General features: G+C 43.5%; 2 protein-coding genes across 2 annotated transcripts; both read right to left on the bottom strand.

Annotated features, from left to right (window-relative positions):
- Positions 1 to 1381: 1381 nt before the first annotated feature.
- Positions 1382 to 14192, bottom strand: LOC118787477 (protein LYRIC-like). Its single transcript, XM_036543054.1, has 10 exons — positions 13456 to 14192; positions 12782 to 12880; positions 11299 to 11401; positions 10943 to 11011; positions 9837 to 10109; positions 9622 to 9696; positions 9009 to 9098; positions 5991 to 6094; positions 4511 to 4613; positions 1382 to 1608 (listed from the first exon to the last, which is right to left on the bottom strand). The coding sequence occupies exons 1-10, from the start codon at positions 13768 to 13770 to the stop codon at positions 1553 to 1555; spliced, it is 1287 nt and encodes a 428-aa protein (XP_036398947.1). The 5' UTR covers positions 13771 to 14192; the 3' UTR covers positions 1382 to 1552.
- A 25254-nt stretch (positions 14193 to 39446) lies between these two features.
- Positions 39447 to 55607, bottom strand: LOC118787281 (syndecan-1-like). Its single transcript, XM_036542795.1, has 5 exons — positions 55400 to 55607; positions 43034 to 43130; positions 41243 to 41916; positions 40767 to 40887; positions 39447 to 40366 (listed from the first exon to the last, which is right to left on the bottom strand). Exons 1-5 carry the CDS (start codon positions 55463 to 55465, stop codon positions 40200 to 40202), a joined length of 1125 nt encoding a protein of 374 aa, XP_036398688.1. The 5' UTR covers positions 55466 to 55607; the 3' UTR covers positions 39447 to 40199.
- Between the last annotated feature and the right edge of the window lie 5328 nt (positions 55608 to 60935).

Here is a 60935-nt window from a genome sequence, read left to right as displayed (position 1 = left end):
TGGCAGACCATACCGCACACTCATGCACTGTGCCTCCATCTGGTGTCCTAGCAACATGAAACAGTGACAGTGTTCTGCTGCTGCACTAAAACAGGGCTACAGACCCTCAGTTCTCACAAGGCCAAAATCCTTTATATTTTCTCAATCAGTCAACATCAACTGTCATGGCATGTCTTGAGCACACACAGCATTAGTGTTGATGAAATTATGTAATTACGCAGTCAGACACAACAGAATACCAGAGGCATCAGTGGACAATAGATTACATCTTAACGGCATTTTCAGTGTTCTTTGAAAGCAAAGCATTGGAAAACCCAGCCCTCAGCATTGATATGAACCGGTTATTCGCCTCATGACAACTCTTGACACGGTAGGTAAACACCTCGTATCAATATATCAAGGAACATGACTGATAAGGAGGTACTCGACAAGTCAAGTTAACGCTGTCTTCTTAATCAGTAGAGCTGTTTATTTTTGATCAAGTGTTTTTGTCTACATGATAAAAGTACCCTACCATGTTCACGGTTCCGTGTACACATGAAGTAAACCTAACCTCAGACAAAACTGCCAGTTTGACACAAAACGATTTAATATTTATTTCCAGAAGGTGTGTGTATGCTATTATGACTACATGAGTTGACCAAAATATGTTAAGTACTTGCAAAGATTTTATTTTATTTTATCCATCTATCTGTTTAGCCATTAATAAAAGAAATCACCTTTTTATTAGTCATTTGAAAGCATTCCAAAATACACAGCAAGAAAATAAAGACATTTTGTTGAAATAAATACTGACCGAGAAAGGCCAGATAGTTGATCCCCCTGAATGAATTTCTTTGTCTAACAGAAAAACACTGAAAATGCACGACTCCAGCCAAAATTAAATAAGTCTGCTGCAATGCTGTGATGCAGAGTGTTAACCACATTGTCAGAACTGAGCGTTTGATCCCTGTCCGCTGTTCTGCCCACATCGTCAGTGGAACTGGGGGCTGGGTCACCGCGGTTTCCCTTTCCTTTCTCAGTGTGGTCCAGTTACGCTCTCCTTAACAAACGGTTCAGTCTGCGGTCTAACTGGATGTGATCTATGACACGCTGCCGAGCATGAGCACATAGCAGGGCGGCATGGTCTTATTCGTGTTCATGCAGGCCATGATCCAAAGCCCTTTTCAGCCAACAAATGAATCACCTCAGGGTGTGCCTTGGAATATTACCTTCATCATGTCTCTTTTTTAGTCTCTCTCTCCCCCCTCTTTCTCTCTCTCACATTATCTCTCACTACATCTATCCTCTTTCTAGTCCTCTCTGTCATTCTCTCGTCTCCATCTCACACATTCTTCCTCTCACTCTCTCATACTTTCACATTCTCTGGCATGCTTATCTTTCTCTCTCTCTCTCTCTCTCTCTCTCTCTCTCTCTCTCTCTCTCACACTCTTGCACTCTGTTGATCTGCAATAGCGCTTCAGGTGGCCTCTCTAAAAGCGAAGCTTTTCCCAGGTAATTTAGCGACAACGCACTCTGACTGTGATCCTCTCAGTAACACAGGGTGGTGATGTCAGGTTTCCTTCCTCATCCTCCTCCGCTTCTTCCTGTCTTTCTTGGTTTCAGTGTCTGAAGAAGTGAAAAAAGGAAAAAAGCATGAGGTCATTTAGCCTGAGGCCAAAGCTCCAGACCACTCCATCAATAACCCTGTCATCAGCGGCAGAGAATGTCCTCTGCACGGCAACCACAAGATCTCCTTCTCTTTCTCCTTCTCTCTCTCCCTTTCTCACACACACACACACACACACACACACACACACACATACACACACACATATATATATATTAAAAAAAACCCACAAACAGATACACTCACAAATAGTTACACAAATAGTTACATACACACAGCCCCCACAAACAGCTACACACACACAGCACACACATCCACGCACACACATAAATACAGGGATGCAGCTAATGAAACATTGATCAAACAGTTGAACAATGGTAATTGTTCTAAGCTGTTTTAAATGAGGACTTGCCAGGAGACACAGTGGTATACAGCTGAACACAGCTGACTCCAAGAACCTGAAGATCAGAACAGATTCTTCTCAATTTAGCATATTTCGGAAACTAGAGAATTTTTTTGTGATTTGAGAACAATGGTTTTATTAATTGTGCAACTTTTAAAAGAAGACATTGCTTGATCTGTTCCTGAAGATGTTGTTTATGTGCTTGGACAAAACTGAAGGTACAGAGGTTATCAACAACATTTTTCAAGAGCGTCTATGAAAGCCAGAAATAATTTGACCACTTATGTAGAACACTGAATACTGTTTTCCATACCAGTTTACCATTATACACATTAGAATCACAACACACACATAGCACAACATATATAGATCATGTTTACTTTCTTATGTATTCAGTGCTGCAAAAACAGATTTAAATTTTTGCAGCTGCCCTGTAAGTGGTTTGGTCTGGGGATAAGCCCATGTGATTTCATTTTGAACTGACCATTTCATTCAAAGAGCTTCTCTAATACTAATCAAAAAATTAAGAGTGCTGAACTGCACAACCATGTTTACGTAAAATCCCTTCTGTGGAGGCAAAAACCTGTCCTCAGGTGCCACTGAGGTTCTAATAAAGGCCTGGATTTTATTCACATATTCCCTTCCCTTAGCTTGCTGTTAAATGCACGAGTATTGTCTTCATAAACAGTCTGGAGAGTTCAGCAATCAACAGAATGAATAACCGTTTGTGCTGAAAAACAGCAACACGTGCATTTAATTGCGAGTCAAACATAAGAACAAATGTTGACTGAATCCAGGCCAAAATCTCCTACGTACAAGCAGCAGTGTGGGAGTAAACGCTTGCCACCCCCTGGAAGAGTCTTCTGTGTGTGGACGGTCAGGAATGAGGACAGCACTGCTATCTGTCTAATAGTAGCCCTTTCCTCTAGCTTCTCTGTGCCTCCCCTGTAGTGTGCTCTGAAGTATTAGCGATGACAGGAGTCATTTCAGTGACCAGTCAGAAGAAGGGTAATCTCATGAAGTCAGGCACATGAACTCATAAATACTGAAAATTTAGCCAAAAAAAGGGATGAAAGGAGGATTATGTTTTCCTAAGTACTTTTCAGAGGGAGCATCTGTGGTGACAGACTCCAGCAAGAATCCGTGAGGCAAAATTCATCTTTTGGAACAGAAGACCATTAGCTCAAAGCCAGGGTAAATTAGTTTTTCTACAGAGGAGCTTGAGGCTAATACATACACTACAATTTAGCCTCAGTTATCCCTTTGATCCTTTAAGACATTCTAGGTGTGCATGCTAGCTTCACACCTAAGACAGCGTGAAATACAGGGAAGGAATAGAAAAATTAGCATTAGCTATGAATTCCTTCCAGCCCAGATTTTATGTCGCACGCATTTTCTGGGTCACAGGTTTTCTGTGTCATTTTAGTATCACTTCAAAGTTGTCTGACCCTCTCTGTTCTTTCATTGATATGCCATTGTAAGAATGTGGAGTCCTGGAGTCCTGCTTTCTGAGACTTGTAGATTGTGTGCAGCCTGTCATACAAAGATAGATTAAATTTTGGTCTGTTGTGTCACTTTTGAATAGTCTCAGTGTCTTGATTTGGCATAAACAGCCATCTATGGAGACAATAAGAAAGAATGCTGACACAAAAGATATTCGATTTTTCATCTTTGCGTTTTGTATTTTACAGACAAAACACTTCCTGTGCGTGCTTTCCACTGTTACTCAGCTTATGCATTGCAAAAGCAAAGATTTCAATCTGCCCAACAGTCTGTCCAACATCTGTAGTATTTTGATGAAGTAAGCAGTATGCTTTCTGTAACTCTGACATATTGTGAAAGCATTCTGACCACATGCAGCATGATGATGCCAAGAAACTACATTAAGAAATCATATGAATAGTTGTGGCAATAGCATCTGGAATAGTTAAATATACTGTGCTGTCCAAAATGTAGGTGGCAGTGTAGCATAGTGGTAAGGAGCAGGACTCATAACTGAAAGGCTGCTGGTTTGGTTCCCTGCTGGGACACTGCTGCTGTACCCTCGGGCAAGGTACTTAACCCCCAATTGCCTCAGTAAATATTCAGCTGTATAAATGGGTAACATGTAAAAAATTGTAATCTATGTAAGTCGCTCTGGATAAGAGCATCTGCTAAATGCCAATAATGTAATGCAAAAGGCCCTGCACACAGAACCAAGGTACACAGGCTCATGTGATGTAACCTTTGATTCAGCATATAGTATTAAAATGTATACCAATGTATAGCGTGGTCTCTAAATACTTTTAGCTGGGGTGGAATTATATATAAATATTGTCTAATTCTGGTAGTATGGGGTTTTATCCTTATTTTGTTCAACATAAGAGGGATAAGATTAAAAACATGAGGGGGGACAGATAGAGATAACTGAGCACAAGGTAAACAAGGGCATGTTTAAAAGTCAGCCACACCCCCCTACTCTGATGTTAGAGTCCAGGGAATGGGCGCAAGGTGCTCACCGTCCAATGACTCCACTCGAGCAGAACTCTGTGCTATGTAGTCCGTGCCTTGCAGCGTCACCCTGTCCTCCACTCCCTCCTTCAGCTTCTTCAGACCGTCTCCCTGCAATGGCACCAAAACTGTCACAAAAACAGCTACACATCACCAGCTTATTTCTCTCATGAATAGGGAGCAGGGTCTCAGTGGATCTACAAATGGATCAGAATTCTATATCTGGCAAAGGAGTAAATGAAAGGCCACACACTTTACTCAATGTAAATGGCGGCTGAACCAAGTCACCCAGCTCCACTGTAGAGTACAGGTCAGATGCATGAAAGGCACTCTATTAATGCAAGCAGTTACTAACTATAGTTCTGTACAGAAGTCAGAGAGGAGGTATATGACATCACGCTAAGAAATGATGTTTTTCTCAGCTAAATCCGTTCACTGTGAGTGCAATGAACAGATAGAATGCTCTCATATTCTCTATAATGCTCTTTAATAATGTAAGCCAAAAAACACAAGAGGGCTCAGTTCATTCAGCTACAACATCCTCAGAGAATGGCACCTTAATTAATAATTGAAGATACTGGCTCTGGTCCAGAGTGTTGAATGTACTACTCCCAAAAGACATTCATAATATCCCTTCACATTATTTCTGATTGTGTTCATATTTTATTCAAGTGCCTTCATTTACTCGTTGTATACAGGAGCTTTAAAAGTCATTTAGAGGTGCTGACAGCAGTACGATGTGCCATAAAGCTTGCAAAGTATTCCGTCATCTGACTACCGCTCAGGAATCTTGGGCATCAAAGCTTTCCGCCTCATCAGTTCAGTTGAAACCTCTGGAGAGACTGTGGAAGAAGCTTTCCACTACTACGAAAGTAAGACATATACCAATTATCACAAAGACCCACAAACACACACACACACACACACACACACACACACACACACACACACAGTCTAAATGGTTTATGTCTGTGTGTGAAACAGACCTTTAAAATCCTTCCAATAAACAGGACCAGAACAGAGCTCTCACAGTAGATGATGAATTGAACTGTGAACTGTCATCATTAGTGGTCATTAGTTGTTCTCCAACAGTCAAATGTATATGAGAAATTTCTTACACACTTATGGCTACAATGTATAAATCATGTGTAATGCACTGTAAATCACTATTATTATTACTCTAAATTATTTCATAGAGTTCTATGATATATTAAACAGGAACACAGTGGATCATGTACACATTATGTTAAATCCACTCAAGGGAATAAAGCTTTTAAGCTGCAGTCTGGAAGATTTCCCTTGGGGAAAAGGTATGTCTGGCCTTTGGCAAGGAGTGGACTAAGTTCTGATGCAAATAGCAGTATTATTCATAAATGAAGAACAAAACAGAACATCATAGGAGTGTCCATGGTGCATGGACGGGTCATTTTTGGAGGGAACACTTATCAGCACGCAGCAGTTACACAGTCAGCATGCTCTGGTGCCTACCTGCCCCCTGTCATGTGCCAAGGCACCCTCTTCCCCACCCCAGTTTCCCCACTCCTCCTTAGGGGGCTTCCAGTCTGAGGCCTGGTCAACATCTGAGGAGTCCTCTGTCAACACAAAGGCAGAATCATTACATTCCTGAAAGATTTCATATTGTCTCACCCAAAGGTTTGCCTTGTTAAGGTCTGGATTCTCAGGTTTTACTCAATTAGACTGGAGGCAGCTGAAAAGCAAAGGAATTTGCGAATATTACAAACACAGTGCTGTCACCCCCTGCTGACACAACCGAGAGATGACATGAAACTGTAAATCCAGCACCGGCAAAAGTGATTGTTTCTTTTGTCAGCATCAGATTGAAGACTGTTATTGACCTATGAAAATTACATAATAACTAAACAATAAACAAAAGCACAATTAAACACAGTTCAAGTGATATCACAACGCCACCAAATCTACTAAAATGCAGAGTCAAACAGGCTATGATGGGGTAAGCAGTAATGGGTCTCTGCCCTGACCTCACCATGACCACCAGTGCAGTGTGCTGTTCCTCATCCCCATTCTGTGGAATGTAATATCTCCAGCCATAAAACACTAACGACTTCCATTTCCTACTGGTAGCAATTCAATAGTGATTAAGGGTCAAGCCATAGGACTGATACTGAACCAAACTGGGGCAATAACAGAAAGCCTTTATGACAGGGGTCAGCCCTAAGTAACAAGCATGACACGCCCATTTTCTGAAGGAAGTGAGACCTGGTGGCACTCTGCTTTGGAAGGGGCTACAGTTTAGTGGCCAAATTTTCTCAGTGTTGTGTGGCTGAAACAGTTGCTAAACAGGCCCATAACAGCACATACACATTAAACCAGGTCTAGAGGGCTCATCTGCCCCTCACAAATCCCCAGAACCCTTGGGTACCTGGGAGTGCCATCATTCCCAGAGTTACTCCGACTGTTCAACCTGAGATTACCAAGACATCACATAATCAGGAAAGCAGATAAGGGTTAAGGATCAAGGATTAGGTCAACTTAAGCTGGAAAATTGCTTCTATACCGAATACTGCCCTTCAGCCTAAATCCACTGCTGTAGCATTTTTTGAAGCAACAGTGGCAAGGCTGTGGAGTGATGGTTAGCCTTAGAAGTGTGTAGTTTTAGATCTCCAAAAGGGAAGCTGGCATCAAGCTAAGGCCACTAAGAAGACATGAATGGGCAACGTATTACATTCTCTTTCATCAGCAAGTCTTACTCATACTCTGCTAAGGACAGGCCCTGAAAGGGATAAGGTGTACTTTATCTGATACGCATCATAGTCTTTTTTGTTTTGAGGCTTGCACTCAAACAGAGGGCTCATGTGGAGACAGCTCTGAGAGAACAAGCACCCCCTCACAGATGTGCCCCCTCTCTGCTCTGCAATTCCAGCGGAGGGGGGGTGAAGGATGATGGGGCGCAGCTGCAAGCATTGCGTGCTCAGATCACACTGCCCTGTGCCAGGGGGCTGGCACAGTACAGCCCCGCACACTGGGGGGTCTGACCAAGGGATGCATTATTAATCGTTAGCTGCAGATCTGCCACTTTAGAGCCACACACAAATACAGCCGGGGGCTAAGTCAAATACAAAGACACACAGTGCTGTTTGCAACTATTATACAACATGCTACTGCAATAGATAAGACAACAGATAAGATACTCCTTTCATAGTGATGAGGGTAACATTTCTGTGGATTTCTGTTTAGCTAAACAATTTATTACTTAACTGTTGCTGTTACTTGTTGCTGTGTTTGTTGTGTAGTCTGAGGTATGTCTGCTCTGACCCTGAGACTTCAAGACTTTAAAAATGAAATACCTGCCTCTCTGCACAAGAATCAGCCTTATGTCTGAAGGAAAAGGGATAGATTGGGGTAACTGCCCTGTCATAAACTGACCTGTCTTTAGGATACACTTCAATATCAAGATCCTAAACGACACAGAATCTGTTGAAGCTCTAACACTATGGCTGCATTTCTGTCTGTTACCATAAGAGACACATATTTTGTATATCAAAAGTAATAAAACACAGGTCAACCACACTTCCGACTTGATGTTCTACGGCGTGATTTTTGAAGATCCATAAAAACTGATGGCCTTTGATGACCTCTTCTGGGTTTTAATGGTATTACACACTGGATATTAATTAAGAATCGGCACAGGCTAGTCTAAAGGCACTTGCACACTGACTCAACATCCAAAATCAACCCAATGTTAGGCAATCTTACAGCTTTGGAAATGGAATCTGCCCACCAACAAACCAGCCAGTTTGTCATCTGACAGGATTCTAAATACTACAGAAGTGCAAATCATCTAGTGCACAGCTGTAAAGTACTCTGTTGCCAGGATACAGCAGGTAAAGCAAGCAGTTCTGGGGTACAGTCTGTGAGAGCAGTGGCTGAGGTCCTGATGTGCCCTTCTGAGTTTACTGTTCTTGTATTCACAGTTGTTGAGATGTACCTGATGGCAGCTACTGAGAAGCAGGAGATTGGAGCTTTCTGTGGCTATGGTGGCACCTGATTAAGGGATTTTCTCCCTACCTTTGTTGAGTAGAGCAAAATATATAAAGTTCAAGACAGTGATGAAACTGGGATGCGTACGGATGTGTTTCACACGTTGCTAAAATGTGTCATAACAAAAGGCAAAGTGCCCCAGCTGAATGACTTTGACTGAAAAGGCTAATTCAAAATAAACAAATGAAAGCCAACCAATGCTGACAAGCAAGGTACACTGACCCAGCTATGACATTTGCTGTGCTCTGACCTATAGGATGTACAAGCACCTTAAAGAGACCTAACAAAGACAATAAGAGGGCTACACATGGAGTCAGAATTTCAGTCTATCAAGACAAAGACTGATTCTTCTACTTTGCAGTCTTTAATAGGCTAATTAACAATTACTATTGTTTTGGTGTTATGTGCATCTGGATAAGCACTTTAATATCTGGAAGCCAGGAATGAGTAGGCACCTGAACCTGGGTCTAAAAACAGATCTCATACCTAGTCCCAGCCAAGCATCCTCAACGCCCAGTGATGTCATCCTAGAAGACCACTTCTCCTGAGATGGACTGGGCTGTGATGAACCGTTGCCTGAGTGACCAAAGAAGATACATACTTAGTCTTCATATTATTAAAAAGAAGTAAAAAGATAAATATCTCTTTTACCCGCTTATCTCTTTAACTCGCTTTTGTCATGCCTAGCCTCATGTATTACAAAAAACAGAAACGATTTTACAAGTAGATATTTTAGTTATGATCTGAATATATTTCCCATATGTTCCCATATACTCGAAAATATGACTTTTATTTGACTGGTTCCCACTCTCATAAATGTTCTGTGGTGAGACAAAGCACAGTGCACATTCCTAATAAGAAGCACATTTGTCAAAAAGAATTTGACTCTCATGAGCTGGTCATTCTACTCAGCTGTATGTAGCCTAATTCACTACTAAAAATAATTACACAAGGGTACATGAGGTATCCATTGGTAATGTATGACAACAGGGGCTGAAACAGACTGTTTAACTCTAATTTAACTCCAGTTTCCTCTCTATGCAGGAAATTAACAGAGATCAAATAGTTCCCCACCAGCCCATACCCAGTGACCCCTCACCAAAATCAGAGGACATGTCAGGGACAGTCCCAAAGGTCACAGGTTCTGTCTTCACATCTTTGGAATCCCACGTTCCTGTAGGAAGCATCAGACAAGCTCTTAGAACCATTATAGCAGTTCAGGTGATTAAAGTAGTGTGCATTATTTCTAAACTGTGTGTAAAAGACCAGTAGGGACCAGTGCCCTGTTTTTTTTTTCGCTGTGGAGTTACTTACCCACATGAGAAAAGATGTCCTCCTCCAGTCTGCTAGGGGGCACCAACTCCACTGCCCTGCGGCCCGCCTTCCCCGTCTCATGGGACCGCGTTTCCCTCCGGGATCCCGCAGACGCTAGTCCCTCTGGGATGCCACGGGACCCAGCATTCCCAGGACCCACAGTGTCACCCAAAGGGCATGGCTGCCACTCCCCTTCTCGATGGGGTCGGCCATTCCAGCGAGCCGCACCCTCCAGCAATACGGGACGCTGCTGGGAGCTTCCTCTGGGGCTTTCTACGATGAGGTCAATACATGAGCTTGTCATTCGGCTGCTGCCTATTCTACAGCTCTGCTAAATGACTGTCACACCATGACTGTAGGCTCAATACCAACCCAACTCCTTTAGGTAGCACCTCGTCATACTCACTCACTCCACAGCCCTCACTGACTCCTCAAGGCTGGAGACACACTGCTACTGTGAATGGACCACTTTAAGTGCTCTCTGTGTCACTGTTGTAGCAACAGGGTCTGAAATCAGCATCCCACGGTCAAAATAGGGCTGACTAAGTGCTGCGAGTATCTGGTACAGTGGTGCTGTGAGTAGCTGATTAGTTGTTATGCTTTTCTGCTGTTTCAGTGCTGTATTTGGAATAGTGGTGCTGTGCACACCACACCAGCAAGACTACTGCACTCAGCTTTTTCAGGATGCTTGGCTGTTTTCCCCTCACATAACCCTGCGGCCCGGTCATGCCCACTGTCTTCTTAGTGCAATAAGGTTCCTGTTTCGGTCAGAACAGCTGAAATGCTGGCCATCTTTCATTGCAGACTGAAGACCTGCTTTTTTAACCTATTCTTCAACCCCTTTACCCAAGATCTTTTGTTCCTCTTGTGTGCAATTACACCAGTAAGAGTGTATTTCAGGGTTTTGTGTAAGTGGGTGTGTCAAGGCTTACTTACAAGGTTGCGGTATTGGTTAGCATTACACTTGGAATGGTACAGTCCTTGAGTCATACATATTGCTCTTTTACATTTGTGGCCCTAGTCAATTACAATTTTGTGCCTACTTAATCTCCAAAGGGGAAGCTTAATCCTACTCACTTGTCTATTTTAACCATAAAGCCACCTACCTTTTCTCTTCATTCTCTCCTTCCTCAACTGCCTCTTCTCCCTGCTGGTCATCTTCCTCTCCCAAACACCTGGTAAATCAATTCAATAAAGAACGTTAGAAAAAGTACATAATAAACTACATAATAAACTATGGAACTGTATTTACTAAAATCCAAGTTGCGCTTGTTACAAGGCCAGAACAGATAATTAAACAAGGTGCATTCTGGGTCTGAAACAACAAATTCATTCTTATTCATCAAACAATGCTTTCTAATAATTCATCCAATGACAAACACTCTGACCAACTGACTGATTTTATGACTATTGAACTGACTGACTGACTGACTGACTGACAGATTGGTTGAGTGTGATGTACCGGTCTCTTCCTCTTCAGTCCTCTCTCTTGAAGAGAACAGGTCATTGGATAGCAGGATAACTCTATCCTCCACATTTTCAGGTTTCCTCTTCTTTTTCTTGGGCTGAAGACATAGGAAAGAAGATCAGAATATTGTGAGAAGCATCTTATAACACACAGATCCACAAACACACACATACATACACACACATCAATTGTCATGCAATTTGTATGTACAGAAGCAGAATAAAAACTCCCTATAATTTTACATGAATCGTAGCCTATGCAGCCTTTTGCAATTACTTCACTTTACTACAGTCCACAAAGATTCCCCTGGTAAACCCATCGGGTAGGGTGTTATATTATATACACTGGGGCCAAGTACTTTAGCCAGATGTTAACCTTAACCCCGTAGCTCAAGAGTGAAGAAGTAACACACTTTATCAGATATTCCCACCTTGTACATCACTGACTACAGCTCACTTTCTGACTGACGCTGCAATGCCCCCAACCTCAGTATTCTCAATGCTGGAAATTCAGCTCGTCACTTCTCTAACAGCACAGCCATATTAAAACAACAGGGTGTTTAATCACAGTCATACAACAGGGAGGTTAAGAGCATAGCCATTAGGCCTGGCATGTTAATACTGTTTGCACAGACTTCGATGTAACTCACAAGAACAGAGTTCTGTTCAACTAATAAGAGCTCAGACACAAAACAGCACAGAGTATAGCTTAACTGAGGAAAGCCCAGACAAAAGACAGCACAGAGCTCTGCTTCGCTAAGGAAAGCCCAGACACAGGACAGCTCAGGGTTCTAAGTAGCAAGAGCACAGAGAGCAATGTGACAGAGCTGTCACAGCTGTTCTTACTCACACTAGCCTTGATTAACCCCTTCAATAAGGGCTATCGAAACACATGATTAAATGTTGTAAAAAGGGTGTTAAAGTGCTCTTCAATCTCCCCTAACTGAGACAAACACAGTGAGTCTTGGGCTCCACGTGCATCCAATCCTACTGCAAGCAGTGTTAATGGATGGTATTTTTAGTAAAAAAAAAAATCCACCAGAAACTTGATGACATTCATTCAAAATACATGAAAACTACTTTTGTTGGCCATTCCCTTTTATTTGTCTTATGCAGAGGTCCTGTCAGTACAGCTATAAGATATGCAAGAATATCTTAGATGTCATCTAGCTGTGCATTTCCACATAGCTTTGCAAAAGAACAGTGTTGTATATCGCCAGAACTTGCTTAAATATTTGGCAATAGGAAAAGTTTAGCTTGAACAAATTGAAACAGACCTTAAAGGCCCACCTGTACATCAGAAGCTATGGCCATTGGGTCTATAAGGCTGAAAATCCTGGTAAGACAAACCCCCACGGTAAACACACATACATGACCCTCAAACTGAAAATCAAGTCAACGTTTTTGTATCCTTCAGGGCCTGTGTTGTAAGAGCCCCATCCAATCCCTCCATGCAAAGGCGATCACTGAGAGATTACCTTCAGAGGTTTGCTCTCTGGGCTAGCTGAATCATGCACGACCTCACTCTGAGCAGCGCTGCTTTCAGGTGATGCAGCAGCCTGCCCATTCGGCTGGTCCTGTGAAGAAGGTAAAGTAACCCTTATGAAGTAAGCATCAAAAACAACAGCAAAAATTAACCATTTTCTTTCATAATAAGAAAGAAGGAAGAATAGAAATGTCCACTGAGCCCGAGTGTTCCGGAGCGCTTCGTTGACATTAAAGTGACATCTAGGCTGTACACTGCCTCGCATAGCAGCTCGCAGCCAGTTACGGACAAAGAAGCTAACAATGTCAGTTTCAGTCTTCTTTTTATGCCGTAAAACGGTAAACTCGCAAGAGAGTATAGCAAAGAAAATGACATGAGCACAATGTATTCAGCCTGACTTTAGAAACTGCATGAGTAGCTTGCATTAATAAGCGCCAAAAAAAGAAAAGCACACTTTTACAGCTGTTTAATTAACTAGCCTAAGTGTATACAAATGCATGTCCTTCTGGCTTGATAGAGATGACAATTCTTCAACGGGAGTTGGTAGCTTCTCAGGCTGAATTATACGGAGTTGTTCTGTATATTTAATTTTAGACAGCATGCGTTTAAAATAAGGACATCATAGCTATAATAATAATAATAATAACAGGCGCTCTAGACACCTACTCTCTCTTTTTCTCTTCTTTTTTTCTTTGTTGGCTCTTGCCCGCTCCTTTTCACAGTCAGACGGAAAGGTGTTTGCAGGACTTGTTCGAGAGAGACATCTGTATTGTTGAAATCGACAGAGAAGGTCGACGATACTCCACGTTGCCCTCGTCTTCTTAACGAAACAATAACAAAGAAAACCACACCCCCAAGCAGCACGGAGATCAGAGTTAAAAAACTGGAACCGATCCAGTGCTGGATGATATCGGACAGCACTGACCCGCGGAAAAGCCCCTGCCCAGCCTCGAAAATCGAGCGCACTAGCAAACCGAACATATTTCCAATTCAATTATCAGAGGTAAAGCAGCGAATGCTTTTTGTTCTCTCAAATAAAAGATATTCAAGATAATAATATCCAGGAAGGTGCAGATTTTCTGGTTTTCTAGTTTGTTTAGCCTAATATTATTTCAGAGCCACATTGCCAAAAATATAAGCAAATAATAGTCGTTGTTCTAAGGCGTCAAATAGTAAGTCGTTGCCACCATGACAATGTGATGGACTTGGTTCCACAATATAAATGTTTCAGCTACGCAACTGAACGCCAATATCTTCAGCTGGTTGAAAAGTCAACAAAAACGCAACTGCGTATATTTTTAGGAATTGGAGCGCTGAGAAATTGACGGTGGCCATCAAAGTCCACAAAAAACCGTTAGTGGCAACTCCACTGTCTGGTGTCGCCTTTCTTCCTCCGCGCCGCGATTGGCCGTCTGAATTACAGTTGCAACGTTTTGTACATTACGTTATCAGTTATCGTGAGCTGTTAAGGTAGAGCTATGATCAGTGCATTTCTAAATCGCATCATTTCCTTGCAGGGCAACCACGATGTATTTTCTGCTGTATTAGTTTTGACATATAGGCGATGCACAGACATACAATTTTATCCCGCTGAAACAAAGAAATCCAATGATGTCTTTGCCATTTTCTTTAAATAAGGCATTCCATCGTCTCTTTGTCTGGGTGATTATTGCTCACCTCATCCATAGCAGTAGCCAGAAAAAGATATTCCTTTATGTGTCCGGTAGGTGGCAGTAGAATATAGATAGTCAACGTAAGATCAGTTACGGGTTCTTCAAGTTCATTAGAGTGGTTAAATGTTGTCGGCAGTGATTTAAGAGGCTGTTTGAACTTTGTTAAGCATCTTAAATAGCTGTTTAATCAGTTTTGAGGGATGTCCATCAGAGCACTCGATAACTATCTTTGTTTTTGTTCACTCTATTTTGTCATCATTAGACATTCAGGATTAATATTCAGACTTGCAAAGTTACAAGTTGACCAGCCAGTTTGATTTAGGAATCGATTGGTTTTTCTGAGATTCGAAGAGCCGCTCGACCTAATCAATTCTGAATGTTACATTTCTTACCTTTTCAAGGACACCCGTCAGTTACTTTTTTTCAGTTCTCATACTGGTGCTGACAAAAATTTGAGGCAATGTTGAAGTGCCTCTATTAATTCTGTGGTAACCCATAACTTCTCTTTGCGCAATCAGTTTGTAAAAATGATATAAGAATCAATGGCATATAATGGTCTAAATACTGGGATGAACCATTCCTGTACTAAGACTGTTTAAATATGCATGTATGAGTCAAGTAGCCTAATTTGCTTTTACAGTGTTTAGCCACACTGATAAGGTCAAGGTGCAATGCAATACTCAGTCGAAAGTAATGCCACATAATGAACGAAAAATGTTTCAACAGGACACAGTGAATCGAAGTCGCCTTAATCATTAGCAACTGGCAAGTAAATTATTTTGAGGAAAAAGGAGCGAAGTACCCATATATCAGCAGACATGTCAGGATAAACTAACATGCTTTGTGCCCATGAATAATGCCTTTCCTGAGTCTCACCATAATCTTTGTAGGACCAACCATTGAGATGTAGGCCTAGCTAAGAAATTGGGAACAGTTTACAAAAGAAATACACGTGAATCAATTTATTACTTTATATGTTTGAACAAGTTTATTAGAAGAGGTTGAGTTCGCTGGCGTTGTAGCACCAGCAACCGTTGAGATGTAGGCCTAGCTAAGACATTGGGAACAGTTTACAAAAGAAATACACGTGAATCAATTTATTACTTTATATGTTTGAACGAGTTTATTAGAAGAGGTTGAGTTCGCTGGCGTTGTAACACCAGCAATTCGCAGTCACGCCCATATAATTATCATGAGTAGTTTCTTGTTTGAACATTTAGCTTAGGACATTTCTCAGTTAGAAAAAGAAGAAAATATCTCTGACGCGTTTATGACCATTCAATCCATTCAGAATCCTTTCCCATATAAAATCGTCCTGAATGGATGTGGCTCTGTGAGCTCTATGTCATTTCACGTTTCTCTTGTGCGGGGTTATAAGTGGGGTGCGCTGTACACTAATACATATAAACTGTATATAGAATTACAGATCTGATTGACAGCAGTTTAGTTTCCACTGGGAGTTTGGCTTAGGCGCAAGTTTATATGCATCTGGTTTAACGGGAAAGTCCATTTTAGTCAGTCAAGCAGAAACTTACTGCTGCAAAGATCAAAGATTTCATCAGACGCAAGTTCATGCATGTAGCAGTCAGGAGATCCGGGCTGACTCATTTCGGTCCAAATTAAATGGAAATCAGTTTAACCGTTAGGCTGTTTCCAATGGACACCTCAGTCAGAAAGACCCGGGGCTAAGCAGGAAGCAGGGGTGAAGGCATACTGCAGCGGGAATGAATATTTACGATTTCCTGCTCCAAGACCGAACAGGCTGTTCTGCCCAGGATTACACAGAGACGGGAGACTTCCCTGCCCTGCGCCCCTGTGCATCATCATCTTGGGGTTGTGGCACAGGGAAGTGGCAGTTATCTATCCATCATCCTGTTGACCAGCTTTGAGATGTCTGATCATGGTGATGGCTCCACTCGTATTTTATCTGGGCCAGTCAACATAATCAGATATTTCTCAAAGTCTGTGCTGTGGATGACAGAGGCATGCACATGGAAAAGACTAGTGGAGAGGGATGGGTGTTTGGGGGGGGGGTGCTTTTATGTCAAACTGCATTGGGTCCTTATTTTTTTATCATTTGCAAATTTGGACATGAAAGCCCATTTGAAAGAATTTCGCCGCACAGATCACTGGATGTAGCAGTATTCGGTCACAATATGCTGCTATTGAGCAGGACAGGGTAGAGGGCTATCACACGACAATGCTACCGTTCATAGCCGTTCCCACAGCGTGGACCAGGGCAGACTGAGCATGGCTGTCTGCTGAAAGGGCGAACTATGTGACGGATAGACAGAAGGGGTTAGGCACATCAGAGGGAAGCCAAGACTGTGGATCTATGGAATGTGAGTGAGGGGAGGGGTTGCAGCCCCCTGCTTTGATCTCTTTGAACATATCTACTCTGAAAACCCCCGTCACCCCCCCCCCCCCACACACACACACACACACACACACACACACGCACACACACACACACACACACACAACCCCGCGTTATGATTACTTGATATCACTTGAACTGTTGATTGGTGGGATGTTAATCCAATCCACGTTTGGGGTGGGACCCAAAGCAGTGGATGTTTTGTGGATGTTTTTGCCAAGTGTACAATTCGACAGAGGTTCCCTGTGGGTTTGTTGCACACTGTTTCCAGTGGGAAAGACAACTCTGAAACTGGTGATTCACACCCATTCTTCAAAGTTCTGATAGAAATCAACTGTGAAGATATGATGGTTTGAGGGCATGTCAACAATCAAAGCAGGCTTTTCTTTATACCGAGTTTGTGAAATACACGTAACAGCCCCTGATCCCATCAGGTTTACTGAAGATGTGTGAAGGCGGTCCAAGAATAAGCATCTGCTCTTCACGTTGTGCTGCCTTTTTAACAGCGACTTTATTGGTGACCCATGCATGTCCTTACAACAAAAACACGAATGTGAAGTCTGTTGCTAAGTCACAAAGTGGTTCTCTGAATTCCCAGAAAACAACTTTCATCTACCTGGGTTTCCTGAGCCCACCTGAGATATGGCTCGGAACAGTATATTACTACAGCCTCACACAATATGTGATAAAGCTATCTTAAGTCACACTTCAGGATTTCACAGCTTTTATCTGATAGGCTGCAGCTCAAGATGTTGAAATCTGCAGTGGATGAGATGTTATCTGTATCTATAAGGAAATGCTTCTCCTCATGGAGAGGAACGGAACTATTCAGCACAGGCAGTGGTATTTGTTTACTAACATTAAAAATGTGTAGATATCAAATGGAGAGCAAGAACAGTGATGGACCATTTTATCTTAATAATGTAATATGTTTGTAGATTAGCCTTGTATATGGGATACAGTTAAGGAGGCCACAATGGATCTTTGTATCACTGAGATCAAGTTCACACATCTGTAGCTCTATACCATCACATCAGTACTGGGTCATTTGAAATGTCTTATTATTCAAATACCATGTTTTTGTCACAAAGCATAAGGAAATTAGGTCTTAACGACATTAAGTTTATGCCATTAAGTTTATGCCACTAAGTGGATAAAGTGAAACTTTTTCTTCTGACCTAACATTGTGCTGTTGTAATTTAGAGAATATATATTGCCCAAAATTATAAATGGCTTATACAGTATGCAATTGCTCATAGTTAAGCCATACTGATTCAAAACATATGGGTTACTTCACTTTCATGGTAAAATTATTTTTCCAGACTTACAAACATCAGTTCACTTATGTAAAAAAACCCTACCTTTGTGCCCAAGCATTTAAATATATGGTGTAGAGTTTCCTCATCATTCCTCAGCGTCAGCATACTAAATGCATATGGTCCATAATTAAGATGTTTTATGTGCAATTAAATAATTGGGGTAGGGCTACACAAGCAAACATACGTAGGTAAAAGCTTGCCTGTGGTTTTTTACAACAGTGGAAATGAACTGAAGGGGTCAAACCAAACTAAAGTTAGTTTATACCCCTTGTCTCCGGCTTAGCTTCTTCTGAGGATGCTTTGCATTTGAAACGGTGACATGTTTGAAGAGTTGTCTTTGTGCTCACATGTTTGGTCTAGTCAGGGTCCACAGTGACCAGCTGCAATGTGATAAATGGCACATCTATGCACATGGGAGCTTTACTAATATTAATGCACTCATCTTCACAGAGACCAGCAGTTTGCACTGGGGGAGACAATCCTGGTACTCTACCCCAGTGCTCAAGCTCAGGGGATGAAAGGATTATAGTGAAATAATAAAAAAACAGTGATATTCCATTCTGGTTTGGTGGATCTGTTACCTTTTCGTCACCTCCATTCTTCAATACTCTCCTGTGACATTTACAAAGGACAAATCTCGTGAAATAAAAAATAAAAACTCCATCTAAGTTAGCAAGTAACTTTCTGACTAATGAAAACTGGATGACTCAGATACAGACATGTCCCAGCTCTTCAGTGTCGTTCAACGTCACACATCTCCAGTGCCAGAGCCCTGCTGTTTATGTAAAAAGATCGCTATGCAAACATCAGTCCACTTGCTTTACAACTATGAATAAATAAAGGAAGGTCGGCTGAGAGCGACGGTTCCACCTATTCTTCACTCTCCTCCTGTTTCCAGACCAAAGGGAATCAATGATTACTCAATGTTTAACAAGAGGCCGATGAGTTTCTCTCACCGCTGGTAGTGCTGCGATGCTTTCGTTTGAACTCAGCAGACAGCTCCAGTCTTTTGTGCTGTGGACATATAACAGCACAGTGCATGCCTCCCGAGGTCACTGACAGATGGAAATACCATGTGTAACTGTAACATTAAATGCGGAAAGAGCTCCTCTCTGCGAGTGGCCAGTTCAGACGCCATCATCGGCGATGCGTGAGTCACAATTAAAGCCATCCCACGCAGCCCAGAAACACACCACCACAGGGCCCCACCCCAAGCAGATATACTCATGATCTTGACTGATTTTAGTCAAGGTGAACACTACTGAATATGAAAAGGGAGTGACTGTAAGTCAGCAGAGTTCTACCCTGGATGTTGCACTCAATATGTTCAACATGGCAGTGCTGTGGGGAAGAATGTCACCGCAGTGCAAAGGGGGGCACAGCAAGCAATACGGAGACGATAATTGATATTTTAATAAGAATCCACACTTAAGCTTTTAAATAGTGTTTTTTTTTCCTTCCCCTCTATAATAAGGCCTTTTCTTACACAAAATTTAGTCTTAACAAAGGACCAAGTCATTATTTGAGTGATAGCCACAGACACCCCCAGACTAAAGAATAAAGAAAAGTCTTTCTTTTTGTAATGCAACACCTGAAGGCTTCTAATTGTGACTTGCTTCAGTTCACATTCCTCTCGCAAGGCCCAGCCACAGACTCTGGAGGGGTACAGAAGAATAGGGCTTTTGTGTTTGAGGAGTTCGGAGATCCATAAGAAACTACAGCGGCTTGGAACGGACAACGCACAAGGATTCTTGTGAGCCCCGCTTGAACTACTCTATCCGAACCCGTGCTGCAAACCCAAGCATGTTGCTCTCCCCTCTAAGGTATCCCCGATGAACAGAAGCGCAGGTGTGTGTGTGCGTTCGATCCTCCAATGTGTTAACACAGGTGCGCCACAGCCAGTGTGAGAAAGCCATGATGATAAAGACCAGGCCCTCCTTACCTGCCTAAATGTTCCCGCGTTCCTGTCAATAACAACTAATCCTCTTTCAAATTCTGAACATTCCTCACATGATCACATAACTAGATTTATTATTATGGTTCCCCAAATGTACAAAAAACATATTATGGAACTATCTACAAAGCATTTACACTGGCTTATGTAATCCTCCGCCCTCCTTAATAACCTCAGCTTATTTTTTTGATTACATTTTGAAGGTTGAGAGAATACATTAACTGTGTAATGTGTGTAAAGCAAAAATCGGCATACTCTTCCACTCTCCCTTCTCTTCTTCTGGAGATTATTCATTGATTCAGCTCATGGCCTCCTCTTTTTATGGCTGTGAATATGATTCCCAGGACCTGCCGCTGGAATGAGTCCAGTATGTATTCCTGTATCATCAGCTTATGAAATTCCACAGCCGACAGGGCCAAGAGCTGCTATCTGTGTTGTCAAAGCTGGATGCCGTGGTATTGGTCAAGCTTCCTGCCATTTCTCAAGTGTATCCTTGTGTGAAATAGATCCACAAGTTCAATGTCATGCTTTTGATTAGGATAAGGGTTGATTAAGGTGTAGGTCTGCCATATAATTTTCTTTATGTTATCATCATTTTATCATTTTTGCTATAATTTTATATTTTTGACATTGCTTACATTTCTGCTTTCATATCAGTGTGTTTCATTTTTTTGGTCATCTGCTCTGGTATAAAATTCAGTTCCATTGACTGATGAATTCTGGAATACAAACAATACAGATAACACGTAACAACCATGAAATGTTTTCATAGCAGCATGATAACGTTGCCGTTTTGCCACAGCAATGTTGTGAGAACGTTGTGTGCCACTCACAAATTAAGTTAAGAACGTGGCTGATACAGGCCCGGTCTCCAAAGTTCAAGATTTATTCATGGTAGGGTCTGCATATAAACGAATTAAACTCTGCAAGCATTCCCAGTCCGATACGGCATGGGAACTCCTGGCCTCGTTCAAAAGGCCCATTCATCTCGCTTTAGTATAAGGAAATTCTTCTGCTCTCTGAACCCCTTTGGCTGGCGGGGGAAGGATTTTTTTGCGTGTTTTAACAGTGTGCATACGATACCACAATATTAACACCTGAACACTACCTGAAGCCAACGGCACCACCCTGTGAATCATTCTGTGGCCCAAGGGCCAAGCAAGTGGTGAGTCAACATTAGCTTCACAATAGTGCAAAATCACTTTAATGAAGGCATTACGGCACATAAAGGTCACTGCTTATAAAAACATGTACTACTGCACACCTGCCTCATGATGTCAAGGGCTAAGGAAAGAGGATGTGCTATACCTCAATATGGGTGTGTACTGTATTATACTAAACTAGGGTGTAGGTGGAGGCAGCACTTTATGCTTTTCACCCTTTTTTACACAATTTGGAATATAAGGATTAACTCTTTGCACACCCACCATGCTTGCACATGAGTGATCTGCTGATACACTCACACCAACCAATGGCTAATTTTCACAAGTCCCACAGTGAACCACAGCAGATTGGGAGACGGGCACATTTCCATTGACGTCATCCAATGAATAAAGCTAATTATATTCCACTGCCTCAGTTATTGATGGCTGAACCCAAAGTTTGAGCCAAGGTCTAGACTGGAAGAGCTTCTGTAAGAAATGGACCATGTAGAATGGGTAACGTAAGAGTTTTAATCTGGATACAGACCAGATTCCATGTTCTTAAAAATAATGATCTAATATAATCATGGATGTATGAGAATTGGTAGCAAGGCTTCGCCACTTCCCTGAGTCCAGTCAATCAGGCTTAAATGATCTGTTCATGAATAGGTATGCTCTGTAGTTTCCCAGCCAAAGATCGTCTGACTTCCCTGTATCAAGGACATGTAAAATTAAATCTGTGACCATCAGCCAAAGCCCACATCATCTATAGAGAAATGTGAGCTTGATCATATTGTTTTTTTTTTCACAATAACAAACATTCAATTCTCAACCCAATCGGTGTGATATGATTTCAGCCAAATTCTGAGCAACAGTTTGATTGAGAGCGCTGTACGTTTTAGAACCAGTGTGGGCTCTTAAAGAATGGCTTATCCACCCTTGATTTAATCACAGGAGCTTCAGGGAAGAAATGAGGAAGAAAAAAATCCCTCAGCTTTGGGCAGTGCTTGACACCTGAATCTGTGCTTTGGAAAAATTCAAGCTAGTTGTGCCTTTATCAGGTTGGAATCTGGGAGGAAGATATTTTGAATTTCAGGGTGAAGAGATTGATAGTGTGTGTGGGAAAGTTATGCAGTGCATTTTTGTGTGCGTGTGTGTGTGTATGTGTGCACGCGCGCGCGAATCTGTGTGTGTGTGTGCGCGCATGTACATGTGAGTGCACGTGTGTGTGTGAGACAGAGGCAGTTATCTTCAAGCACATGTGTTAATCTCTCGGTGCCAGAAATGTCTCAGAAATGACTAAGAGCTCTCGCAGAATGAGCCCCTGCAAGCCTCTGCAAGGTGCTGTGTGGGAACATCAGAGGCGGGGCCCTACTGTGGCCATGAGCTCACGTTGTGCCCTCACCTTTGTTTCATTAGGGCTCGACACTGGCCATGCGGGAACACCTGAGGAAACAGAGGCAGGGCCTCTCTCACTGTACTTTCCCTCCACTTCGACACCTGGCATGCATTCGCTGCAAAGTGCCTTTGATGGCAGCGGACAAGGCGGGGGGAGGTGGAATCTGGGAGCACAATTCACATCGTTCCCTCTCCGAGTTGTCACGGCTGGAATGCGGGCACACTGGGAGTCTTAAAGTCGCTTCCTCACAGACAAAATGATTCGCTTTACTCGTTTCTTTACACAGAGGTACATTATGCCCTCCTAAAAGCAAAAATAAACTGCTGGAGACGTATCTATTCAAATGAGTTCATCCTGAGGACAAAAGTAAAGGACAGCGTAAATCAACTGTGAAATGCTCCTCCCAGAGCGTCCGCTGTTTCTAAGCCTCTTTGCATCTCAATCTTCTTAAGAGAAATGAAAGCGGAGAAAGAGAAAAGGGGGATTTCTGCCCCCCTAAGAATAGAAAGATACACTCCTGTCACAGAGGCTGTGCATCCATTGGCTTGACAGGGGCTTCAGACACTTGCTTTACATAAGCAGCAGGCGGCGCTGTGATAAGAGGCTAATCTACACTGTACCCGCAAGTGGAAATTTACAGAGGGCCTTCAGTCAGAGCCGCCGCTGCTATTATTAGAGAAACGTCTTGTTGAGGTAGTAAAAGGTCTAAATTGCCCCCCTCGCTCGCTCATTAACTCCGCAGTGTTTGGGATATGCTGTCATGTTCCTTCCTCTCTCTTGGCTATCTCACCCCACAAAACCTCACCGGGGGTTCCAGCGGGCCTTTTCCACTCACTCAGTGGTCTGGAAGGCTTTCTCTCGCTGCGCGGAATGCCACAGCGATAGCCGGCCGGGGACCCGGAGTAAACAGAGTATTCCGAAGAGGCCATCAGTTACCCCCTGGCCTTAACACGGCATTGCTCCGTTCACTCGGCTTGTTTAGCCTTGCCAAGCCCTTTGTGTGGAGATCTGACAGACATGAGCCTGACGCCCCGGCGCGGAAGATTTGGGAGGGGGCCCTTTGTTTAGGTTTGAGACAGCGAGACAGAGGGGCTAGCGTGTGCGTGTCTGTGAGGGAAGGGGGAGGGAGGTTGGGTGGGGCGGGGCTTCACACGTTTGGAAGGTGAGCTGTTGTTTTGAGACATGTGAGTGCTGTGTTCTTGTCTCTGTTTGAAGAGGGGGAGAGGATACTTCCCCTACTCTCCCTTTTGTGCTTTCTGCCGTGTCATGATGCACACTCATCTCACTCATAGGCCATCCCTTGCTTCTGGACATGAGAAAACATGCCTGCTTCAGGAGCCCCACCTGCGTGGGCAGCTTTGCGCAACAGTCTGTCAAATATTGCCTTCTGACACACAAGTACACTGTGTCAGACACACGCATACACATATACACACACACACACACACACAGACACACAAACACACACAAACATATACACACACATAAACATGCACAAATGGACACGTGTGTGTACCACACATGCAGACACGCACACGCAGCACATTTGATCAGGCCACTCGTTACAATGGCTGATACGCTGTGTCGAAAGACGATCCCATCCCTTAACACTTTACCCCAGCATAACCACCTGTCCACTTACAGCAAATACCCAGGACACAAGGCAGAAATAGTAGACAAAGTGGGGTAATCACTATTACTTACAAACGTGATTATAAGAATTTGTACATAGTTTTATGGCAGGCTTAAAAAAAGGACCACAACAAAGACGAACAATCCCATTGATCTGTGGATCTCCCGCACATGTGAAAGAACATGAAACAGCAAGCTGAGTGGAATATTGGCACAGCAGGGAAAGTGCAAGGTACCTGAGCACTGTGTGTTTATATCTTCCATACTCATGTGTTCATTTAAGGCCCAGTTGCATGTGCTATGTATATATGTGTATATACACATACACCCACAAATAATGGAAGTGGATGGCATGTATTCTGCTCTCTTTAAGAGGCCTGCTGGTGTGTAGTAGAAACAGTACACTATGGACTACATCCGGTGGTTCTAATAGCGGCTGTCCAGGCCAGGGTTCAGGTGGGGGGGTGGAGGTTGAGTGTGACCCAGTCTAAACATACCCCGGTTTGGCCCTGGCTGGTGCGCTCTCCCACACCTTCCTCCCAGCCCATGTTTATCTCACAGCCTGCGCCTCAGACCTCCCCTGCCTCTGACCGCTGAGGCGAAGGCCCAGCCCTGTGATGGAGTATTGTTTTAATCCTCATCCTGCCCTGCCTGGTGAACCGCAGTGAGAGAGGAGCGTGGAGGGGGTGAGCGAAAAGCGGCCTTCAGCACGTCATTAAAACATTCTTCCCCTCTCCGAGCACCGACAGCAGATAAGGTGGGTGGGCTGTTTTCACTCCACGCCATTGTGTTCACTGCAGAGCAACACAGCAAAACATCTCCTTCATCCATTTGTCAGTGCACAATCGATAAGACCCTGACAGTGAAAGCGTCTCTTAATTATGCCGCTGCTCTTCACACTCATTCTGTCCTATACTCCAGCTGCTAGCTGGCTGCATGTTTCTTTTTTTTTGGTTCTCATCTCTTCAGCCTTGTCGCTGCTCTCTCTTGTGTTTTGTCTGTCTCTCTTCTTTTGGCCAGGGCATTTATGTAAACATGCCCTCTCAACACCACTGCTTTCCACACGTTGCATCTCACCTAAATCTTCCAGGTCGAATGAACATCCACAAACACAAGCGACAGACATAAATCTTCTGGAGTAGCACATTCCTGGAGAATATGGATTACACAAACGCACACATGCACTCACACACACATACACACATGTGTGCCCACACACACACACACACACATGCAAGGCCACATTCACACAAAAAAGGTCATGCACACACGCATACACACGCATACCCACCCCTATGCATGCACACGTGCACATCTGAGTGTGCTCGAAAATCAACATGGGACAATTTGTTTGTCGACTCTTAACTCTTAACTCTTAACTCAAAGAAAATTAGCGAGGAGGACAGCGGGCAGCTCAAGTCTGTCTGAGAGCACATAACTCTTGCGAAGACAGAGATAAAAAGCCATGTGGAGTAAATAAAGGGATCAGTTAACCCTACAGAAATTCCACTCTGGGAGCAGTGAGAGATGGAAACAAAGCGTGTTGCGCGCCACACAATAAATTACCTCTGGGGGCCTTTGATGGTGCACTGCTCACTCCTACGGCCCCAGTCTGCCACAGCCGTGGACATCTGGAGACCAGTGACCTGCTTTTAAGTGTTTCGCATTTCACCATTAAAGCAGGCATATGGGAACATTAATTATATGTTTTAAAAAATGTATTTATTTATAATGCTGGAGGAGATGGTCGTAAATCATGGAGAAAACACACCAGACACCAGTGTGCGAGTGAGAAGAAGAATAAGAGGAAGGAAGAAAGGAAAGGAAGACAAGAAATCAGCAGTCGCGCACAGAACTCCTCAGATCCTCGTGTGAGGGTTGGTGTGATATTTAGAGTGGGGCGGCAGCCCATTCTTAAAAACAAATCCAACATGGTGTTCTCCTCTGTACTTCAAATATAAACAGCTTCTAAATCTGAAGCTAAAGATCCCGCTCAGCTTCTTGTAAAATCGGCTGAAAGTGATTATTGCTTCGCATTCTTTTTTTGCAATGCGATACCCCGTAAAAAAAGGTCCCGCTATAATTTAGCCTTTAAGGGCGGTTTTGGATGTGGCTGGAGGCTGCGCTGAGCGCTGTGTAACCCGACATCCAGACTATAAAGTGACCAATAAACCCTACCCCCAGGTGCCATAAGGGCTCTCGTTAATGCGGGCCGCAGCCAGCCTTGTTATCCCCGGATTTCTGCCTTGCAGGCTTCGCCCCTACTCCCTTTGATACCACTCCACAGGCTGCCTTTCTGGGCAGCGCGCAGACTTTGTTCCTCCACCTTGTGGATTTTGTTCACAAAAAAACAAAAGACAGGAATGAAAAGACAGGCTCTCATGACATCCTTTTCGTTGTGAACTTGGACGTGAGAGAATTCAATCAAACTGCAATATGTTCCACGGTCCATGATTTTAGGGAGGAATATATTGGAGAAAAGAAAAATTAACTGCATATCATATTATGTATGCTAACAATTTGGTGAAATTTTGGTAAAGTGTTGCTGCCACTGTCTATATATATACAGGGCTATGGATCACATCCTTTGCTTTGCTGCTTCTGAGAAAATGCAGGTGCTGAAATGAAAGTCATTTCCCTCCCTTGAATCCAAGCCGCAAACATTCGGACACCTGCAGTGAAAGCGGGCCAAGGATGGCAGAGTGCTGCCCTGAGGGACTCCAGTTTGGTTCCTCCTTCAGGGTGATCTCTCAGTGCCTCCCTCCACCTCCCACACAAGGCAGCCACATTGGTCGAGTCTGCCCTCTCACAGCCTCAATCACGATCCTCAGGGAAAATCCAGCCCCTGATACGTGTTGTGCGGTGAAGAAACACCTGGTATGTCTGCGGGAAAACCACAGGGTAAAAGAGGCAAGAAAACAACATAAAAACGGCTGTTTGCAGTATGCATGCTGCAGGCTTTGTGTCATACCCTTTGCCATCCAAAACTCCAAGGCATAAGACCTCAGAGCACAGGCATGAATACCCCTGGGGGGGGGGGGATTGTCTTGTCTGCAATGTGCTAACAGCACCTGTGCTAAGCTGTGTTTGAGGAACAGTAGCAGTTACAGCAGGCACCTATTCATGACCAAGGGGTTGTGGGTTCCAGTCTCAGTGGTGTCACTGTGTTCATAGGCAGACATTTGAGCAGAGAATTTGTTCTGCTGGAGCTGTTCATACTTGGTAACCGAGAAACCCAACAATAACATTAAAACAGGAGCATATGCGTCATGGACGCTGGGGATGCTGAGGACATGTCCCCATCACTTTTTGTCATGGCCCATTTTGTCCCCACCATTTTTTGAAAGCCTTTAGTTAGTTCAAAGTAATCTGTCCCCAGCACTTTTCAAAACAAACTAACGCCCATGAACAGGAGTGAAACCATGAGAAAAGACGTGTGACTTCACTGTGGCTGATAGTTACCCAGACACCTAGAGGGAACTAAAGGTCAGACAACAATGCCTTCTCCATCCAAACACACCCAAACAAATAAAAAGATTGTAGTTGCAGTACCGACAAGTAATATGAGAGAGATGTGATTAAAAATTCCCTTTCCTTCCATGATGTGATTTATTAAAGTCTGGAGATATAATGACAAGAGAGCAAGGAAAAAACGAGTGGTATGTCTTTCCCACAGATTTTGAGTCTGATTGTTTACAGGTGAAAGGAGGAAGAGTCATTGTTCCACCACATCTGACTAACATTGCAGACGACAGAAATTAAGGAAAACCTCAGATTGGGAGCACTGATAGCCATTATTGAGAAACTGGTTCAACAAAGAGGCCACGTCACAAAGAAAACAAAGACACTGCACTTAACTAAGCAAGCTGGGCTTTCCTGTGTATGGCAACAATACAGTGATTCAGATGAATTGCCTAAGAAGGAGGAAGCTGGAATCTCTCAGTGCAACGCCCCCGTGAGCTTAGGTCTGCCATTGGATCGCATGATATGGGATGATTCGTCCAGAGGACGCCTTCAGAGTACATATTAACGTCCTTAGGATGTCTTGGAATTCCCTCATAAAATTGTCTGTACATTTCTACTATTCTATCGTTTCAGGTTGTGTGGATTTGCTTGTGATTTACTGGGGTTACAAAGCAGTATTTTCCTCTTGCATAGTTTACTCCAGCCTTGGTTATCTCAATAGAAACATTCCAAATATCTAATGCTGTTATAGAGGATGCAGTAGATTAGTGTCTCCACAGCTACACACACACACACACACACACACACACATACACACATACAGTATATACACACCTGACTCCTCAAAGCCTCAATGTTTTACAAGGGGATCTATTGTGTAACAGGGTGGGTGGCAGACATGGTAGTGGGGTGGTCCATCACTGAATAAGCAAGCGTGAGAGAGACAGAGAGAGAGAGCTTTGTGCTTTATGCTTTTAGTCCACAATTACTCAACACCAGACACTTCCGCTCTCCCCAAACACAAGCTGTTTAAGAACTCCTCTGCTCTGAGACAGAGAGAAACAGGGGGATCTGCACTCACCTGTCACTTCTCCACGCTCCCCACCCAATTCCATCCCACTACAACATTAGTACGGCGGACTTGCTGGTGCAGCGCCTGTCTGACTCAGAAAGGTTCTGGCCTCAATTCCCAGCTGAGTCATAACAAGGAGTTCAAAAGGACGACCTGTTGCTTTTCTACTTACAGATGTGATTTGGAGCAGTGACACTATGTGACTTGTGACTGTGGTCATGTCACTTGATTTTATTTGAACTTTGAGCTGCTCCACAGCACACAGTTATAGACTTCTCTAGGTCTGTACAGTCTCAGGTGTTCCATGGAGCTGGTATGGGCATGGCATACATGGCACGCCCTCGGCTGGAAATCAAACTTGCATGTAAAGATTGAGTTCGATGCATGGCATTCAGCAGGGGAGGCTGACTCCCATAAGCGTGTGTCAGCTGTTCACAAGCCTTGAAAAAATGACAGCGTGCATAAAACATGGTGACAGATCGGCTGCCGAACGCAGGCACGCTGGAACCAGTCGGCCCACATGAAGCGCTTATCTTCACGCATGCGGTGCTGGGTAACATCTGCACCCAGACAAGAAAGAACCAATGAGATCAAAAGAGCAGAGAAAGAGGAACTGTGAGTGCAAATTAAACTGAAAAAAAAACACAACACACAAACACACACGCAGAGGAACAGGAAAAGACAGTATTTCAACAGACTGTAGGGCTTTCATTCATTAAGCTTTTAATTAAGTGGAAGCTCAGCTCTGGAGTCAGTTGACGCATGTAAGCACTTTTTTTCATATCTGATTGATGACAATGGACCCACAATGCAGTTCAGCGCTACATTTCATCATTTTCTGATTGGACATGGCAGTTTCAAAAGAGAGTCTTTGAAAGACTCAATTTACGGCGTACAATATATCCCCAGTTTCTAAACCATGGGATGACTTGAATGTTGGCCCACCATTGAGCATTCAAGCAAACAGTCAGGGTCGCATTTGTATCAGAATGAAGGGCACTTATAATTCCCATGGATAATGTGAGCAGTTGTTTAATATGTGCTGAAATATGTCTTTCTTTCATTTGTGTCTTTGTCAAGCAACAACAGCATTGACGGATCTATGTCAGCACTTTAGTTTGCCAGAGTGAATAAATGAATTACTCCTGCCAGAATCTTACTAGCTATGCAACAGTTAATTCTTCCTTATATTGATCTTTGTCTGATGTCTGATGTCCTGAATATTTTATCAAACGCATATCTGTATTTCATGGAAAGCTGGGGTGGAGGTGTTTAGGAAAAGAATTTTTCTGAAAGAACTTTTAAAAGGATTCTAATACAAAGATGTTTGCTAGTCTCATTTCCCATGAAATGATGCTGTGCTGAGTATCACAGACATCATACAGAGGAGTCATAAAAGCAGGTGTTGTATGGGCAATGCATGATGGCATACCTGGGAATGTAACAATGCAATTTCGCAGAATATTTAAGCCAAAACTGATATCATACTCTGAACATATAATTTTTAAAAACTGAAGTTAGTAATCAAGAAAGAAAAAGAAAGCAGACCAATGAAACAGTATGTCCAATCAGTCATGAGGCAACCAGTATCAACATTACAACACTGTATAGCAATTCTCTGGACTCATGAAGTCTCTCCCAAATGCAGACAATATTATGCACTTCCAGAACCAAAATGGGGATTTTTTGAGGGAGGGAAGATTGTTAATTGTTCCAGGCAGTCATGTGGATCAGCTTGTACTAGTGCACTGTTCTTTATACTGGTCAGATGTTTTCCCCAGCTGAATCTATTGTAGGTTGTGAGTCATTATGGCCAAGCTGTCCAGAGCAGATGGCTCCTGCCTTGGTCAGGGGTCCTGACTCTTTATCTGTGTGGGAATACTTCCCACACTGCAGAGTCTGTAAAAACGAAGACCGTGCATCAAACACCCGGGGCGGTGTCAGGAGACCACATAGAAATTCAGATGTTCAGCAGCAAATTTTCCAGGGACAGTCAGATGGCGCGGCGCTAGAATAAACACACATGGGTTGGTGGGGGGAATGAACAAGCAGAAGACCCAGACATTTACTGTCTGTTTATTCTGCGTGTGTGACTCACCTGCCTGTCTGTCTGTCCAAAATGCGCATACACATGCACACGCAGACACACACACACACATACATACACACACACACACACACACACACACACACACACACACACACACACACACACACACACGTGCACACCCATATGTCTTGGCTTCTCCATGCATTCCTCCTGGATATTCTTTGACATTGACAGAACTGAGTCATGGCTTCAGCAAAAAGAGCAGGGCATTGATCACAGGCCCTGTAGACTCATCTCCATGTGTGTGAATGGGAAGGATGACACATTGTTGGCACAGCCCTAATGAATCTGACGGAACGTTTCCTGTTTCGTTTACCCTCTCACAAAAACAGTTGCCAAGGTTGAGCTGTGCCCTGGTGATGGTTTGTGGTTGGGATGAGTAGTAAGGCCCTCGCTTGTTTGGGCATGTTGGCTTGTAACGTTGGCACGTTGCATTTTCCCGCGTTAAGGGGACAGAATATGAAATGTGTCCTTTTTGTTGCCAACGAAGAGACTTTTTCTGTTATTTTTTTTGGTGTGATTCATTCATATAAAAATGAGACTTAGGTTCAGCATAATTGGTGTGGGCTCTTGTTGATTTTAAGTCTAACAGAACCCTCAGCTTAGTATTTGTGCCATTTTCTTTTTTAGTACCTTCAAAAAGCGTATGACCTCATAAAGTCAGGCGGAGGCACAGCAATGTCATACTTCACACTGACAGCAACTGAAAAACTTCATGATACATGTTACCTGCTCATTTACAAATATTTACTCTGATATAACTTTGAATTTAAGATGACTAAGGCTCCCAGGGCAGTAATGAGAGGTAGACCACAAGCAAGTTTTCACAGAGCAGCTCAGAGTGCAGTTTGATTTCTTTTATTTAAAAAAACCTCATAATGTCTGATTAAAATCTATTTGTAAATGGCTGAGGTTCTTTTCAACCACAAAGTGAGACAGTGATACTGTCAAAGTGCTTTTAGAGCTCCTAGGGCAATCATAATAAACATCTACTCACAACAACAACACAAAGAATCCGTCATGATTCAGCTTGTGTCAGTGACACACAGTAACCTTGGTAAAGATTGAATGTTAAGCCAAAACAATGGTTCATAAGTAGCCTTGTCTCTGAGCTCCCTTGAGAGAGAAAGGGGCTTGCCATCAGCGGTAAATGACAGCGATACTTACAGCTCTGTGCTGAAATGTAGCCTGAGGCCAAGAGAGTAAATAAAAGGCAAAGAACTCTCAGACAGATGAGAAGTTAATGAGACACAGCACTGAGCATGCCCCACATCCCCTCACCCATCTAACACACACACTTACACATGTACATATGCACACATGAACATGCTCTCAAATGAAAGGTCACACACATAAATACACATATACACACGCACATGCACATAGGCACAAATGCCTGACCACACACACACACACAAAGATGGAGGTGGAAAGTTGTACGTGTGTGGTGTTACAGGATGGGACTGTACCGGGGTCTCACCATGTTAACGCGTGACGGCCAGCCAGAAGGAAGTAATAAGAGGTGCTAAAAGCATTCTTTACGATTTAATGTGACAAGCAGGATATAGTGAGCGCTTATTAGCAGGTGGCGCCCTGCTGTGCCGGCCGTACCCCGTCAGACCGCTGAGCTGAAAGCCGGACACATGTGCGGGGCTCGGCCGACAGGGCCAAGAGGTCAGTTCCCATGGCACCCAAAGGGATGTTCCACATGGTGAAGCGTTAAAGGCCTCCTCTGGGAAACAATCACAAGGAAGAGCGGATTGGTGCACACATGCACAGTTTATGGATGGGACTGACTGTTTTGTTCTGGTTGCTGCCGCTGCATGCCTGTCTCCAAAGAAGGGAATGCAATAGTGTGGTGTGTGGAGGAATCTGATTAGATCAGGGAAACTCACAGTGAGTTCATGACACAAGGACAGAGGGGGTCTCTGAGGAGTGCTGTAATTTGGACCAACCCCCACTGCCAACTTTCCTAATTGAGAGGGCTTCAGGCTAAGCTTCAGAGTACTACTAAAGTCATTGGCCAAAGATACTCAGACTGTTGAAAAAAATTATAGTTGCTGTACATAAATATGAGAACAGCTATTTCAGTTGTGAGAAAGCTTCATCATAAGTCAGGATTGTTATTTATTTTCTCCAAAGAAACTCTCTATATTTAGTTGATCTGAGTAAATTCCCCCTAATCCCAGAGTAAATCAGACATTAAGAAAACGCACTTAATTGTGTCCAGCAACAAAAGGGAATTCCATTACTTTCAACCCATTGAGAGAGTCTTTTTCAGCTGGCTTACCTCTGCCATATGGAGTCCATTACCATACAGAGCGTAGAGCGGCCCAACCCTGGGGAGGGGGGAAATACTCTGAGAGATAATGAGATGTTTGTTGTGTGTTTGCGCATGCTGTGAGCCAGCTGTCAGCTTATAGATGGTGCGGGTTGTTTGAGCAGAATATCATACTGTTCCATCAGAGCAGTGTGACAGCTTTGAGCAATATGGAGCGCCTTCTCTGAAGATGAGGCTCATTTGCCCCCTCTTTCCCCATACTGTCCATGGGGCCAATCCTTTAGCCAGGAGGTGTATTAGTCATTCTCCTACATACAATGCCAACTAATGTGGTGGTGGTGGTGGTGGTGGTGGTGGTGGTGTTGGGGGGGGTTCAGGAGGTGCAGGAGGACAGCCTCCATCTCTCAGCAGTGCCCTTTGAATCACACCCTTCGCAATCGCTTCCCAACATGTAGAGCAGACAAGTCATTTCTCGCCCAAACAGGGAAGCTATTCTATTCTTTTTTTTGTCCCACAGAATTTATTTATTTTAGTCAGAGAAGGATGCTGGGAAATGCTTGCTGTTCCTGTGTAATCAGGGTGAGGTAACTGCAGTCAGGCCACAATGCCATCATGCGTACAACAAGAAAGTGAGCATAACCCCGGCGAATGTGCAAAAGAGAACTCCATCTCACCCCTATTTGTGAAGGGGCCCCGCCCTACCCCACACTGCAGCGGTAATATAAGCTGTCACTGTGAGGCCAACTGTAAACAAACACGCAATTACAGGTCGGCCCGGGGAGTTCCCCCTGGTGCCAAACTGGGGCCAGACGACAGGGCCTGGCAGCAGGCAGGCTGAGCGTCCATGCAGAGGAGCATCCTGTGCTCCCTGAAACCACGACCGGTGTCGGAACTGGGTCGAGAGGTGGAGAGAGTTCAGCCGAGGGAGATGGTAGAAGGAAGGCCGTCAGATGGGGGCACGGCCACCGTGCTGTCACACCCTCCCCGCTGCCCCTGAAAGTGATCCCCAAGAGGCGGGGCAGGGTGGTGGTACATCCTGGTCCCTGGACGTCCCAATGGCGACTGAGCCAGAGACCGTGGCCTCCCTCCCACCTTCCTGTCACAAACCGTTCCAGCCCTTCCCAGCTCTCCCTTGCTCCCTATATCATAGTATGACTCTTTCTTCTCTTCCCTTTCAAAGAGGAAGAGCACAAGCAAAAGCATTGCGTTCTTTTGTGTGAAAATGTGTCAGCTGCATTCATTCATCCCTCTGATAGCAATCTGTCACACTCAGGTGTATGTGGTATTATGAATCTATGGACACTCTGTGTAATGGATTTTCTGACCAGCACAGGCGGCTGAGAATCGTTGATTGCTTTATTATGCTTAGTTTCAGATTATAGGACACACCTTCAGAAAAGCAGATGGTCGACTACTTACTTTCACTAATCGCAATGTGAGTTAGGAAGATAATTTGATAAAATGTTCTTTCCCACAGTGATAATATCATGTCTGTTGGGAGGAAGCACAGGTTTGTCTGTTAGACAAGTTTTGTAAAAAGACATTGGGATGAGAACTTCAGCAGCAGTACTTTGCCTTGTATACTAAATTCTAAGTTTCTAAATCTTTACTTGAAATAAAATGGAATGGCTGCATTTGTCTTTCCATGTTCAGGCCTTGCTGAATATGAAACCTGGCCTGTATACAGCTATCGCAAATATATGTAACTCAGTAGACAGTAGACAAAATCATTGACAGGGACAACGTATCGCTATAGACTACGATAGTTAAATAGACAACACAGAATGTGGAATATAAAATAAATGTAACAACCTGATTAAACTCTACTTTGTGCTAAATACCTTAGGTGCCAGTTCAGCTCATTTAAATCAGTGAATGAAATCTATATATAAATAATATGAAATAAATATATAGAAGTGAAATACATAAATCATAACCATTATAAAGGTGGGGAAAAGGGCAACCTGTAAACCCTTCTAAATCCCTTTTCATTCAGAAGGCACGCTCATTTACATACAGGGGACTAGTTGTAAATATGATTTAATGGTCTTATCTGCGTAAGGAATTTTATCTGTGGAATAATATGCTTTGAGTTTTGTGTGATATGATTACCTGGTACCTAATCGTGCAAGCAGATCAGTTGTTACCTGGTCTCATTTCAGATAATTTACATTTTCCATGCAATAACATGTTTTCTCTTGTTTTCTTTATTTAAATTATAAAACAAATGATTAACCTGCAATGGAAGCATTCAGACAAAAATGTTTTCTGAACAATCTTTACTTCTGTAGTCTGTGTGTGCAAAGCCCCTATGATGCTGTAACAAATCCATTATGCTCATATGGACCCAGATGCATTTTCAGGGGGAAATGAGACATTCAGTGTTCACAAGCAGCTTGCAAAAGACCATTATGGGACTGCACTAGGCATAGTACACATTTTGAACATGTGTGGCCAAAGCTCTCAGAGATTCGGGAAAGTCACCAGGTAGCTGTACCCTGCATACAGTCATGGCCTTATTTCTAATGCCAGTAACAGTATTTCTTATTTCTTATGGTCCTGGATGTGAAAGGGAAACAGCTATAAGATTAAATGGTACAACCTTAAAAAAGTTCTTCCATTGTTACGTTCTTGTAAACGTGATGAGAACTTGACATTTAGCAGGGAGGACGGAAACCCGCCAAACGCGTACGTTGAGAAATTCCAGTCACTGCTGTTCACACACCTCACTGTGGGCTGCTTCAAATTGCATTCATTAACACTCTCATCATCTGTAATCCTGACTGAATATTTCTCTCTGAAATCCATGGGTAACTGGAGGAACAGGTGCTGCTTTCCTCAATGTGACACATCACAGTGAAACTGTGAACGCTTCAGGCACCTCATTCACATTTCTCCTCTCCTCTCCACTCGACCATTCACTTAAACCCCCGAACATCGAGATATACACTGGCATCTCTAAAATCCTCTGCTGTGACAGAGGACAACCCCTGGACTGCTTGCAGTTGACCCCTAGATTTCTATTCTGTAGCCTGACATTATAGTTGACATGCGTGGGCAACACACTACAACTTAATTTTAACTGTTTGTCAAACAAGCTATGAGGCAAAAGGAGAAAGGAGCTCACAGACATTACTGTTAGCATTGCTTGGTTTTGGAATGCAATATATATCATACGGGAGGTATATATATAGCATTCACAAAGGGCCTAGACAGGGACTTGATTTAATCATTAGGAAAACACAAGATATAATAAAATATCTGTGTTGCATTGAAGTATGAGTATTGAATATTTTTTGTATCTACATTATGTTTATGTTTAGAATGTGTTTTGTCAGGTTAGCGGAAATTTCAGTAACTTTTTTCCGATCTTTTTCTTCCAAAAAGCATTCAGCAAACAACCAATTAAAGTGACAGAGTTCTTGTTTTTTAAAAATATTCACTGTAGTCTGGCAGGTTGAAAGACAAGATCATGAACAGAATTTGCATATGGGTACATATATAATTTCATTTTGGCAGGACTGTGATCTAATGATCAAACCTCTTGGTCTGAAATTTAGACAAGACTGCTGTTTATAACCCTGAGCAGTATGCATAACCTGAATACCTCTTTAATATTCTCCTGTAAAGTTAACAGAATGTGTAAGATGAAAAGCTGTTTGCTTTGCGCTTGTCCAAGGCCACGGAAAATGCTCACAAAGGGGGATAATGAATTGAGAACTCAGAACAAAAGGGGTGTTCCAAAAAGCCTAACAAACACACAGGCTCTGTCCAGGAGTCACTTCAAGTAAGTCTGCTGTAACTCTGAACAAATATTCTTACAAGATGCTGTCAGTTTTCCCATGAATTTCCCTTTCACTGCCACATATTTTCTGGGACAGCTGCCGCCTGACTGCTCATAGATAAAGTCATAGCACTAAGGGGGAAATGATTTCTGTTCACACAGGCCCTTATCATTTCATATGAATTATGGATTCTGATGTAACATAGCCGCAGCTGCCTGCCACAAACAGGTTGCAACGTGCCGCTTGTCAGTCCCATGAATCAGTCAGGCACATTGGCCAATCACTGTGAAATTAACAGAAATCTGAGAAATGACCCTGAACAATCGCACATGGATTCTTCCTTTACGGGTTCCTCTGTACATGTCAGGCACTACCATCTTTGCGTTTCTTTTAAGGTTACACACATGACCGTATTGTGACCACGGAAGCTAATCAGTCCCATTTGGATCTTTAGAAGTCTTGTATCCTTGGCTTGTACCTATTTATATAATGGCACATTTGTAATATACATATAAAAGAAAAAGAGCCACAGCCCAATTTGCTTGTGATAAAGGGTCATATTTATTGCATGTTGAACAAGAAACTCATTGGTAATAAATAGAGATTTGTACAATTCCCAGTCTGGGACAAAAAATACACACACATATATATATATGTAGGACAAGTGCCCTCTGTTGCACAGCAGAAAAAATAAAAAAATAAAAAACAGTTTTGGACTCTTAGAAATGAGACACCACTGATGAAAAGGCACAATACAGTCTGAAATGACCTTACTGCTGTGCAGCAGTGGACCCTGTTCTACACCCCAAGGTATCCTTTAAAAGGCCCTATTTAGAGGACCAAGGGATTTTAAGACAAACCAAACCCTGGTTCCCCTCACACTCCTCATGGGAAACATAACTGACCTGGTGGCGAGGAGGAAGTGTTACAGGAAGTGACATCTCTCACCTCAACATTTGTGTATGTCATACTTACACACACTCAAACTGATATTGAAGAGAAAAAAAAAAACAAAAGGGGGAAAAGCAAAAAAAAAACTATTCAGGACTGTAATAACACAAATAGTAATATTAGAAAAAAAAACAAAATATAAAACATTTAAAAACTAAAAAAAATGCTTCTCAATCCCCTGCTCTACTGAAGCAGCAGAGGATTGGGGTAGGTAACATTCCTGTTCAGACTGTTGTACAATATTTACACCCTTTAATTACATGTTACATTCCTGTAGCATCATGGCCATACTTTTCCCATATAAACTCATAAACGCTCATGATATACAGCAGCGTTTCTCAAACCTCTCCTGGAGTACCACTTGTCCTGCATGTTTTAGATCTCTCCCTGCTCCAACACAGCTGATTCAAATGATCAGTTTGTTATTAAGCAGCTTCAGGAGTTCATAACGAGTTGATCATTTGAATCAGCTGTGTTGGAGCAGGGAGAGATCTAAAACATGCAGGACAAGTGGTACTCCAGGAGAGGTTTGAGAAACGCTGATATAGAGGAATGCATTCACCAAGTGCTTTTTTCTGCAGTTTTTTCTCAGTTTTATAGGTGTACATTTAATGGGGAGGGAATACAAAGCACTTCACAAAGGTGATGTCATGAAGAGCGTTGTCAGGGAATATATGTACAAATTGATTATGTAATCAACTCGGTTCACATTACTAAGAGCTCTAAACTGGTTTACACGTCATCCAATCACAATCATCTTTTGGTTAATGGCACAGGCTACGAGTCTCAAACGTTTGGAGAAGAGCTGAAAGTAGAACTCCTAAAACCATGTGCATGACATGTCTGTCCATCCACAGTAGCAGTCTGATTTCAACCTGATTTTGGTGAAGAGATAAACTTTCCATGTTTGGTCCATTGACATCTAATACCAGACAATAAGCAGGGGGAACTGCAAGTGTTCTCCGCCTGTCCACAGGAGAAAAGATGCATTGTTATTCTGAAACAAAGTCTGCTTTGTACTATCCCACTGTAACAGAAACCTCTCCAATTCACACAGGTAGTGAAGCTTAACAGCAGGCATTAGCATTGTCTACAGGACAGGAGCCCTGCAGTTATTTCAGGGCAGCTTAGAGCCACATCTCATTCCTGATGGATAATGTGGACCCGATTTTTGATAGGGATTGAAAACATGTGCGATTGACTTCAGACTAATGAGAAAAAAAAGACTGATTTTACATGGGCGAAAAGGTCATTAATCATCAAGAAAGCCCTCTCCAGTGAACCAGTATGGACTGAAAGGCTAGAACAGCCATGTAAGTCTAGACCAGTGATCTCTCCATTAGCTCACTGACACAGGAATAATTAAGGACATTCCCAGCAGAAGTAGAGAGAGAGCAAGTGTGTGTGTGTGTGTGCGCGAGAGAGAGAGAGAGAGAGAGAGAGAGAGAGAGAGAGAGAGAGAGAGAGAGAGAGAGAGAGAGAGAGAGAGAGAGAGAGAGAGAGAGAGAGAGAGAGAGAGAGAGAGAGAGAGAGAGACAGGGGCTTTCTCCTTGAGATATCAGGCAAAGTGTATAACACAAGAGCACACACAAAGGCACAGTGTAGATAAAAGATGCAGAACATCAACATGAGACCGCACAGGAAATCCCCATCTGCAACATCCACCATTAGTCTTCTCACTCACAAGATCACTACTGAAATATGCCTTTTTGACTGTCATGGCATTCATACCAGAATCCCCATGGCAGCAAGTCTTGAACATCTTAACACACACATACAAAAAAGAGATCATAAATTGCTGCTCAATCCATCACAAATTAACATCAGTTTGGAATGAGGTCAGACTACCATCCCGCTTTAGAGCAACAGAAGAAAAGTAGTGCGAAAAACCTACAAAAAGTGTCGCTTCCTTTTGTTCGAGGCAGCCCCAAGAACATAAAACTGTCACTGAAAGCCCAAAAGCGCCTGCCAGCGAGAAATCGCAATCCATAATGTGAATGAATATCCAGGTCATTTGGCGCAAATGGGATACTTTCCTGCTACCTCAATCCCAGCAATTAAAGTCTAATTCCAAAAGTGCTGAGGCACATACTTTGGAACAAGAGCAAAGGGGGTTTTACCACAAGCAACAGCAACAAAAGAATCTCATGTGATGGATCCACCCTGGCAGAGAAAAGAAAGGTGAAGGTTTCAGGTAGAGGGAGGGAGGTGACAGAATGTAAGCGTCCGTGGGGGGTGGGGGGGTGGGGCCTAGGCCAGAAACTCCTCCTGCCTCTGTGGTTTCTGGTACCCTCCATTGGAGTGCTTCTGTTCATCCAGCGAATAGCTGCCCTCGTCCTTCTTCTTCATCCTGTACACCATGAGGGACACCAGCATAATGGCGAAGGCCAGGCCTACCACACCTCCGGCGATGACACCTGTGGAGATGAGGAGTGAAAGGTCAGGAGGGGCATCATCATGGAAAACTTTGAAACCTAACCACCATTCCAGCTCAAGGTGGAGTGCATGGCTCCATACCCCTATGCAGTTTCCTGTGTTTCTCAAGATTTATCTGCCATTCACCAGGTCTGGAATGACCAGACTGTAGGGAGGTGAAACCTATTTTAAGTTGGACCTTTTATGAAGTTGACCCCTTTTACATGCTGTGTTAACCATAACTGTAATTCTGTAATTCCGTATTCTGTTGTTCACTACATCTCTTTAACTGATGGGACTGACTGGCTGACAGACTGGCCAATTATATGTTTCACTTGGAGAAACATTTGTCTCTAATGGATTTGCTCAGCGGTGCACAGATCTCCAGACTGAAAGACATACCTCCCAGGACCTCCTTGCGCTCCAGCAGGCTCTGGTTCTCTGAAGATTTGCCCAGGTGCAGCTCTGTATTGGCTGCTGTCCTTGTTTTTACATCGGAGTCAAAGGTCAGATCAGAGTCATCCTGCAACACAGCATGAAAGCACAGCTTCATTCCCTGTGCAGATCTCATCATGTTGTGCTGCACAGTGTTCTACAAATCAAACCACTGGGCAAAACGTGACATACCACAATGACAGCAGTCTAACTGTAAACCTTCAGAACAAAGATTGAGAGTTTTCAATAATTTGCAAACTGCTGCCCACATACTGTCCTTGCATTCCAATAATTACTGTTCAAATGTATTCAAGAACAAGACAGATGAACTGCTAATCCTTGAGAGTGAACAGCAGTAGATTTGCTGTCAGAAAAGGTATTTTCTAAAGAAGGTCAAATTAAGTTTGGGTTGTATAGCAAACAGCCAGGAAGGCTTTGCTTACAGATATGCCCTTCTCCACACGGGTCTCCCTTCCTGGGACGATGATGTCTTCCTCCACAAAGTTAAGTGTGGGCTCCATGGCCTCTGGTGCGAGAGGTGAGGTGGTGGAGAACGCAATGATGCCGTCCCCAGATGCCATGTCCTCCTGAGTGGGGTCACTCTCAGCCGCAGGGGTTGTGGTCAGAAGAACATCGGCGTTCTCGGTGGTAGTGATGTCATCGTCTTCGACGGGCACAACAGGGATGGTGGTTGTGGCAGGAGCCGTCTGTGTAGTGGCAGGGGACGTCTGCATAGTGGCAGGGGACATCTGCGTAGTGCCCAGCCCGTGGATGGTCTCTACAGGACCAGGCATGGTCTCTGATGGAGCAGAAGTGATCTCAGCAGGAGGGGGTGTGGCCACCCGGTCAGCGGTGGTTGGATTGGTTGAGGTGGTCTCCTCTGGCACATGCTGGGGGACCTCTGGCAGCACCTCATCATCGCTTGGGGTTGTCGGGACTGGACGAGTGGCTTCAGTGCTGGCTGCAGCGGTGGTGATTGGGGACACAGAGGAGCTTGCCTCTGAGGCCGCAGCTGGAATAACCTCCCGTTTTTCCGTCGGGGAAGCTTCTGTGGTTTTGACAGCTGGTGGAGCTGTGCTGATCGTAAAGGGTTCAGAGAAGTCTGACCCATTGAGTACTGTGAACAGCGTAAAAAAAAAACAAAAAAAAAAACAAGTTATAGTCTACATGCCTACAACAAACAGAACATGAGCTGCTATAAATCAGGTCTTGAGTGTCCCACAAATAATGGAAAGAGAATCTTTTACCTCATTTTGAAGTACTCTTATTGTACTGTGGGCTTCACTCTGGCAGATTAAAAGGAAGGCTATTCCATGCAAGGCCTTTTAAAAACATTCATTACCAATTACAAAGACCCCCACTTTTTTCAAAACAATAGGAGACCAATTTAGTGGTTTACTAAGTGTATTGACAAAACCACTGTCTGCACACAACAATTAGTTTCATGCTGGGCTTTCAGAAAAGCCAGAAAAGGAGAATTAAATTTAATTGGCAGGATTTCACTAAAGGCAAGAGGGAGGATACTTTACCCTACAAAAAGCTGATTAAGTATGTAACCTTTAAAAGTGGTTTACAGGGTGAAGGGAAGGCAGCCAGGTTTAGGCAGCCTATTATTTGATGCACTAATGAGACAAATCGTGTGTCATTGTAAGGGGGAACTGAGCAAAACAGTGTTAAGTATTTTATTATTGAGAGTGGAACTTCAAGTTTGGATACTACGTAATTTGCACCTTGTTCATGCTGCAACAATCTCCCTTTTCACACACAGCTGCAAAAAATGGCACTAGGCAAAAAGGAGGTTTAGAGCAGGAATTTCCATGAATCTGCATGGTTATAAAAAGACTTGGGAGGGATGGGTTCAACAATATCTGTGCCATTCAGTGAACTTATTTAAGGAAAATCATGATCATCAAAAACTGTGGCTAATGACAAAGGATTAAGTAAGGAAGACTTTATCCCCGTATATAGTTATTAGCAAAATCGCTTCAGTGAAAAGTGACCCACTTATGGAGCCATGACTAGAGCAAGCACAGTATTGCCACTGAAAAGCTGTGGCTTGAGGATGGTAGGTTGGTGTCTGAGGTTAACACAAAAGGCTAACATCTTTTGTTAAGCCTTTGCATGTCAACCAAGTGTCTTCTTATCATCTGATAATCTTTCCTCATGAGCCACAGCATAACCCCTTCATTCTAGGGTACCAATTCATTCTTCTGATCAGGCAGTGATGGGCTTACCGTCATCTCCAGATCCAGATCCAGATCCTGAGAGGTCTATTTCATCTCCAGAAAAATCCTGGTCTTCCGGATATGGGGTACTGAACACAGCGGAAACCTTCAATCAAAGCCATATTTAAAAGTTACATAATCTCTCTATCCATTGGCACTGAACACATCCCATAAGCTGTAGGTTTCATTCACTCACCACACAGAATGAACAATGCCTGAAAGACTCAGACTAATTAAGAGGGAAAAAGGTGTGGTCTTTTATCAAGTCACAGGTTAAACAGGAAATCTGACAAGGTCACAAGGCTAACTTTTTCAATGATTTGGCTTAGGAAATAATTTATGTTGGCACCAAACACCGACATGAAATGGAAGCACAACAGATTTTATTTTTACAGGAAACAATTACTGTAAAAATAATAAATCAAAATATGAAGAAAATAATTTCCACCATCACCCTGGCCTTAACTCGTGTACATGTTTGTTATGATCAGAAACCTTCCATTTTTGCAGCGAAAGTAGGGATCGTGCAACACTGAAGCATCTCAGTCAGCCCTGGTCCTCACTCCTTTGTTGAGAACACAGTGTCAAAAATATCTGTCACCTGTCAAAGTTGGAGCTTCATTCAGCTAATGATCTTTTGCAAGACCCTGAAAGGTGTTCTCCACCCAGCCAGTCACCTGCTGTAGCCTGAAGTCTGAAATCCCATTCTTCAGAACAGCTCAGCTTTTCTGTAGTCTTATTTGCAGATGGTCTTGGGACCTAACTGATATAACTGCGGCCATTACGTGGGTCAGGTGTCAGATCACCTTCTTCAGGGTCTGTATGAATGAGCTGTAGTGTGAATGAGGCCTGGCAAGGCCACATGGACTCAGCCCCTGGGGCACAGTTACCTAATTCTGCTGGAATGTACAGCTGTGGAGAGAACATTTTAAAGAAACAAAATGGCCGAAAGCTATAAACAGGGGTCGCTATTCAAATTCTGAAGCGTTAACATGTTCACAATCCGCACACATGAAAAAACTCTACAGGTCTGTTCCACAAAATGGGTGCCCTGCCCTTTCATCCCAAAGCCTTTTAGCTAGATCTCTGTAACGGACACAACTTCGAACAGAAGTCATGGGAAAATACATAAATTGCCAGAGCGCATGAAGCAAGTTTGTATTTTTAAAAAGTAAGAAGGACACGATGATGGATGGGCAGCAGCCTGAAACGGAGGTAAAAAGCCGGGATTTTCTGTTCAGAGAGCAGGGAGGTAGAAGCAGAGCTGGCTCAACGCTGGACACATTCCTGCCCTATTAAGGCAAGGCCCAGAGGGCCCGTTTCTGACAACTTTGAAAACTTTGCAATGTTTATTGTATTTCTGGGCATGCCTTTTATTGTCTGGTCTGAAAAAGAAAATGTTTCTCTACGTTTTGGACACACTGAGCTCCTTAACCAAAACTAAACAGTAGCGTTGTGTTCTCTACGAGCCCAGCGGGGGCTGTTAACTGTCGCTTGGCTGTACTTTTCCGTGATTAAAATAATAGCCATGAATCAATCAGTGCGTGAACAGTAGAGCTGCTCTGCTATGGAGGTGAGGAAAGTCCCGCTAATGAAAGGATTCTTTCAGCATCGGTGTGAGCAGGTTGTAGATCAGCGCAGTCACACAGAGAGCAGCTCACCTGGTGGCATCTTTCACATTGTCAGAATATCAGAAGACACGCCAGCCAAGAACGCCGTCTCCCATGCAGTCTTTAAACAACACACTTTGAATCTAATGACGCTATTCTGAAACAAGGCAGGCCGAGAAATTGCACCAAATACACTTGTGTAAGGCCTTGGTATTAGCATGCCATTTTGACAGTCCTGAAGGCAGGACTCATCAGTGAAAACTGTATGGAGTGGTAACAGGATCTTTCGTATTGCTAACTGAGTGCAGCTGCGTGCAGATGCACACTCAATACACAGAGGGCAAAACTGAGCTCTCCTTTAAGGTAACTCTGGAATCCGAAGACCGCTGAGGGAAGAAGCTCTGAGGCTGACCTCCGGCAGATTGACCCTGTCCCTGCTGGCGGTAACTGCAGCGCGGGAGTATTGGCTTTCACAGCGTTTCACCTCAACGGCCAATAACAAAAGACCGCGACGAAGAGGATCGGGTTACAGCTGAAAGAATGCTCCCACTGCTCACTACTCGACCGTGGACTCCATCATGAAGGCTCAGAACCCATGGCCTAGATTTAAACTCACAACTGCTGTTTTAAAATGAGTTTAGCTTCAGTCTGACAGATACCCCATTGTCAGACCAAGATATGACTACCCATCACTCCAATGGCATCTGACAGTGCAATAATCCAGTCCCAGCTAGGAAGAAGAGAGATCATAGAGTTCGAAGCAACAAATGGTTTCGCCAGGGGGTAAAATATCACAGCTGAAAACTCTCAGCGCATTTGGAGAGAAGTAAGTCAACTCGTCATCACAAAGAACATGAAAAATAAGGAGAGGCTTTTGTCGCCATACCGTCAGGAGGTTTCCAGTGGTTACATGTGACCTCTGCAAAACAGGTGAACAAATTCACCCAAGGCTGTACGGACAGGGTCCCAGGTTGGACTCAAACCTACAGCTTGTGAGGCTCCATGGTGCTACTGCTAAAAAAAAGCCCCTCTCTCACTGCTGTCATTCAGGGGGCGGGGCATTACCTGTGAATTAGGTAATGTCTTTCAGAGAGGGACAAAAGGCAAGTGGGGCCAACCTCAGCCTCTAGGGCATGATGGCATAACATATACACACACACACACACACACACAGGTTACAATTTTCAGCTTGCACTTCCATTTGTCTCTGAGAAGAAAACTGGACTCGTTCTTTTCAGTTGCTATATTCAGCATCCTCATTCACAGTACGGCAGTGTGGTGCAGCAGCTGCATAAACGGGAACGTGAATGGTCGCTTCTGCCAGAATTGGGGTCAATTCTGTCAGTTCAAGAAATGAAGTGAAATTCAATTCATGAATCATTTTCTGTGAATTTTTTTTTTTTTTTTAATTCAGGAACTGAATTTTGATTCATTCCATGAATTGACTGAATGTAAATGGCACCACTGACCCTATCTTTCTACTCACAATGTCATGGCTTCAATAACCAGGTGCAGCATTGTCATTAGACTATTCTGAATGGGGTTGGCTAAGGGAAATATCCAGCTGTACATACACATAAAGAGTAAATAAAACAGAGGCCATGCAATCTGTGCTGGATTTGTGGAGCAAATCTGTGCTGTTTGTGGAGCAAACAAATAATATTGTAATGGATCAAATCAGATATCCGTTTTCTGAGGTAAAAAAAAAATCCCACGTATAACAACTGAAAAACATATTTGAATGTTCTCTTGTGTTGCCTGCCATATCTGAAAATAATGGTTCTACTTCCTGAATGGACAGGTTATCTTGCTATTCTTGGCACACCATTAACTTAATCTCATGTGTGCACACCGCACACCTTGGACATGGCAGTCTTTCTGACAAACAAGGTCTTTCCCAGGCCATTGCGGAGGCTAAGTAAATATTTATGATTTCCCCTCCATTTCATAGACTACACACATTACGTACTTCTCTGGAACAGCTGCGAGTGTGCAGCATTGGGCTCATTGCTTTAGCATAGCCTGTGTCTTTTTCTTCCTCCTTTGTTAAACTTTCCATGCCATAAGGAGCATTTTATCTATCAAGTGGCTGAAGCCACAGCGCTCAAGAGCTCCAGAGGAAAAACAGGAACACATTAGTATTCCTGTTATGGTAGAGCATGTGGGCTATGTACTCAGACTTCACACCTGACAGAAGTGACAGACTAAGTGCATTGTTTTTCCAAGTGCTAGCTCTAGCCTTGGCCGGTGTTCCAGGCTTCCCAGCTTTCATTGGTTACCCTTGCCTCTTCACGGAACTAGGTTGATGAAGGGGGCCTGAATTTTTGAGCAAGACACAGAAACAGAAAAGTCACTGAAGAAATATTCTCACAAGAAGCCTATCTTCACCTCCCTCTCCCACATCTATTAGAGTCCTCCCCAACAAAACGGTTTTGCTCCTCTTTTACATTACATTACATTATTGTAATTTTGCAGATGCTCTTATCCAAAGCGACTTACAATTTTATCCATTTACACAGCTGGATATGTATTGAGGCAATTGTGGGTTAAGTACCTTGCCCAAGGGTACAACAGCAATGTCCCAGTGAGGAACTGAACTAGCAACCTTTTGTTTACAAGCCCTGCTTCTTACCACCGAGCCACACCGCTGCCGAGGTAAGGTTTTTTTCCAGTAAGGTTGCCAAAGCCTAACAGAGTCAACAATTCATGAGTGTTACCACATGCACCTGTGGAATAAGGAAACACGAGGCAGGGAAAATAGGTGATTTATCACCTGGCCGCCCACCGTGCCGTGAGTACAGTGTGACTCACTCCTCACTGTCTTTGCAGGGCAGAAACCTGAAGCTGCTGCCGCTCTGTACGGGGTAGAACCCCACCCGGCCTGGGTTTCCATTTCTCTTCCTCATATGAGTTCACCTCCTTTAAGAGGCTGTTGTATAATCTCTGTGGCCAATCACTTGGTGGCCAAGATGACAGTGATGTAGGTAGGAAGCGAACAACAGAACCTTCCGACTGAAAAAAATAACTGAGGGGAGACCCCTGCAACAAGGGCAAGCAGAGAAGGAGGGAAATTTAGGGTGTTTACAGTTTACATCATGTCTCCAGAGCAGCTGCACAAAGCTGACAAAGACCAAGGGGCCACAAGAGAGAACCTCAGACAGACAACCGCTGACAATTCTCATTGATGTTGGAGGCACTGAAGCTTCTATCCTCCTGAAATCAGCACTTGAGTGGAGCAACCATCAGCAGCTCCTCTCTTCCCCTACCCTTACACCCCTTCCCCCTTCACTGTCCCTGCGCTACACCACCTCCCCCTCCTAGTCTGGGTCTCCCTTCACGCGCTGGTCTTCATCTCAGAGGCATGGTGCTCCAATCAAAGGGTGCATTGAGCAGCCCGCACGCTGGTACCCCAGGAATGCGCTCTTATCGAGATGGGAGTTTGGCTATATTGGATGTGCTGACAGGGGGCTGTCGTCGCCACGGAGGTTAGCGGCCCGGAGCTGCAGGCATGTGGCGGTCCGGCGCTCAAGGAGACAGGCCTCCAGCAGGGGGCCCCCTGCTGTGTGAGCGGGGTTAGAGATGGAGGGAAGCTGGAACTTTCCCAGAGCACAAGAACAGAGAATCAGAAAATCCACCTTCATGAGAAGTGTGGGCCAAAAACTGACCCACATGCTGGTCAACAACAAAAGGCCCACAAAATCTATAAATGGAATGAACTCGAGACACATGTGGATCAAGGCCAGAGCTACGTTCTCCACAAAGAACGCCCGGCGCACCACGTTAGCCAGCGTTTTGTTTTCAGTAATGCCTGCCATTTGTCTGTGAGCAGTCTCACCGGTAAGCGTACATCCCTACATGTACTTGGGGAGTCAGCCACATTCTTCCTCCAGTGTGTGGTATGAAGGCCACGAGCTGCAGAGCTGAAGGCATGGAAATGGGACTCCAGCCAACCGTCTCGGCGGAAGATGTCACAGAACTGTCACATTAAGCTTAAAATGTCAAAAGCCTGCCACCGCCACACCTGCAACCCCAAGAGAAATCACTACTCACTGAGAAAGACCTGCGGGCTTACCACAGTCTTGGCATAGCAGGAGACTGGCTCCATGCAAAAACACCAGAGGACCCCCCCCACACACACCCTTTCTCCTTTCACTCCTACTTCCCCACCATGCAAGAGAAAAGAGAAGATCCCATCCGTGTGGTGGAGGTTGCCTGTGACGTCACATTGCCTGAGCTCTTGAGTAAACCGTGAAAAGAGCCCTCTGTCTCCCTGGAACAGGGCGTGGCTTGTGTGCAGCGGAGGAAGACTTGAGCGTCCATCTGTCACAACCCCTCCCTTCCCTGCATCTACATTTAACGCAGCTGCAGGACCCCGTGTCCTGGCAGCTTTCCCTCCTATCACACTTATCACCCACAGCATCTGTGGGAAGGAACAGATGAGTAACTCTGAGGGACCCAAAAAGGGAAGAAACCCCCCCACCCACCCCACCCTCCACCACAGTGACCATGAGCCGGAGAAAGCAGAGTGAAGCTCCACATCTGGGGCACATGGGGGGCCCCGGGTTCTCCCCAGGGAGGAACTGCGTGGGCGAGAGCCAGACACAGAGCTCTGATCTTTAAAGCCACAGCCATTCAGGATGACGGCTCGGGTCGGGTTGCCACGGTGTGGGAGGACGGTGACCTCATGGTGCAAATGGCTTGTTTAGAGGGTCAGCGGGAACCAGGAGTTAATGGAAACCTGACTGAAAAGCCATTTAGTCCCTGCACTGTGGGCACCAGTGTGTCTCAACTGATGAAGGTCCCAACACAGCATCAGTTCCACCTGGTCTGAAAGGTCAGACTTTAGGCTGGGGCAATCAATGAATGAATTAATCAAATTTTGTTTGACACAGTGTGAAACCCCTATAAATCCTTTGTTGAGAACAGACTGTGGGACAGTCAAAGGCATACACAGCTTTGGGGCTACCACACAGGAGTCCTCACCTCTTTCATTCTCATTCACACACGCATACATACATACATACATACATACATACATACACACACACACACACACACACACACACACACACACACACACACACACACACACACACACACACACACACAAACACGTACAAATGCAGACACAAACAAAGACAGAACACCTACACTAAGATACGGTTAATATTTCACATAGAGGGCAATGTGAGGAAAATAGTTTTCTTCTAAAAGGCAATCTGAAATCTAACCTATTTGTGGGGAGCAGAGAGGTAACTCTCTTAATGTTTGAGTCTCATGGGGGCATAAGATTTAGTACAGCAGAGTGTGAAACTTGATGTAACAAAACACTGTCGATTCCAGGTAAGTTAAGAAGAGTGTACATTAGGAGCCTCAGCTATTCAGGTCAGCTGAGCCTAACACCTGATCACGAGCCCTGAGTGATTAATCCAATACTCCTGCCAGTGGCCTCTTTCCATAGGCATAACAGATCTATGGCATTACACTTGGTTTTAACACCATTTACAGCTTAGGCATCAACGCAGAGTGAATACCAGTCATGCAGCAACACAAGCTGTGTCGTGTCAGAAATGTTCCCCATTTATTATCCGAATAACTAGGACTTATTTCAGCGGAGAAAATTCATTACCACCAAAGGGGATGGGTGTTAAACCCAATGAGGATCTACTAGATGCAGTAACACAAATGAGACCAAACTCAACCCTACAGCCGCATTTGCTGCATGCTAAACAACTAAAATGGGTGTCATTTGGCAAGAATGTCATTCTGACCCCTTTGGCCTGACTCTTCTTGTTACTAACAATTACTGATAATTTGGGGAAGGGCTCCATGGTCACATTTCTCAGCAGCTTATGTGTTCAGCCCATACAAAGACACCCCTGTCAACTCTTCTCTGACATGCTTCCCAATCAAAGAGACTCTGGGCACTCTTCTCTTGAAACACACACACATACACACACGCACAGCTCTACTGTAATCTCATACCAGGAAGAGCTGGAGGAGTTGAGATGAACAGATGATTGACTCCACCACACAAAGGCAGACCAGCAATGAAACAGGCATCCATTTGGGGTTATTTTATGTAGAATACACCAAGCTTTCAAGAGCAGTTCATGGTCACTCACAAACCAGATCATGCTATCCCATTTTCACCTACACAACAGGACCTCTGAACTACTCATTGTTTGTTGGATGTTGTTTCTACATGCCAAGAGCAGTCATTCCAAATAGAAGATTAACTTCTCATCCTGTTCTTATATGAATCCCAGCAATGTCCTGTTAAGACAGAATTAGCCCTTCAATACTGTAGACTTAGTATCACCTTTATAATGAAATTAAATGTGTTTTTATAGATTTGAGTTGAGCATATAGGTAGTAGCAAGCCAGGAAAAAACTAAATCTTTCTAGCAAAAAGTGGAACAAGATATGAATTACTGGAAGTGCACTCTGAATTAAGGAAGTGCACTCTCACACTGTTCTGATAAGCATGAAAATAAGAAAAAAAATTGTTCTCCTTGGTCAAGGATGCTTGTCAGTGTAGTCTGCCAACTTAATTAGACACCAAAAAGCCTTACCTAAACAAAAGCAAAGCCCTGGCAGTCTCTCGTAAAGCACAATGTTACTGTACCATGTGCCAAGGCCAATCTATATAAATTTCATTTACAGGAAACCTTATACACATTCAAGACACCTTATCACCCCTTCAAAAGTATAATAAAATCAGGTGACCACATTCTTCCAATCAACACTGCATCAAAACTGAAAGGGCCCTCAGTAGAGCAAACACCTCTGCCAACCTTAAAGTGTCATTGCTGCCCTAAAATGTAATAATTTCCTGATTTCACAAAGACAATCATCTCAGCAAGTTCCAGCTGTCTATAGGTGTTTTTTTCCCCCAGTTATCAAGTTCACAGGAGCTTTGACATTACCTTGGCCACCAGTAAAGTATTTTCCCCCGGCTGTCTCAAATGACCTACTCTTAACAATAAAACAACAGAACATTTCCTCAAGATTAGACTCAGACTAAGGAACATGAACCTGTGTGAAGTCCCTTGATATAAAATCATTGAGAGAACAGCGATACAGCCTCAAACCAGACATGAAGCCCAGACTGGAAGAAAATGCCCTCCCCACCACAGAAAAATCACACATGCAGCGTTGAAGGCACTTCAGCCTACAGTCCCATCTCCCTTGGTGAGCAGACAGCATCAGCGCTGCGACACCGCTTCACACAGCTCCAGAGATTTCCAGCCTTTATCACTTTCAGGTTGGGGCAGAGATTTCACTGACTCAGAGCCCCTCCACTTCTCCACGCAAGCCGTGAGTCACCGTCTGTCTGGATAGGCCTGTCCGGTCACTCAACACTTCTTGCACGCTCACACACCCAGCAGCAGCTAGCACAGCGTGCGAAGCCTGAGAACGGCATGCACCGCGACACCGCAAGCCGGGGGGAGGGCGAGACATTTGTTTTGAGAGTCGAAAGCCCCCTACCAAAACAGATGCATACCGACACAGCTCTTCCCAGGCTACCCTGAGGCTCTCTCTCTCTCGAGGAAGAGAGCTCTCTCAGAGCACACTCTTAGTGCATGAGATATGGGGAAATAGCTTCAATGTGCCTTTTCTGTCAAACTGGAAGTCGTATGAACGTGTGCTGTGGTGATTGAGGGCAAAATTGTTTCTTTCAGTGAGTAGGAGGAAAATGCTGACTCCAGGGGGATCGGTGTCCATGCCATGAATCAAGCAGACTCTTCTCGTGTCTCTCCTCTGGAACACTGATTGTTCACTTTCTAATTGAAAGGGGGAATGGCTCTATGCATTCATTCAGAGTCTCTTCCAAACCTCTTACCTTCTTCAAAGAATGTATCCCTGTCTAAAGAGGACACACGCTTCAAGCAGCTCTATAAACTAACTGAATAAATTCATTCATTAAAATGTTTTTTTAATGTGCCTTTCTTCTCTGTTTGATCAAGCATCAAGAATCCAAACTGTTTGATGCCTTTGTTGCAATTCCTGTTGTGCCTCTTAATACCTCTCGCTCTCACTCTGAACAGGCAGGGAGTCACAAGTTCAGGACATGATTTACGATGAGCCTCAGTCATTAACTGTGCTGAAGCTGAAAAAAGGCTATTAGTTGCTTAACTCTGAGATTGACAGAGGTATGCCGCCTTAAAAGCAACAGCGACGCATGACCTCATATTTGCATGTGGCCACTCAGACTTCCACTCAACAGGCAGGTCGTCTAAATACACACTTGACTTGCCGCCCATCATCCAAAATGGGTGATAACCTGGTCATTACCTGACTTCCGAGGAAAGAAAAGCATAACCCTGCAATGACAAGGGCACGCCTGAGCAGTGGGGTGCCACAAAAAGAAACAGCCTAAATAGTCCACTGCTGAGCGAAACAATGAAATTGGTATCGCTTGCAAAAATGGAAGGGTGACTCCACGTGCCTCTGCAGACCCGGAGATGCTCCCCGCCCCATCCTAAAGTTGCTGAATGGCGGTTTAAGGTGGAGGCCACCCTTAGAATGAAGAGGGTTATCAGTCTGCATGGGCATTATTTTCCCTGTCCCAACACATTTCACACGAGTCAGGAAAAATTGCATGTGCCTGAGGAAACGGCTCCTAAAACAGGAGGCGGGAGTTACTTCCTGTTTTGCTCACCCTAAACCAATGCACCACCTCTCATGTCTGAAGCACAGCCTGAAACATCCCTTGCCTGACTACTTCAGAAAGGTACAGGAGTATCATCTCTACCCCTCCACAGGGGCTATACTACACTCCCTGGGTTACACACACACACACACACATTAAAATGTATACTGCAGAATGCCCCCATCCACTCCTCATGGGCAAGGCAGGGCAGATGTCGAGTGGGGCACAGCGGTCCTGCTCTGAGCACCTTTTGAAAGCACCACAGAGAGTACATTCTCGAGAGCGAGATGCACCTAATCTTTACATGTGCGGACACCCACTAATCAAAACCATTCCAGTCTCCACTTGGACAGCTTGTATCTACTGACAAAACATGCATGGCCGCTGGAGATAAAAAGGCAAGAATGTGAACAATTTCAGGAAGTTATCATGTGTCTTGTACAAGTGGCCACACACAGACACATACACACATGAATTATATATATATATATATATATATATATATATATATATATATATATATATATATATATATATATATACACACACATATATATATATATATATATATATATATATATATATATATATATATATATATATATATATATATGTGTGTGTGTGTGTGTGTGTGTGTGTGTGTGTGTGTATGTATAAATAACACTACATTTTCCTTATTGTAAATGCCTTTAAATGGTGCTGTTAATGGACGAATAGGTCTGACAGTGACTTTACAAAGTCTTACGAAATGGTCCAACACCTCACAGGAGCTGATTCAGTCTAACTGAACAGACCGATTGTCCTGAGAAAACGGTTTGATAACAATTTGCATAACTGACAAGGAAGTTTCTCCAATCTGAGCATGGTAAATGATTCATGCTCCACAGTGCAGAATGCCACAAAAGGCATGAAACTTAAGGCATTCAAGTCCTTGGAATTTTATATCACAGTACTTGATTAAAGGGTGAATTCGAGTGTAGGTGAAACAAAAGTCTATTAAAATACTTGAAGTACTTGATACGATGAGTGTTTCCAAAAGACCAAATCTGGAAGTATAAAAAGGACGTATTTTATAAATCCACTACACCCACACACTGACAATTTGATTAATAAAATTTGGTCCTTGTGGGAACCGATTAAATCGTACCGAAATAACGCAGATAAAATAACGGCTGAGCTTTGATCCCGAGACAAATTTTATTCTAAATGCATAGTGGTAGCATTATATATATCGACCTCTTTTCTAAGTGTAAAAACTAAAAAAGAACTATAAAATACAGTGGCGTTGGATGAGCTGGAAACCGGGGAAACCAGAACACTACATTTAAATCTCCCCTTTATCCTAAAAATTCAGCATTTTAAATCGATTTAACTAAATTTAGCTGCGTTTTGTGATTTTGATGTGATTTTGTGATTTTGATCTGCGGTGTTTTGCGAGGATAATCATTTATTCTATTTACGCCATTGGTGTCAATAACCCTGTGAATTATTTGCTTTATTGTTAATCAAGGATAAGGGGGAACAGGTTGAAAGTAATGGCAGATTTAAAGGTAGTGTTCTGGCTTCCCCTGTTTCCAGCTCACCCACCGCCACTGATAAAATATGACTTCAACTGAAATGCCAAGAGACTAAACAAACACTTAGAATTCAACACAGGGAGATGACTGGCGAATTAGTGTGAAACGTATATGCGATTTAAGTAGCCATTCTCCTATATGCATGCACGGTCCAAGGAAAAACGCGTAACGTAATAATCACACATTTCTAAAGACTTCTAAAGATCGTTGCCAATAGACGGTGGACGTAACTGTATGGTAGAGTGGTTAAGCCACTGGCTTCTAAAGCACTACAGATGATTCACTTAAAGATCCTGGTGTGTTTGTGGCTTGAATCGCGTTCCGTAGTTTACGCATGAGACATTAAAGGCACTTACCTGGGCTCATGCTTTGAAACTGCCGTCACCTGAGCTGGAGCAGCGCGCTCCATGTTTACACCCCATAATAAGCAAACATATCAGACGATGTTCACCTTCCGTCAATGGTCGAAAATGGCAAGTTTATCATTTACTGTCTAAATATTTTAGGGAAGTAGCCAAAAGACCGAACTCACCGATCGAGCGGTATGAATCCACGGGCCCAGGCAGAAAAGTAGCAAGGCAGTAACTTGCAACCTCATTGCGTCTGATCTGTTGTCTTGTTACAAAAAAAAAGTTTTTAATGCTGCGCTCTTTTCCACTGGTGAAAAATTACCAGTCACAAGGCTATAGCTGTTAACTTTGACTCGTTTACTACCACGTCCAGCGGTATAATGACAGAAATTCGGTAGTAGTGGTAAAGATCAAGTCTCGATTCCAGCGACTCCGCCCTCTGCATCATCGCAATTGCCCAAGGTGAGTTCATATGACCCACCCACATACCAAATTTGGTAACATCCTCCTTTGGTAACAACAACTTTGGCTTGAGGGAATCTCGGAACAATGCTCTCATGACATGTCGCTGCATATCGTTGCGATTTCTCTACAAAAGAGAAGCCCACAATTACGCCTAGGGTGATACGAGTAAATTTTTTTACGCAGTTTTTCTAAAGTACTGACGTTTTCCCAAGGAGAGACTTATAATGGGCGGGTTGAACATGTAAAATTCCACGCTACATTCAGGAAATAATAATGCGATAGCAATATTTTGGGACATCTATAAATGTGCAATGTTTGTAAAAACGATCATTGATTACTTTACTTACTGTAACAATGTGATCTTGATTAAGAAATTTTGGTGTCACTGAGTTTACCTGATTTGAACAGTGTGAGACTACAGTTTTTTGTACATATTAATTAGTAATATTGTAATATTGGTCAACCCTGCAGTGTGTTTTATTTGCCGTTTTGAAGCGAGGAATGCGACGTTTCATATGCATGGACCTATAGTTTGTTGGCATGGACCTAAATGTAAGCATTTAGTATTTTGTTCCAACGATGCAATTTCCAGAGCTTGTTGAGGACAAATATTGAAAGAATACTCGAAACAGCTGTTAACAGATTGCTCCTCAGGCACTTTTTAGGCACAGATTTATTTGCATGCAAATTGATCTGAGTTTTAAATTAAACCTCATCTAATACTTTGATAGCAAAGATGATAGCAAAGAGACAGTGGATAGCAAAGATGATAGCAAAGAGACAATGGATCATATTTAAATGTTTTTCTGTGCACCACCTTGAAAGAAGACATTTCCCAACATGTATAATGCGTGTTTGCGCCGCTGTTCAGGGTTCAGCTAGTTAACTTGACACCTATTGCGAACATTATGGCCGGGCACTTAAGTTTTGATACCGTTTTGATCATATTAATAACCCCGTCGAGGACATTGGCTGAGCCTGGACTCACTACTACCCCCTTCGGTTCACAGCCTCCTTTGTCGGAAATCGTTTTCTCTAACAGTTGTTGCGTGGGCGCTGTTGTGTCTGCTCATGAATGCTGCCTAAATTCTCTGAGACTCTGGGCCCCAGAGTTAGCAGAATTATTCGCGATCTCAAGTAAAACCCTGCCAGCCTGTGCAGTCCCTGACGGTAAGTAGATCCAGAGCGGTTGAAGGCAATATCCACTGAGATGGCACATCTCCAGGTGTGTCAGCACTATACTTTGAGACTGCTGACCAGCTGTGTTAATGTGGGTGTTTGTTTCCAATTGCTTTTTACGGTGGTTCTGGTTTTTATTTTGATGCATTCCCTTTCTCCGGGAGCAGCAGTCTTACCTTGTCAAAGTGGTTATTTTCTTAGGATATAAAAGAGGAAAGACAATATTTGCCTGTGTTTCCTCCTAACAAAACGTAGCATAGAGTGTGCTATTAGGCAACACAGGAAAGATTTTAAAATTTTATTTTAATCAAGATAGATAGGGGATAATAATCCGGCAACCATAAGAGGAACTATTTGTGTTTAACACTTAGGCCAACAAGGCCCCCACCACACACATATGCAGACCTGCGCACATGCATATACATGCAGGCCCGGCGATATGGGGGTGCTTAGGGGTGCATTGCACCCCTAGACAGACCACAGTGCACCCCCAGCTGTTTCCTTATATCCCGATGTCTACATTGTATTTATTGTATTTTTTCAAGATATGATTTTTTGTGCCCCCTGTGGACTGCAACTGCACCCCTCTGTATTTTCTCCTGGTGCCGGGGCTGTATATGTGCACATACACTTGAAAAACACACACACATGCATACACACATACTCCTTCTAAGGACTTATCTATTGAGACACCAGTACAGGCTGATAGGTGTGTATCAGTTGTGTTCATTTTTTAAGACAGCCGTCAGCTGGATCAGCACATCTGTGGGGCTGTGCTTGTAGAATCAAATGCCTTAACAAAACATTTTATCTGCCAGTTATTAATCAAGCAGGACTGCACATATTGTGACATGATGGTGTTGAGGACACACCTGAAGTCATGGTGGTTAGAGAGCATCAAGGTGAAGCCCATGAGAAATGCACTCAACTATACTTTCTCCAGTGATGGAAAAAAAAAAAACAAAACAAAACAAAACACAAATTTCTACCCCGCACAAGGGATGAACAAGCCTCCATTTGGGCTTGGATGTTGCCATGCCGACCCAGCCCTCACCCGGCTTTGGTACCATGACAACCCTGGAAAGAAGGGTGGGCAGCTGGCGCAGAACTCCATTCCGCAATTGCTTCAAAACAAATTGTTGTGAAAAAAAGGACCTGTGAAAAACATTTCACATTGGTCAGCAAGGAGCTGGCAATGTCGAATTGTAGCATGTCTCTACCTGAAATATGGCCTAGAATCTGAATTAGGTTTTTCTGTCAACATTGCACGACAATAATCTGCATTACAATAACTTGGTTCACATTCATTATCCATTATGCCAGGAGCCAGAGACAGAACTTCCTGTGCACCCTTGCTGGTAGTGATTTATTTGAAATGGACAGCGGGTGACGCATTACTGCTCTCATCCCAGGTGTTGCTCCCGGTCAGTATAATGAAAACTAATACTTGTGAAGGTTGTCACCGAAATGTCACTGCGGTCAGACGAACCCGCTTCTAAAGCCACATTATGAATATCACTGAGAGATGAGGCTCAGCTTGGGATTCTATGCATGGGGGGATTTTAAAAAGCAAAGCACTGACATGGAGACAGAATAAAAATAATAGGATGACATTTGGCGAACGGGGGGCATCAAGTCCAGCTGTGGACGTGTCACTGTGTCACGGGCAAGGCATCAGAGGAAAATGATTTAGTCTCGTTAGAAGTGCATTTCTGCCTAGCGCAGACTGTATGAAATGTGTCCTGTGGTTTTACTTATTTATTTAGTTTTTACTTAACCATGTAAGTATTAATTCATAACCAATTCTCATTTTGTTCATGAGGCTTACAACACAGCAAGTAGAAAGGCATGTGGCAATAGGAAACCTCAAGCAGAGAGTACAGGTCAACAGGTAGTCATGGAAATGGACTGGAGCTTTCACCTTTCAATAGGAAATGATATAAAATTACAGAGTTAATTCCAGTCATTTGCATTAGCAAACTGAATTGGGTTACGGGAAAAGGCTTTATGGACCTTTGGAATAAGCTATACAGTGAGCTCACCAGATCTTAGATTGTAAGGACTAAATTAAACATGCAGGGGTCTCGACAGTAAGGGGGATTTTATCCAACAGGGATAATGAGAGAATGGAGATCCTAGCTGTGTTTAGTAATGGGCACCAGTCATAAACTGAATGGCAGAATTGGAGAATGCTTCCATGATGTTTGTTTTTTTTTTCAGTACAAGCAAAGGTTAATGTCTTTGGTGCATCTCATAGTATGTGGTTTAGCTGAAATCCTTAGACTCTCTGTCCCATTGTTTTCCTCTACCATAGCAGTGCATGGTAAAGGACCTGGGCTTGCAACCAGAACACAGCAGGTTCTATACCCAGTCACGACACAGCCATTGTACTCTAGGGCAAGGTATTTAATTTAAATCAAAGTATCATGCTTGCATTGCCAAAAAGTCGTCAGAATCTGTGGCATTTCTTTCCCTGTACGACCACCTTTGCTTTGGGGTGAGGGAGAGGTGCACTTTAAAGGAATAGGAGAGCAGGTTCAAGGGATGAGAAGCTGCCCCTGCATCTATCCCTGTTGCAGAAGTAGGATGCATCGGGCACTGGTATGTATGTACTGTATACACACAGTATGTATGTTTGCCTGGGTGTTTTTTCCTTTGCAAATTCCAATCTTTTCTCTCAGACAAACGCAACAGCACAATTATGCCCCATTTCTTGTTTCTCATCACCCAGAGTTTTCTCAGATATTTCTCATGGAAAAAAGACCAAAAGCTCAGCACAGGGCTTTAAAGGAAACCCAGTGTATCTCTATAGGGGTCACTAATGGTGTTGCTGCAGACGCTGAGAAATACTGCAGACCGACTGTGAACTCACTTTCAGTGTCAATGGGCATTAACGATCTAAATGCAATCAATGAACTCTCAAGTGATTGTTAACAGTGAAACGTGTGGTGCTTGAGCGCTCTAAGTGATTGCGCTCTATGTGAGTGTTCACAGTGGCTGAACTATGGGACTGGGACAGAAAGGGTTGGCATTGTTCTCCTCTGTCACAGAACCCACATCCCTCCTCTGTCACCACCTCACCTCATTTAGCGCGATGTGAGGAGCGACAAAAAAAAAAAAAACAAACACTGTGGAGGCTTGTTACAAAACACCTGGAGACACAAAACAAATAACTGTGGCAGAATGACACCAAGGCATGTTAAACAACAAAGGACAGGAAGATAGGGGGACACCATTTATGTTTGTTTCTCAACCAAGTCAGTTTTGTATGCTGAGATTTTCTGTGCGTCACTGTGGTGTACACAACTGTGAAACGGCAGGCAGAGCTCCAGTTAAAATATAGAGCAATCAGGCAATGTGGTGTAATGGTAAGGACCAAGGCTTGCAACCTGAAGGTTACCAGCTCAGTTCCCCAGTGGAGAATTATTGTTGTACCGGGCAATGTACTTGAATTGTAAATATCCAGCTGTATACATGGATATCATGTATAAATTATAGCCTATATTCGATGCTCTAGATAAGAGTGTTTGCTAAGCAACTGTAATGTCTAAAAGCTCTGCCACAGAAACACTCTATGGTCAAACAGAAAGTGGAGAAATAGTATTGCTTTCAGTTTACAAGGGTATGTACAGCATATTCCCCTGTGGTTGTTTATGATTAAAACATAAACAATAAATTTCATTGATTTGATGTCAGGCAACTTGGTATGTAGTGTTTTTCTGTGCTGCATACTATGAGAAAGTACTGTCTGGGCCACTAGCACATGTCTGCCTGAATTCCTGTTACACACTGATAAATCCTTTGCTACTTTGCTGTAGTCTGTGAAGGGTAGTCATGATTCAGGATCTCTTTGGCTCAGCAGCCACGCCCACACAGATTTCATTTGACAGGGTGAGAAAGAGTGCTTCCAGAAAGGCAGGGTGGAGGATTTCTCTCGTTTCTGGATGGCTGGGTTGTGTTGATCCTGTTCATTTCCCTTCAGCCTGGTCTTCCTTAAGGAAGCTCGAACTCCCGACTGGTATGAGCTAGTGGTTCACAGCTCCGTGCTATCTGACCGCAAGGACATTGACTGTT

Source organism: Megalops cyprinoides, chromosome 12 (genome assembly GCF_013368585.1).
Source record: "Megalops cyprinoides isolate fMegCyp1 chromosome 12, fMegCyp1.pri, whole genome shotgun sequence".
In the NCBI taxonomy this organism is placed as follows: domain Eukaryota; kingdom Metazoa; phylum Chordata; class Actinopteri; order Elopiformes; family Megalopidae; genus Megalops; species Megalops cyprinoides.
The sequence above is the reverse complement of the archived record's forward strand: the minus strand, read 5'-3'. Positions and strand labels throughout refer to the sequence as shown.

Coding starts and splice junctions, on each gene's coding strand:
- LOC118787477 (XM_036543054.1), bottom strand. CDS start 13,770: ATGTTCGGTTTGCTAGTGCGCTCGATTTTCGAGGCTGGGCAGGGGCTT. Junction 10,110..10,942: donor GGAGAGAATGAAGAGAAAAG/GTAGGTGGCTTT, acceptor ACCTCATCGTAG/AAAGCCCCAGAGGAAGCTCC. Junction 1,609..4,510: donor TCGAGTGGAGTCATTGGACG/GTGAGCACCTTG, acceptor TCACTTCTTCAG/ACACTGAAACCAAGAAAGAC.
- LOC118787281 (XM_036542795.1), bottom strand. CDS start 55,465: ATGAGGTTGCAAGTTACTGCCTTGCTACTTTTCTGCCTGGGCCCGTGG. Junction 41,917..43,033: donor ATCTGGATCTGGAGATGACG/GTAAGCCCATCA, acceptor CGCTGTTCACAG/TACTCAATGGGTCAGACTTC. Junction 40,367..40,766: donor GCGCAAGGAGGTCCTGGGAG/GTATGTCTTTCA, acceptor TCATCTCCACAG/GTGTCATCGCCGGAGGTGTG.